Here is a 72,089-nt window from a genome sequence, read left to right as displayed (position 1 = left end):
CCTAATGAAATATTGCTTGTAATAATTTTACCATCATTTGTGTTTCTGCGAGCCAGCTGAAAATAGTTTTCGATAATTTTTTGTGAAATTCTCTAGCTTTTTTAAGCTAGAAAAAATTTTTTAGGTAGAGAAAATTTCGTGTAAAATCTGAGCAGAGCATTCAAGGAATTGAAGAATGAAAACTAGTAAATTTCTTGTGTAAATAAATTTCTTTTTATGTTTTACAGTCTTAAATTCTACTTCTATATTCATTTTGAATTTTGAAATGATATTTAATTCCTTCTCCATATGTGAAGGTCCCCATGAAAAGGGTTTTGAAAAAAATGCAGTCCTAAATATTCCGGCCGGAAGTATTTTTTCATTTTTGTTTAAGCATTTATTAAAATGTCCTTAATTTTATAGCATAATTATTTAAAACAGGCACTTCAGGTAGAAAGTCAGTGGGTTTTTTTGCCGCCTCCCTCCTATATTCCCAAAAAAAGTTTCTAGCTATTTTGTTGAAAGAACATGGGAAAATAGACAGAATTTCCCTTCCCCCGAATTTTCAAAACAACATATCGCCCCCTGCTCCTCCAGCTCCACATTTTGTGAATTAATGCCTCTGACATAAAGCTCCAAATACATTCATTGTTTATATATTTTAATTTAGGTTAGATAAAGTTCATAGTCAAATTCGCATGTATTGTAGAAAAAAAGTACAAATAGGTCACATGATCAATGTAATTGTTTCATGGTAAATCGAAGTAATAATTTTAATCTTTTTAGTATGGAACCCGTCACATAATTGAGTCACTGATAAGTGGGGGTTATAATATTACTGAGATAGTGATGTGTGGCGGTCTTGTCAAGAGCAAACTGTTTGTCCAAACTAACGCTGACGCTATACAGGTAACTTATTAATAAAATCCTTCAGTCTTATTCCAAAATTCTTATTTTATACTTTTACTTATTTTTCTTGTTTTACTTTTACTTATTGTTTCAATTACTTATTTTACACCATTACCCTTTATTCTATTACTCATTTTACTGGGATTACTGTTTTTTATACTATTATTCTGGTTGACCTATATTCATCCATATATATGACCTATATATTGACCTATATATTCATCCATAGTATCCCAAAACTCGTTTTTCAGAATTTTAATATTGCGCTAACTGACTTTTCTCTATTAGTGTTTTAGTCTTTTGCTGATTTTAGAACAATTAAAATAATTAATAATATTTTAGTTAGTTCAATACGTTTACTGATGCTAAACATCTAATTTGTTATAATTAGTAACAAATCATTGCAGTATCAAGACGCCTGAGCTAAGCTAGCTAACACAGGTACGCACGCTCTTTGTCCATCCTAATCTGTTCGAAGCCTCTCTCTCGACACCCTCCGAAAGAAGCTCTCATTTCTCTTAAATTTCGCTTAAATTAAGGCTGACACTAAATTATTATTGCTATAATTATTATTACACTAATAATTATATTAATTAATTATTATTTATTTTACTTTAATCTTATTAGTAGTATCATAAATACTGCTTTTACTTAAACTTTTTCTCGTTTACCATTTTAGACTAAAGATAAACGCAAATAATTAATAAGCATTAATTGTAATTGGTTCCTGGGATACAGTCCTTGTTAAAAGGTGGAGTTAAAGGGGGGTTACCCTTTATGTATTATAAGAATTTAAGGGGCTAAATTTACTATCATCTACTATTTTAGACTGAAGAAAATAGCAAATAATTAATAAGGATTAATATTAATTAAAATATAGAATGCAGCCCCCGTTAGAAGTAGAGGTAGCTCTTTTGATGCATTACTAGCTGTTGGGGTGGCGCTTTGCGATATCCCAACACCTAGCAGGTGGGGGCGCTTCGCGCCTAAGCCCCCCCGCGCGCGTAAGTCGTTAAGCGCCATTGTAGTTGTGTCCCTGTGTACCACCTATGAATATAGATAGATTTATATATGTGTTTTGAACTACGTAAAACTTGCGAATATACAACATTCTTGGCTTTCCCATTGTCTGTGCATATACAAAGCCTTATGTACTAATAATGACGTCATATGCAAACGCTCTTTTTACAAACAAACATGCATACACACAACTCGTTTTTATATAGATAGATAGATACAATACAAATTAACTGCCTAAAACTTGCGAATATACAACATTCTTAGCTGTCCAATTGTCGCTGCATATAAATAGATTGTCAGGTTTACCGACCCTCGAACATACAACGTACAATTGTCCATGGAAAAAACAATCAGTATTAAGATCTATACCACATTTTTCTAATGATTGACCTTGAGCTTTGTTGATGGTGATTGCAAATGCTAATGGAATTGGGAATTGCAATCTTTTAAATTGAAAAGGCAGATCCGTTTGAATCATGGAAATGCGAGGAATAAGAACAGCCTCACACCCAGAGATCGAATCACGCTGCAGGAATGCACCGCAGGGCCGACGCAGGGACCTTAGTAGTCAAGAAGCGTCGTTAATTCTTAAATTAAATTAATTAAAGAACAGCCTAACCCTCAAAAGGCCCTGTCAAGAATGTGGCCTCTATTACGTTTTCCATTGTTTTTTTTTTCGGCAAGTCGCGTGCCATTGCAAAGCTTTGGTGGGTTGATATTTCTTAACAGTATTATTGGTACGCCTATTTTTAATTGTAGCACGTGTGGTGGAAACCCTGAAAGATCCACGGAATTTAAAAATTCAGATGGATAATTAACCGCTTCATTTGGTTCCAAAACTGTGTCGACTGACTTGTAAAGGACTGCCTGGTCTCGAATCTTGGTCAAAACAATATTGTTGATTTCGTGAACGTCTATATTTTTGGGTGCAAGAATCGCTCTTTCACTTAGCCATTTATTATTTTTATAATTGTTTAGAATATTCGGAAATACTTATTCAATCAATTCATTTTTGGACGTCACTAAATTACATAATTCAGCAGGTAGTTGTATACGTCCTGAAATTGAGTCTACTGGGAGCTTTCCGTTTCCAATTGCCAGCAATTGATCTGAAAATGTTTGACCAGAGTCATCGTTTTGCAATCGGACACGCATATTTGTAGTTAATTTTAATGTTTTTATGTGTGCCCATAAATTAGAATTTTTCAGGCAAGCATTCATTTCGTCTGCAGGGGTTGATCTTGGATTTATAGATAATGTTTGCCTGAAATCTCCCGCAAGCAATATTAATATGCTGCCAAAGGGTTTCGAATTCCCTCGCAAATCTTTCAAACATTGATCCAGAGCCTCGAGCAATTTTTGTGTGCCATTGTGCACTCGTCCCAAATAATAAGTTTGCATTGCTGCAATACTTCACCCATCCCAGATGATTTGGAAATATTGCACGTAGGAGTTTCTGTAGAATGCAAATTCAGAGGCAATTTCAAAGCGGAATGAGGAGTTCTTCCACCAGGCAGCAACGTTGCGGCTATTCCGGACGACGCAATTGCCAACGCTATATCATTTTTTGATCGAATTGATGCCAGAATCAGTTTTATCACAAACGTTTTACCAGTACCTCCTGGCGCATCCAAAAAGAAAATTTCTCCAACGTTGTTATCGACACAATGCATTATCGTATCATAAATGTCTTTTTGTTCCGAGGTTAACTTGGAAATGTTATTTTGTACATACGACAATAGATCACTCGTACTGTAACTTTGTTCACGATCCAATTCTACACATGTCGAAACAGCAGCGGTACGATTAGGTGAAGGCATTACCAAATCCTGAAGAGGTTTGTTTGCCATACATACGCACAAATCTTCTATAATAACTAAAGTGTAGTTATAAATTTCTGATGTAAAATCAAAAGTCATATCTCGGCTCCATCCCAAAAAATGATAGGATATTGTAGGGCATCGTAGCATCGATGAGTTTGAGCAATTCTTACCAACTGAGCGTTTCGCTTATGAAGAATAATATCTCGAGGTAAAAACTGACCACCGACCATAACGATTTCCACTTCGTCGATAGTTGGAGCATTGTATCTACGCACATGTTGGCCAGGAGGCGTTTTGTCAGCGGAAATAACTATCTTATGCGTATCAGTAGGCATCAAATCGATGGCTGTTTTGAACAGACGCACTAAATTATTATTTTCGTGGAAAAGATGTTGCAATTGGGAAACGATTGTCCTTTCAACGTTGGGAGAAATTTCGCAACGTGTATTCAATTCAGAATTTCTATCACTGATGAAGTACAATTGTAAAAATTTATGATTCTCGCCTGAGAATGGAAAAAGGGACCCTGCTCTATGATAAATTTGCCCTTTTACTTTGAAAGTAGGCATAAATTGATCTGGATTTTCGATTTGGGCACCAAACGACGTCATTTGGAAACATGAGTTATATTTTCCTATCTGTGATAAAAAACGCTTAATTTCTGACGTAGTTCCAGTAAGCAAAGTCTTCAATGGCTCTGGTGGTGCAGCCAATAGAGGAAGTTTAACTGTTCCTGAGGCGCAACACATTCCCATTGTTTCACCATTGAATTTCAAGGCCTTGCAATAGGGACAAATTTTAGACATAGTCCCTTGAAAACATCTACTATAATCATCGACTGGGCTGTACCTGAATGCCAGGCGATAATTTTCAGGTTGCTCTTGTGATTCCTCGGCACGCTTTCTTTTCTTACTTTCTCTATCAGCCGCAAGCCTGATTTCTTGCTGTTCTTGTGATTCCTCAGCACGCCTTCTTTTTTCACTTTCTATTTTAGCAGCAAGTCCGGTTTCATGTTGCTCTGGTAGTTCCTCGGCATGCCTTCTTTTTTCACTTTCTCTTTTAGCAGCAAGTCTAGTTTCGCGTTGCTCTGGTAGTTCCCCGGCACTACCTGTTTCCTTGCTGTTCTTGTGATTCCTCGGCACGCTTTCTTTTCTTACTTTCTCTATCAGCAGCAAGCCTGATTTCTTGCTGTTCTTGTGATTCCTCGTCACGCTTTCTTTTCTTACTTTCTCTATCAGCCGCAAGCCTGTTTTCTTGCTGTTCTTGTGATTCCTCGGCAGTCTGGTTTCGCGTTGCTCTGGTAGTTCCTCGACACGCCTTCGTTGACGTAAATTGCACATTCCTTATCTAGCATTATCTCTTGAAGCCGCAAGCCTGTTTTCACGTTGCTCTTGTGATTCCTCGTTACGCCTTCTTTTTTTACTTTCTCTTTCAGCAGCAAGTCTGGTTTCGCGTTGCTCTGGTAGTTCCTCGACACGCCTTCGTTGACGTAAATTGCACATTCCTAATCTGGCCCTCTTTTTCTTTTCTCTTCAATCTCTTTGAACCGCAAGCCTGGTTTTGCTTTTTGGTAACATTCTATAACATTGACAGTTGGAGAAATCTCCACGTGCCAAGCTTGCTAAAGCTCAACAATTTATAATAAACCTCAAAATTTTAAGTATCTTTTTTAAGGTTTTCAAATTACATTAATCTATTGTCAAAATATTTCGAAATATTTATGCAATTCCCAGTTTTTACATTTAAACCCTCAACACAAAAATACATACAACTTATTTTTATATATATAGAAGATATAATCTGGCGTAACAGACAAAGTGTAACAGACATAACACACAGACAACATATTTTTATATATATAGATAGATAAGTATTATTGCTAGTGATTTAAACAGGTAATTTATTTATAAATCATCAACTTTCTTCTTTCTTCAGATTAAAATGGGAGATGACAATGAATTTAGCCTCTCAAATGCTCGTACTCTCGTACTATTTTTTCCTTTTTTTTGCTGTTTTATTCATTTCACCTTACAATTATTGTAATTGAGTTTGTAATCAGATTATCATCTAATTATAATAATTACTTATATAGCCGATTATAATTACTGACAACATATAATAATGATTATAGTTTATGATTATACAATTTAGATTTTTCTTATATAATTAGATAATTGGTTGTTATTATTGTTGATGATGTGCGGATTGCTGAAATCATTCACCCTTATTTTAAAGTCCTGTTTTAAGCCTACATTTTTGTAATTAATTATATTTTTAATTATATTATTATTAATGACTTTTCAAGTAACTTCCTTCACACTTATTTCGAGACCCTCTTTTTTCATATTTACGTTTTTAGCAGTGACCTCAATTCACGGGATTTAGGGGGGGGGGTAGATCTCTTATCTTTTCAATTTTAGAATGGAAATGCCAAAAGGCAAATTTCTTTCCTGAAAATACTAGAAAAAGTTATTTTTCTAAATCTTGAGGGGGGGATGAGTGCCCTCCCAATCTTCAATTGACGCCCCTGGCTGCTAGGATATTTGAAATTTTTGTTTCCCTCTCTTCACGTTTGTCACTGGATATGGGGGAATCCCCTAACTAAACGCTCCACGCAAAGGGTGGCCTTGACCTCACAAGGTGAGTGGAGCCCACCCAAGGGACACTCAATAGTCAGACTCCTGGCTAATCATGTCCCAGGCCTAGGGTAGTTTGGGCTTGCGACCCTCCACCCGAACCTAATTGCAACGAATAGTGATGTTATTGCCTCGGATGATCGATCTTCTTTTTACCCATCAAGACCTCAGCATGTCTCCGGACCGAAACTTGACCATCGTTTGAACCTTATTAACCAAGGTGGTCTTCGCCTGGCCACCTGGAACGTTCTGACCCTTAACTTATGGAAGGACACGACAGGTGCCTTCTTAGCCATGGCAAATATTCAGGAGGACGTCCACATCCTTGCAAGAGACCGGTCTAAATGGAGGCATCATGTAGCATCACTCTCGACGCCGGAAGCATTTCGGCAGGAGCATTAAGTCAAGTAAGTCAATTGCATGATCGAGATGCAGTTCCTTGGCCTGTGGCAGCTGAGAACGAACCCTAAGTATTACCAAACAAAGATCAATCCCTTTGCCTTGTCACAGGGTTGTCATTTTTTTGTAAATTATCTTCGTACAATACTATCTATATTACCACAGGGGAGTACAAGCGACAATTCGTAGAATGTGCATAAAAAAGAAAGTCCTCTCTTAAAAAGAGGATTTTTGGATCTAATTCCTGGGGGGACTTTTTTTCCTTCTAGAAAAGATTTGGGCTATATCCCAACGTCTAGTTCGTTTGGTAAAGTATTTGAGTATACGGTGATTATACTACTAATTCTAGAACTCACTGCAGCACCAAGCCGCAAAACCCCAATACCGTTCCGCACCCTCCTCCATCCCGGTCTATTCAAAGCTTCCATCTTTACACCAAGGGTGCTACTATATCGCCCCGACATATCTAACATCTTCATTGTTTTCAAAAGAGTTCTTTTAAGCTGGCCATGGTAGAAAAAAAAAGAGGCATATCAGTGCTACCCAGGCCAAAAAGCGATTTTCCGTTAATTTTTTTCGGTTTGCTGATTCCAGTGGGTTACTTTTCATTCTTATCAGATTCCATTTTAGATGGGTTTCAGTCTATTTTGAAATCATCATAAATTTGTTTCGGCAATAAACTTTTACTTTTAAGATTAGCCGTTATAGTAGTCACCATTCCTGAATCAGTGTTAGGTGGTGATTTTTTTTATTTGGCAGTTTTTTTTAAGCGTGTTTTTCTACTTTTGGTTTCTAAGGGCTTTGGCTATCCTATTACTAGGTTGCGCATCCGCTATTAAAATACATTCTTTACCATAATTAAGAGTCTGCTCTTTTCTCTTGAGTAATAATTTTGTGCTTCAAATTTTAGTATTTGCATATTTCCCCGTCGTAGTGGAGACCCGGGTTCAATTCTCGGAAGGGGACTTTTTTTACTGAATGTTTAGTGCATTAACGAATTTGTTCTCATGTATTATACGAAACTTCTGTTCATATTTCCCTGTCGTAGTGGAGACCCGGGTTCTTTTATCGGAAGGGGAATTTTTTTACTGAATGGAATCTAATGCAGTCTCTTTTTAAATTAAATTAAAATAGAATATATCATTATTAATTTTGTTTAAACAAATTAAAGTTTTTGTCTTATTAAATTTAAATAAGAAATGTCGTTTTAATGTACTTTTTATTACAATCTAACGTCGATTTCGTGGGGTTTCCGGATTTGCATTGAATCATAAGCTTCTTTTCGGAATAAACTCTTTCTTTTAAAATTAATCAAAATAATAATTACCATTGCTGAATCAGTGTTAACTTCTACCACAATTTTCCTGGTTGTTCCCCAGGAAAACCCCACTCTTGTGGCCATCCGCGTTAATTTTACCACAATTGTCCTGGTTGTTCAAACCAAGGGACTATGAGTTCCCCTTATAGAGGTTTCGGACAAAGCGGTTCTAATAATTAAGTTTGTAGTTTTATCTGAAATATTCAAGAGTTATGGGTATTATATTTCTTAGTAGATGGCGGGATTGTCTCTTACTAGGTTGCCGCCACCTGTATTTCAATAAACAATTTATTCTATTCTAAAAATAATTTTTTTCCAAATTTCAAAAGCGACTGTACATAGCCATTTCCTATAAAAAGAGTCATTAAAATTTCTTTGTGATGTTCTGATAGCCCGCTAACCCTAGTGAAAAGTAGAAAAAAAAGAAACAACAGCGTTACAACTAGAAAAGTCATTTCCCTTGTTTTTCAAAGTGAGGTATTGTATTTCTCATTTTTAAGGTTTCTGACCATGCTGATTCAAATGGAGGATTTTCCAATTTAATTTTAAGCCATTTTTTAGAGTTTTTTACTCAAAATCACCGTGAGTACCTTTACATTATAAACTTTTGATAGCACCCTCCCGTCCATTGCCCCCGAAGTCATTCTATTAAAATTTTGAGATACCCATTTTCTTTAGCATAGTCAAGAGATCCATTAACTATACATTTTGGGATAACATGACGTCCCGCAGTCACAGGGGGAAAGTTTGTAAGTTATGAAGTTTGCTCATTTTTATGTATAGTATTTATTTTTGGAAAGTACACAGGCATTTTTTTTTGGAAGGGGAGGGGGAGGATAAATTCATTTTGGGGGGATTTTTCACTGAAACGATTTTTCTTGGGGAGGAAGTTTCGAGAGGGACTTTACTTTCTTTTAAAAATTCTATTTTGTGGAAAAACTTTTTTTTGAACTACTAATAAAGCAAACAGAATGATGAAATGCATATGAATGTGCAAATGTTTTCCAAAATTATGGCTCTTTATGAATTTATACAATTTTTTTTTTACAATGTCCTTGTTTTCTGATAGCGCCTTTTCCTTCACGATTTCAACCTATTTATTCAGAACAATCAACTGAATAATTTTTTTTGCAGTTTATCTAAAGTTATCGTGATTTTGCAATGTATTTTTAATGGGAATAGTGCATGGTGTCATGAATAAACCCCTTTATCATTTTGCAGGACCATATGCTAGATTCGATCACCCCGGTGACGTCATTCATATGAAATTTTTTTTTCCAAAATTAAGGATCCAAATAAATTTTCCCAACGTCATGATCTATCAGATTTGTTTTTTTTTCTTGGGACGGGGGGGGGGGGATGTTAGTTTTCCTTTTCCAGAAAAAAAATATCCTGCCATTTCCGAGAAAAAAAAATATACAAATATACGCGTGCGTAATGACGAATTAATCAAGTTGTGTACGATTGCAGGCTGTAACGTGTCCTATTTCAAAAAAAAAAAAATGTTCTCTATTGTAGAGTACCTATGGTTTGCTTTCGACTAGGGTAGAACAGGATAGACAAATCCACCTTTTAATTGAACGATTTGTTGTTTTCACGAGGATAGGAAACACGAGGCCAAATCTCATCCTCGTGAAAATGGGCCCTAATTACTTCGTAATTTTGAAACTACCTAAAGAAAAATATCTACCCTTTTCAGGTATGAATAAACCTAAGAAAAGTCTTGGGGGGGGGGCATTTTTATGTCCTTTTTACTATTTACAAGACACTTTCTAGGGTTTTCAGGTTATTTTTCAAAATTCCCATGAATCAGTTTGTCAAGGTAATTAAAAAATGAGTCAGGGAGGTTTTTATTTTTATTTTCATGTCCTTTGCACTTTTAGTATGACTTCCTTTCCCTTTTTAGGTTCCTGTTCTATTGCCTGAAGAAAATGAATCGGTATTGCTAGGGTCAGCCATCCTTGCCCGAGTTGCTGCTGGTCATTCTGAAAGCCTTACAGCTGCCATTATGAAGATGTCTTGTTCAGCCAGTTCAATTACGCCGAATGTCGTGACCAAGAGGTTTGTAGGATTTTACTGATTTTGGTATAGTACTGGTAAAAAGCTAAGACCCCCTCTGATGTTTTATGTTTAATAAAATTTCGTTGCCAGATTATTTTAATTAACAATTCTAAAGACTCTGAAGTAGCAGCTTCACAAGTTAAACAATACTATTTTTCTTTTCTGTCACCAAAATGTATATTTTACTGATGGAGGGGTTGAAAATGTCATAATTATCATATAAGTGAGAAAACTGAGCAATAGGTAAAACAAAGAATGTAAAACAAAACTCAAACTAAAACAACAAGTTGTAAAAAAAAGAAATTCCATATGAATTTTCTTGAAACATATAAAGGTCCTTATTTTAAGCAGTATTAAAATAGAGGCAGCTTATGGCAGCTTACGCTTACTCTTATTTTGTACTTAATTATACGCATTTTCGAATGGCTTAAAGTTGAGCAGAAATCAGGCTGACGTAGAGCAAATTGCAGAACACTTTTATTTCTATTTGACACAGAAAGGTAATTTTTGACCGCACCCCCTCCTTTCTGGTAAATATGGTTTATTTTTGAAAACCCAAGTTTTCTGTTCCTCATTCTTTGTTGAGGCAGATTGGTGCTCGGAATGACTTGGGGGATGCAAACTTATAGCATCGTTTGAGGCAGAATGAAACGCTGACAACTTAACAATCTTCAGCTACTAGAAAATATGGTACTATATACACTAAAGAAATTGTTTTTTGAATTTTATTTCCATTTTTTTGCAAAAGGGACAAAACATTGCTTAGTGGGTTTTTCAACTGCATTTTTCATCAGGAATATAGATTTTCTTCCACCATAAACTACATTCATTTCACAGGCAGATAAAATGTCAATGCTTTGTCGATAAAATGTCACTAATTTGTCTATGATTCAGTTTGTCTATTTATTTGTCAATTTATCATTTTTATGAAATGGTACATATTTATGAAAAAATTAAATGCTTCGATATTATTGTGAAATGGTTCAATTACATTGTTAGTAGTTCAATTCATAATCTTGGGCTAAAATTGGTACCGAATAGCAAAAAGAAAAGAATAATAAATAAATAAATATTAAAAATCTGAATTCTTCTCTGACCAGGCCAACGTCGTCATAAACTTGTCAGGTTATGCATATGCAGCATTACACGCCTTTGCAGGTTTTAAATACAATAATGGTTGTCGTCGTCTTCTGACAGGTGCGTCAGCTGGAAATCACTGCCATCTGTGAGATCAATCATTGCTGGCACTAGTGCCAATTTGTATAATTATATTTATGTATATATTTATATAATTATACGTTACCTATTTAATTATACTAACTATAATCAAACTAACTATAATATAGTTAGCTAACCTAACTACTTATGCTAACCTCACCTAGCCTAATCTAATCTAACCGGTCATCATCAAACCTTGCATTAAACTGAAAAAGTTGACTGGCTATACTGACTAAATCCAATTAGAAAAAAAAAGCTATTTCGAGATTCATTGGTGAATGTCGAAATTCATCAGTTAGCGGACATTCACGGTAAGAACTCTCCTTGACAAAATCTTAGCAAACGGGTTTTGCAATTATATGAGTAGTGTGAAAATGTCGGATGGGACCTTTAAATGCAACAGGGGTGTGTAGGGCTAGATCTGAATTCATCTTTTCTTTCTTTCCTTTTTTAGGTTTCATGACGCAAAATATGACGTTTTTCGCTCAATGCTTGATTTACAAAGACATTGCTCCGTTGTCATGAGCAAAGAATAAAAATCATATCTACTTGAAGACTCGAACTACTTGATGATATGCTATAGTTTTATATTGGGCGATAAAATTCCTTTTTTAAATTTATTCTTATTATTACTAATTAATATGGCTTCATGTAAGTGCTGCAAATAGGCTGCAAGGGAAATTGTTTAGGACATGCCTTAATTGAATAAATTCTCTCTAATGAGATATTACGCTTCATATCAATGACTGTAGATTTTACCAGTACGATCATTATCAAAAATATTTGTCTACTCTGTCTCGGCGCGTATAAAAATCCTCTCCTTTTTTCCATGTTAAGTTTGTTTTAACAATTCAGTGTATATTTCACAGTAACTCGAGCAACTTTGAATAATGATGCGAGTTTGTATTATTCATGATTGCGAAAGCAGAAAGAAATGTTTGGCAGATTAATTTTAGTTGTGTGAAATAGGTCTGGTGAATGATTTTGAATACCCAAAAGTTTTGTCAAGTGCCTACTTCTTCTTAAAAATTTAAGACATCTCAATTATTAATCTCAGATAAATTGGGTTGACGCATCCTCTCCATTTCCTAAAATCATACTTTTTTTCTTTAAAAAATTTAACTACACTGTATATTAATCTAATAAATATCATCATGATAAGCACTTTCCTTCCTACAGAAATCAAACTGATACCTCTTGCATATCACACTCATTCTTGCAACCTTTCCTATGAAGGGGTTTAATTAAAGTTTTCCTAAATCCCTTTGTACTTCCTTTTTTTTCAAAAATCACATCCGCAATCTTCAGTAACATATCTCTAATTCACAATATTTCAGACACTCATTTATAACAACATCAGCACTGACTCCTTATTACTTCTCAATCCTCTTAGTTATGCAACTCATGTAACTTAGTTAAGTTATTATATGTCATATATACATATCATATATAACATATCATATTTAAACATATCATATATGTTATATCAATTGATATAACATATCAATATTTATAACAACATCAGCACGGAGTCTTTATTGTTTCTCAATCCTTTTAGTGGTGTAACTCGTCGCAAAATAAATTTCCCTTCCATTCCAAAATCTACAATTTAGTCCTATAGATTAGATTTTAATTTTATTAGGGATGATTAGGAAACGAGTTAGTAGAAAAGAGGGCAGGCTATTTATTGCATTTTTGGGTTTAAAAGGGGCGTTTGATGGAGTTGTTAGAAGTTTAATGATAGAGTCGTTGTTAGCACTAGGGCTACCAAGTGTATTTGTTAAGATTATAGCATCTATGTATAATGTAGTTAAGATTTTAGTACGGGTAGGCAAAGATTTCTCTAGGGGTAGTTAAGGGGTCTTAGCGTTAAACAGGGATGTAAATCAGGTTTACATCCCTGGTTTGATCCATACTTAGGGTTTGAACCCTAGTTTCATAACAAGAGGAGGAAGAGAGGTTTTGGATCTAGCAATAATCTCTTTACAACATGAGATGCTGGTAAAGGATTCGCATGTGAGAGATCTTCCGTCATTCTCTGACCATCAAATAATAAGATACAAAATGAATATATCCCAAAGACCACGGAAACTTCTTAGGGATATAAGGAAAACAAATTGGCACACTTATAACGAAGTCTTAGCAAAAAAAAAGATAAAAAAAAGCTAAAGCGAATAAGAAAATCAAAGACTGTTCAAAAAGGATACCCACAGGGAAGGGGGTAATCTCCCCGTATATGGGAACCTGGATAGGAACAGCCAGGTGAATTTATTAAAACAGCCAGGTATATGTGGGTGACCCACTATCCTTACTGAGAGGAAAATGTCTAAGGACACTTTTTGAATTGGGACAGTACATGCTGGAAAAAGTCCAAATATGATCACAGAATCATAAACTACGCTTAGCACCTGAAACGAATAAAGTAGCAGTAATCACAAAAAGGAGGAATCCATCAACCCATGGTTTCCTAGGAGAATTATTTCTCAGTTTGACAGTTTTTACAGGGCATGTCCTGTCATAAATTCGGTTCAAGTGACGTAAAACTTTTCGAAAGCTTTTGACGGGTCTTTTTCATAAAGTACAGTCTCTCATGAAATAACTTTCATTTCCTCAGGAAAATTTTTCAAATTATTTGCTTTCAAATCTCTAAAGCTCGTTTGCTGACCTTTAAACGTCTGTCTAGTAGTCACTTTCAAACATGCTAATGTTTGGAGGTGATCCGATACAGGAGTTTGTATTATATCCGCATGTGTTGATCGTATTCTTTCCCCAGTGACGAATCTACTATCAATAAGCGCTGCACTGCGCGTAGTAAGTCTTGTTAGAATAGTCGCTGCAGGATACAGATTTTAAGATAGCATAAGATTTAAGAAATCCAAATTAAAACCTATTAAATTCTTCAAATCATAATTAAAATCTCCCATAAAAACATATTCAAGCCTTGAACTACTCACTAAACCCATTAAAGATTGAAAATCATGCTTAAAATCTTCAAGCGATACACTCGGAGATTTATAAATCAGAATAAATCAGAGACAACTAAATAAATAGTCAAGAAGAGGCTCTGGAAAGTTTTACCAACCCCTGCCATGATTTTGCAAATGGTACCACAATTTTCCATTTGGTTGAAAAAACAGCATTAAAATAGTAACATGATATGAACTGAAATCTGAATCTTGGCTGGTAAATACGAAATCTGGTAGAGAAATCTGGGGAAAGTAAACAGGAAGGGCGTGCGAAAGCACAGTAGGGTTGGCCCCCAGCCCCCCATTGCACTTCCTAGATGAATGGCCAAGAAACGGAGATCAACACCGCCGGTAGGGATTGTAAAGTCTAATACCGTATTCTTTACCTTACCTTACAGTTGTTAAAAACGGCCAGCCAGTTGGTAAAATCTTTTGCCTCCAGCTAAAAATGCCAGTCCTCTTCTACCCAATACGACTTCTTAAATCAAGATAATAACCTGAAAAAAAAATCCTCATTTGAAGTATGTATCACTCGGCTTTGCTGGTTTAAAACTAATTTCTGAATTTTCTGACGCTATATCACCCAATAAATGTTCATCAATATCAAATGGCTCACCTTCATACTGCGCCATTTTTTATCTTTCTAAATTCTGCTCACTCATCACATTTCAAATATTCATCTCATAATAATAAGGGAAAGAGATACTATAACACTTGGATTTCTAAATTGTAGAAAGAAAAAATAAAAATATAAAAAAGCAATAAACAAAACATAATAAAAAAATAAAAGAGTAAACAAAGAAGTGAAAAAAAGAAAATAAATAAACAAGGAAAAAAAGAACCAACAAAACAAATATTTATTACACCCAGTCAGATAAGAATCGAATTTTCTTAACATGGTTTTGACCAGATGGTATTTCAAGCATCTGGCCGCGATCGGACCACGTATTTTTATGCGTGGTCACGTTTCCTTTTTTGTAAGTGCCTCGCCAATAAATATACCCCTACCCGCCAATGATGCTTTTTCATTGTAGACTTTCCGAGCCATTTCCTTATCAGTAAACTTCACCATGACTGGAACAACTTTTTCCAACTTGTCTTAAAGTAACAAAAATGCATTTAAACAAATTTTTGGTGTGTTTCGTAAAGGTTTTCTCAAACAAATAAAAGACCTTCTCCAAACAAAATCCTAGATTTGGCATCGCGTGAATCCTGCACATTCCCTTTAATTGTTACTTTTTGATGTAATTTTTCAAATATAGTATTCTTCCTGATTTATTTTGGAAAGTCATTTATGACATTTATTTACAGCAATTAAAAACTTACAACAAAGATTTCCCCGGTGATTAATTTCGTCAATGATAAGATTGTCACTAATAAGATAGTAAAAATCATTAGCAATTTTGTGTATACATGGGATATATCTGACGCATCAACACACTAACTTTTGTTACGGTTTTAGGAGAAGGGGGTGGGGTGAAGGGCGCAAAATTTTAAGAAAATAAAAGAAAATAGTTATATTCATTTTATAATTATAAAATTTAATTTTACTATAGTAGAAAGTTTTTAAAAAAGGCAATAAATATAATTTGCAAATACAGTAAACATAAGCAAATTGTATTTGAAATTCTCATTTTTCCAGATCTTTTCCTATAAGTACGAAAAGTCAGATAAAAATAAATGGATAAATTTGCCAATAAATGAAGATATTGTTAATAAATGACTTTTTTTATTTTGCCTGAAAATTTTTGAGAGGCAGGGGGGTACGGCTAATCAAGTTTTCACCTGGACATAAGAGGCCAGAAAAAGAGAGATCAGAACATGTCGTCATTTGCTTGGATTTCATTTGCTTATTTTAGTTATTTTTTGGCTGATGATAGGTGATACTGTTTATGAAGAAATGTCACATTTAATGCTTTATATCTGATTAAAAGCAACCCAACAAGAAAGCATGCTGATATTTATAACAAGCTGAATCGCAAATTTTTGAAGATGGGAATCTGTCAAATCATTCTTTGTAGCGTGAAAGCGATCTAAACTTGCTTTAAAAATTAGAAAATTTTCTTTTTTTTTCAGGATTTCACTCAATTTTTGACGCATTTTTCAATTGAAAAAAAACAAAAAAACACACAAACACAATGTAAATTTCAAATTGTAATTTGGTAGGTTGATAAAACCGAATTTCACCAATCAAGTGAACGGAAAATCTTATTCTTCCATTGAAAAATTAAAACCCCTGGAATACAGAAAATAATACCAAAAACTTGCATGAGGAACACAGAACTTAAGATATTGTGTTTTGGGTGGTCTGTGTTTTCACTTTGGTATTGCATTTTTATGCACATTTTGAACTTTAAAATACTGTTTTTAATATTTTATCATATTATGTGGCTGTCATGACCAAAAGTTGTGTCTGACACACGCTTCTAAGATAATTACCAAGAAGTATTCAAAAAGGAGAATTTACACGGCAATGCAGATCAGGTAGATCAAAGTGCGACAGAACACCAAATCTGTATCCAGGGTGGGGGCTACAGAGTTTGAACCCTCTCCCCATAATATTAGTCTGACTTGTAAAACATATCAAAAATGCATAGTAGCAAATTTTGATGCTTTTTAGAGTTTTTAATCCCCCCCCCACCCAAAAAAATCCTGGATATGAACCTGCTGAATATATATTAACTTGCTGCTCTTTCTTTTGGCTTGTAATTCAAAATATGACGCCTAAGCAAAGATACTAAATTTCGATAAACCAAAAGTTTAGTAGCAATGAGCTGCAGAAGGTCAAATAACGTATTTGATTGAAAACACACCGTAAGCTGAACACATATATGTAGACCTCCTCAACTACCAGCTGTAGTAGGTCTTCAGCAGAGGGTGAATGAGACGTCAAACCAATCTTGAAATTAAAGAGAAAGTCCAAAAAACTGGTCACCATTGGCTCTTTTTGCCATTTAAGCTATCAAGTAAGATTTCCACTGTTTCTTTAGCCGGGCCCCGTCGGTCATTTATGACAATTTAGATGGGGTGGCAAACTATATTTTCTTCCAAATTTACCAGGTCCAATTTAGTTTTTTTTTCAATGAAAAATTTAATAAGTTAATTCTTAATGAAAATTACATAAAAAAGACTAGTTTTTTTAACTGAAAGTAAGAAGCGACATTAAAACTTAAAACGAACAGAAATTACTCCGTATATGAAATGGGCTGTCCCCTCCGCAATCCCTCGCTCTTTACGCTAAAGCTTTTGATTGTTTTAAAAAGCAGAATTGTGGCAAAGAGTCTAACTTTAGTGTAAAGAGCGAGGGATTGCGGAGGGGACAACCCATTTCATATACGGAGTAATTTTTGTTCGTTTTAAGTTTTAATGTCGCTACTTACTTTCAGTTAAAAATACTAGTCTTTTTATATGTAATTTATGAACGTTTTTGAATTAATGCATGTTTGATTTTGGCTCTCCACACATAAATTATTAAAATGAAATTTGTATATTAATTTCTTTTTTGGCTAAACGGCTTTCTCTTAGTTTTGATCAGACGATTTTGAGAAATAAGGGATGGGGAATGAGGCCTAGTTGCCATGCAATTTTTCGGTTATATAAAAAGGCAACTATAAATTTTAATTTTTAACGAATTTTTTTATTAGTAGAAAATATACGTAACTTAAGAATTAACTTACGTAACAAACTTTTATATTCTTTAATTTTTATTATGTATATGAGGGGGTTTGTACCCTCGTTAATACCTTGTTCTTTACACTAAATCGTAAGTTTTGTCCCAATTCTTTAAGAATGACCCCTGAATCAGAAAGGCCGTGGAATAAATAATTGAAATTACTAAAAATACTATAGCATAAAGAGCGAGGTATTTATCTCCTCCTAAATACCTCGCTCTTTATGCTAAAGTATTTTTAGAACTCCTCATATGCGTAATAATCTCTATTCCTTTTAAGTTTCAATGCTACTCTTTTCTTTCAATTGAAAAAAACTTTTCCATGTTTATTTTTTCATTGTTTTTTTTATAGTAATTTTAGAAAATCCTGCGCCCTTTTCATTGAATTTCTGTTCCCCCATGACATATTTCTCCAAGGAAAGATCCTCCTACATAGCCCCCTCCCCTCAACCCCACCCCCAAAACCAAAAAAAAATCCCCTGAAAACGACTGTACACTTCCCAATAACCATTATTATATGTAAACACTGGTCGAAGTTTGTAACTTGTAGCCCCTCCCCCAGGGACTGTGGGGGAGTAAGTCATTTCCAAAGACATAGTTGTTATGGTTTTTGACTATGCGGAACAAAATGGCTATCTCAAAATTTTGATCTGTTGACTTTTGATAAAAAATGAGCGTGGGAGGGGGCCTAGGTGCCCTCCAATTTTTTTGGTCACTTAAAAAGGGCACTAGAACTTTTCATTTCCGTTAGAATGAACCCTCTTGCGACATTCTAGGACCACTTGGTCGATACGATGACCCCTGGGAAAAAAAACAAAAAAAAACAAATAAACACGCACCCGTGATTTGTCTTCTGGCAAAAAATACGAAATTCCACATTTTTGTATATAGGAGCTTGAAAATTTTGCTATAGGGTTCTCTGATACGCCGAATGCGATGGTGTGATTTTCGTTAAGATTCTGTGACTTTTAGGGGATGTTTTCCCCTGTTTTCTAAAATAAGGCAAATTTTTTCAGGCTCGTAACTTTTCATGACAAATACTAAATTTGATGAAACTTATATATTTAAAATCAGCATGAAAATCTGATTCTTTTGATGTATATTTTAGCATCAAAATTCCGTTTTTTAGAGTTTCGTTTACTATTGAGCCCGGTCGCTCCTTACTAAGTTTGTTACCACTAACTGTTTGATACAAAGGAAAGGCATTCCTCAAAATCTAGAAGGAGGAGGGGTGGCAAAAAAACTACGCGGCATTTGCCTCTCCCCTGCCAATTGATATTCCTATGTCGAAAGAAAACATTTAATTTATATTTATTTTTTACATGACTAATTCCAGGCTGTAGGTTTCCTAAGCAATATTTCTGTTGGCCGACAGGAATTTCAAACGAAAGGGGGACGCACTCTGTCCCTCCCAACCACTCTATGACTTCAGTATAGATGACCACACCTTGAAAATCAGAGCTATTGTTATGAGAACGCAAAGGACAATTATTGACATTCGGGTCAATAAGGATTTTAGAATATGATTCAAAAACGGTTTACGGTTATTGTTATTTTAAATCTGATTCTAGGTTAATCTAGGAGTTATTACTTCACTTATGAGAGATACAAACTCTTTGGTTTTTAGCCATCCCTCTTGAGTCCTGTTTTCGGGCACCGGCACATGTTTGAGACACATGTTTTCAGCCGCACGTTCAAGACGTGTTTCAAGCAGGTTTGGTAAATATTTGTTTTCAGGTTCTTCATGTTCATCCCAGCGATAATTTAAATGTTTTCATTTACGGGCTCCAAGCGTGTTCGACACGGGTCTGTCCAACTTCGTATTGGGTGCGGAGTGACCTGAAACCAGTGCTTTGTTCTAGGCCTGAAATGTTAAATTTGGAGTGTTAATGTTCTGTATGTTTTGTCACGTCTTTGCTTACTCTTTATTTCTACTGTTGTAGTGTGCATGTAAGCAACGTTTGAATTTTTACCCGTGAAAGGGCGTCCTATTTTAGATTAAGTATTGTTAGTAATTTGTGGATACCTTTACGACATCTTTGCTTTGTTTTGTTTTCTATCATTGTACTCTATCGTATTCCTGTTTTGTTTACAGATCATTCTATAAACAAATAAAGAACATTCATTCATTCATTTTTTCAAATAAATAAAATAATATAAATATTATAATTTTAAGCTCAATACAGATGAGGAACCCGCCCTTTTTTTAAAGCTACAAAAGGAAAGGAAAGCTTTTTAAAGTTTTCTTTTAAAACCTCCCATCTGCATTTTTTTTTTTTTTTAGTTAAAGTATAGTGGGGCAAAGAGAAGTATCCTGATGTTGAGTTTAACAGAGATGAGAAACCTACCCTTGATAAAGCTCAATTGTTTGCACTCACAGGCTTGACACCAGAGCGGCAGAAAATCATGGTTAAAGGAGGAATACTGAAGGATAATTCCTTAAAAGGGTGAGTTCTTACCCTATGTATTATAGCCATAATCACTTTTTTGGCACCGTTATTTATTGTGATTTAGCTCTGGACTAGAACTTTTACTTTTTCTGAGGTCATAATAATTTTGATGATTTAAAAACTATCATGAAAATTACAAAATCTGAAATCTCACAACGTCAAACCAGCTATTTTCTGGCCATTTTTACTGACAAATTCAGACTTTTTGTATTCTGGATGGAGGGAAAGCATGCGCAGCGGTAAAAACAATGAAACAAAAAATGAAAAAAAAATACTTAGAAATTACACAAGTTCTAGTTTCAGAGGAGGATGTTAGACTTTAAGGGCCTGTAGATATGCCTGATTTAGGTTTGCATTTGATCTGGGTTTGCATTTGACATGGTTTTACTGAAGAAAAATATACCATGTCAGATAAAAATATAAAATCTGTAAAATTCATGAATACCTTGGACGTAATGTGTAATGAAAATATATCATTATTATTATGGGTTGACTCGGAAAACTGAGTTGATGCTCAGGCCAAAAACAAACCAAAATTTATTGGGTAGTAAGGATAAAAACGCCTAGAGATTCTGTTTTTCTAGAGACTTCTGGTAGTAAACTTAGGGTTTTCATTAAGGATTTCAACTGTCCATTGTCCTCGTGCCAAACTCTGTGCACTATATTTGAGGGAGAGATTTCCTTTGTAGTAACAAGGTTTTCGCCTTTTTTTTTCTTCAGTCTTGAGACCAACACCTGCATGCTTCAGATCAGGTTGGGTAGGCTTGAAAGAAACGCGTCCCTTAAAATGGAGGTGAGAGTCACTCACCACTTGTCAGCCTTTAGCAGTAAATGACAATCAGAACCAGTTCTAGTAAGGAACTTTTTTCATCGTACATTTTGCTCTTCAAGTTTCCTTGTACCATGGTTGGCACTTCATTCATAGAAAGGAGTTGCTTCCAGACTTTATTTTGGTAGTCAGTACTAGCTACTGGCAGTATACTCCACAAAATACCCAGTCTCAGGACCAGATACTGGACAGGAGGTTCAGTGGTAGAGGATAACCAAAATCAGCAATAGAGCATATTTGCATCTATAACTCACAGGTGCACGACAATAAGCTTATCAATGCCATCCCCAAGATGTACAATATGTTTTGACGAGAACATTTTTTTTTCAAGCTTAGTTTCAAAGCTAATTTTGCTAGAACTCTTCTCGAGGTTTATAAAAAAAAATAAGAAAATTCCAAGTTATATCTCATCTACAATCTTGCAAAAATATTAACCGAATGCATGGCTTTGTTGGTAAATTTTTTCTTAGAACAAGGCTCATACACAGGATTTTTGTGGCAGGAGGGGGTTGACCTCTTCACAGGCAATTTCGAAACCTTTGTCTCTTTTTGATAATGTATAAGATTTTTTCTTCTTTGAACTTAATAATAACTTTAGAGAAATAATATATAATATTTGAGGTACCTCAGAGCTTTATTTGTAAATTTCTCGTTGGGATAAGGGAAGTTTACATTTGTTCTTCTCTTAAAAATTAAATATGAAGAGTCTTTTTCATTTGTCTTTTTTTAACATGTCCTGTAAAAACTTCAATGAGTAGTAAAAAAAAAAGGAAAAAAAAAGAGCCGATTGTGGGCAAATCATGTTGAAAATATCAGAAACTACTAGAAAAATCATGCAAATTTCAAATGTTTGGGGTTGAGGGTAGGATGACAGCGTGACGATTATAAGGCTGATTTGTTGGTAGATACTGGTTATCTTATATCTCTGTGACACTAGATCAAACTGGTGGTTCTGTTCTCCGTTTCTAGGCTCTTCAGCCAAGAAATGCAGTGGGGTCTGGGGGCCATCCATCCTTAGCTTTCGCTCACCCTTTCTGCTTACCTTTCCCAGGCTTCTTCAGGTACCTAATAGAGCTGGATTGACTCAGACAGAGTTGCGCTACTGACTTCCGTCAAACACCAAACAACCTGTAAAACACCAGGAATCGAACCCCTACTCTTCAGACAAAAGATTCCATATCCAGCGCGCCAACCCGTATGCCATCGTTAGCTAAGCTGAGACTTGTTGTCAATTTCAGTTAGTTTACTGAGTCTCCAAATAACACTAAATTGTTTAACATTCACAAATACAACACAGGCTCCTACCAATGAAAAACCTCAAACAGCCCCATAATCCTCTGGCTTATAAATTTATGTTTCTCTCCTTCAACACCTTCAACACCCTACACCCTAGTTACAGACGAATCAATATATAAACTGCATCTTAGGTAACAATTTCATTTGCATCTTTCCACACCTCAAATCATAGACTATTTTATCAAAATTGTTTAAACTGAATTTAGCCGAATTTTTATCTGGCAGCCACTTCCTTTCCACAGAAAATGTCATCTTTTTTCGTCGCGCATTTTTTATTTTTTATTTGCTCTCATTTATATTATAATATCTTTTTTAATATGATATATATTATATGTTTTGTATAATATATTTGCAATAATATATTCATTAATTTATATTGATACTACTATTTATTATGCATTTATTTTGTACAAATATGTATGCAAATACATAGACTATTTGAGACTCATAGACTATTTTATCAAAATTTTTTACTGCTTAAACTGAATTTAGCCGAATTTTTATCTGGCAGCAACTTCCTTTCCACAGAAAATGTCATCTTTTTTCGTCGCGTAATTCTTTTTTTTGCTCTCATTTATATTATAATATCCTTTTATTATGACATATTATATGTTTTGTATAGTATATTCGCAATAATATATTTAATAATTGTTATTGATACTATTATTTATTATGCGTTTATTTTTATACAAATATTTATGCAAATACAGTTTATACTAATTTATTGATTATGTACTTAAAATAATTTATGCACTCACTATTAATTTTGTATATTTATGCACTTCAAATTTCTTTTTTTTTATCTTAGCTAGCTCATCAAAAGAGTCTATAGACCCATCCTCCTATGAACAAGGTTTATACAGTTTTAATAACAAGAGTTGTGATTCATAATTTTAATAATTATGATTTTAATTTTAATAATCCAACCGAGCTGGAGGTAGTTTCAATCCACTAGGCAGATTGTCTACATAAATAGCACAAAAAAATTGATATATTCGGTCAGCAATTTTTCAGAGCTTAAGCAGTTTTGAAAGGAAAAGGAAATGAGGAATGCACTAGAAGCATTATGAAGCCAACTGCTTACACAATATATTAAGAAATGTATCCATGTTTGGTGACTTAGCTCATGAATTGTAAAATATCTAAATGTACTTTATAGTAACTGTTAAAGACAGTGTTATGTTACTATTTGTGATTGTGCTGAGGAAGATTTTATTGGTGCAGAGTTGTTCAGTATACATCCTCTGAGTTGATAAGAACTATCATATTATCCAACTTATTATGAACATAATTTTAAATTGTAGGCTGATTATGAAAAACAGTGCTATGGTAGTATTTGTGGGGGCTGAAGAAAATATTTTGGTACTGGGTTGTCCAGCGTGTATCTACTTAGTTGGTAATAACTATAGTATTATTCAACTTGTCATAAATATATTTCTTAAATTGTAGGATGACTAGTAATGATGGTATTATGGTAATGCTTATAGGTACCAAAGAAGAAGACATTGCCACAGAACCAGCACAGAAGCCATTGTTTATGGAGGATATGAGTGAAGCTGAATTAGCTTCTGCAATGGACATGCCTGGTGGTTTAGAGAATTTGGGAAATGCGTGCTATATTAATGTCATTGTCTATTGCTGGAAGAGTGAACCTGAGCTAAAGAATAGCATTGTTGATTTCGCGAGGTATTTTCTTGTTTCATTAATTAATTGTAATATTGAATTGGTTAATTCAGTTATTGGCACTATTTGACTTATTCATATTATTACTCCCCAAAATAAAGAACACTATAACCATATTCACCTGTTATAACAAACCACTGCAGTAATTAAGATAGGGATTGATAAAATATTATTGTGCAAAATTTTAATGTGCAAAAACAAAAAACAAACAAATTTTAAATAAAAACAAATCTTAATATTTCAGCTTCTCATCCGGAAACCTTTATCAAGGGGAAAAATTATATAAATAAAAAAAACTAACATGAACAAAACATGAAAAAGAAAACAAAAAAAGATAACGGCATGAACGGTATACCAAAGAAAAAGACGAAAAGAAAAGTCGCATTGAAATAAACATCCAAAATCACGATACAAAGCATAAGACCAGAATGTCTGCTATTGTAGAAATTTTTTGTCTCATTTAATCTTCTGAACGGAATCATCGAAATACAGTAGAAAAATTCTACCTTCAAAAACTGAAGAAAATTGTAATGACAAGGTTGAAAATACTTTTTGCATTTCAACCGTTTCGCCGTGAACGAACAGTGATGTAATTTCGCCATTTTCAGAACTCGCAGCTGAAGTTGTCCAGAAAAACAAAATTGTTTTTCAATGTAGAAAATGAAAAATTTGAAACCACTCCTTACATTTTAACTATATTTAGTAAGTATATATCCTGGGGTAGTAAGTGGATTGATCTCTGCTTAGCAATGTGGAGCCTGGGCTTCATCCGAGCTGGCGCAGAATTGGGCGATAGGCTTAATACCTGCCCCTGTAAAAAGACCTGGAAGCTGAAATGTTTACAAATTTTTGCCGCCCTGAACGCCGTCAATAGCCCTGGAAGATCAGTATAATTTATTTTCTTTTAAATATATTTATATATTCAAAGGTTCCATTTGAAATCTTGCGTGGATCTTATTATATTTTGTCGGAAACTCCTTTTTAATGTTGACGGTCATTAACTAACGTCTTGTTGAGCGCGTCATCTACAAATGCTAATTTACCCCGTTGTATAAGTTGGGTACAATCGATCCTGTAAAATTATTATTTAGCCTAGTTAGGGAATTGCACAGCCATGATTTTTCTCGAAAACAATGATATACGTTTTCCCCTAATAAAAAAAATTTGAGAACTAAATAGCCAAAATTAGAAATTAATAGTGCTAGATAATGTGTAGTAATCTGTTTAAAAACTAAAAAGTAATACAAAAAAAGATTTATAATCACAAAAGCTTGAGAGGAAATATCGCAAGCAATAGTAATAGATAATTGAAACTGATTAGCCTAGTGTGTTTGTTAAGCCTTACTAATAATTATATAGGATCAAGGACAGTCATAAATAAAACCGGATTCTTAAATTGGACAAATGGAAGTTTATGCAGCCATTTATGTTATAGAAATGCGCCAAAATCGCGAATTCAATAATTAGTGCCAAAGACATCCCTATACAGTTATATCATTTGGAAAAGTAGAAGGCACCAGTAAAAAAAAAAAAAAAAAAAAAAAAAAAAAAAAAAAAAAAAAAAAAAAAAAAAAAAAAAAAAAAATATAGCATGGATGAAAAGTGTAAGCTATAAACAGCTTATAACCGTGCCTTTCCTTTTAAGGTTTGATTGTCAGGGGAATCGAAATTTTTATTGTTTCAATTCTTACGAATGAAAAACATTGTCAGTTTTAAGTAATTAGTTTTGCTTTTTTTTTTTCACCGTTGTACGCGTCAACATTGACAAAAATGTGGTTAAGCCCTAAATACTTCATAATTCTATGGCAATAAAAAGTATCTTTGAAGTTGTTGGTATCAGATGCAAATAGACCTAAAAGGGATCTAGGTAGCTAGTGTAATAATATATTTTTCACCGCCGTCAGAATCTGCCACAAGAATATTTTGATTTGCCATTGAAAATATTTGTTTTTATGGAAATCACCCTGGTACCACAAAATAAATGGGTACCTAGAGAAATCTGGGGAAGGTACAGGAAGGGTGTGCGGAAGACAGGATGTATGACCCCAATGTTTCCTGGCTGTAAGGCCATGAGATGGGATCAGCACCGACGGTAGGGATTTTAAAATGTAATGTCTTATTTCTCGCCCCTTTTTGTTTTACCCTACTTCAATAAATAAAATTTTCACCGCCATGAAAATCTGTCACAAAAGCATTGATGTGGTATCAAAAATATTTCCTCTTAAGAAAATTACGATTTTAACTTATAGTTTTATTAACTTATGGCTAAACCCATAGTAACTGCAGTAGTAGCAGTGTGAGCTCTGGCTAATACATCTCTTTTTTTAAGTGAAGGATTTGGCTTTGAGCCAATCAGCGGTGTTATATCTGCAATGAAAGATGTATACAGTAGACTCGACAAGAACAATAATGCTCATCCAATGCTACTTGTTACGCAAATACTGTCAGCGTTTCCTCGATTCGCTGAACGGGGTGAAGGAGGTCGTTTTGCTCAGCAAGACGCAAACGAGCTGTTCCTTGAACTAATGACGGTCCTTAAGCAAAAACTACTACCAATCAAAGCCGAGAATCAAATCAATACATATTTATCTGTGATTGATCAGTATTTCGGTGGCTCCTTCAATTGAAAAATACTGGATGTGAGGAAAAAACCGTTAAGACTGATACTGAAGGCTTTCTTCTGCTCAGTTGTTACGTTTCCTAAAAGGTGAAGTATCTCGAGAATGGAATTAAATTGAAACTCTAAGAGCAAATTACAAAATGATCCGAAATACTTGACCGCTATTCGGCCTATGAAAAAATGTCGCAAATTAAACGTCCACCTTCGTATTTGACACTTCAAATGGTGCGTTTTTTCTACAAAGAAATGGAAAATGTAAAGCCAAAAATCTGGAAAGATATTAAATTTCCTATTCAACAAGATGTATTTGATCTATACGCTGATGAACTAAAATTGAAATTAGCTCTAATGAGGAAGATTTTTAATGATAGTGAAGATAAAGAAACATTAGAAGCAAAGAATAAAAGAAAGACGACCAAAAACGAAGAAGAGAAGAAAGAGAAAAAGACGGAGCCATACTCATTTCCTGACGATTTAGCATCAAATAGTTCAGGTAATTTTTGTTTTATTATTGCTAGGTGTAGACTAGTAAACACAGGAGTAACAATATTATAATTTATAGTTGAGTGAATCGGGATAAGTTCGACACTATTAACATGTTTTTTCTCTTTAACTGACTGTTGCGATTTTTTTTTTTTTTTTTTTTTTTTTTTTTTTTTTTTTTTTTTTTTTTTTTTTTTTTTTTTTATTGCAAGTATCCCATATCATCTATCGACCTTGTTTTTCAAACTGTGTCTCATATTATTGAAATTTCTAATTTTCACATATACTACGCGTATGACCCATCACCAGGTCTCAAAGTCGGTGCAGTCCGCGATGTTGGGCTAACCCCAGCTTGGGGGGGAGGAGGGGGGGTTGTGACATACCTAGTAGCTTCTAGCTTTTTAAAAATATGTTAAAAATAATATGACTTCACCGTCTTAAAGGGCATTAAGGAATCACTATAAGTCCATAAGCAAACAATATTTATCTCAAACTGACTGGCATCAAAAGGTCAGACCATACTTTTTTTCTGCCACTGCGGGGTAACTCCGACAGTGTTGAGCTTAACCAATAGATAAACGTTACAAGTATCTTAGCCGAGGTGCACGAATCACTGAATGTAATTGATTGCTTGTATTTTAAAAAGAAAAAACATCACACAAAATATGGTTTGACCTCAGATAAAAAAAAGTGACTCATAACTGTTTTAGCTTACGTGTATGGACATAAAACAAAGATCTACTGATACTTGCCAGTGACTGCCTTTTACGAAACAATAACCTATGGATTTGGGGTATTTCAAATGGTCCGGTTCCCACTAACTTGACTGGTCCTGCAAAAATGTATTTGTCTGCATAAAAATGTAAATGTATTGTGACTTTAATTTTTTTCACGTCAGGAAAGTCTAAAACCCTTCCTATGTACCAACCTTGTTCATCATTCCTGGCATCGTATCTAACTGTGTAGCAATCATTTAGCTTGGGAACAATCTTGTGCTTATCGGGTGTCTTCTCGCCATCACTGTCGCTTTCTTGAATAGTATCTTGAACGCTCCGATCATCCTCGTCAGAGCCAAGTTCAAGGCTGATATTTGATTCGCTATCACTTGAGTCTCTATTTGCTTTCCTCTTGGGAAGAATTTGTTTTTCGATTTCACACCCTTCCCGTCTGAAATTTTTTCTTCCCTTTGCCTTTTGCTTCCAGATTTTCTTCCCTCTCAAGCACCTCTAGATGTCATTTTGATGTTATCACTTCTGCCTCTCTTGCAATTTCCTTCAGTTTTTCTATTCTTGAGACTGATGGTTGGTCGGGCAACTTGATTGAGTCAAGAAGAATCTCTTCAATAGTTTTGAGTGGTTGCCAAACAATTTCCTAGGACTAAGGGTAATAGAAACGGTAATTTTTTCTAGTTCAGTGTTGACAGTAGTTGTGACTTTAGATGTTGCCTTCTTTTTTTGTTCCTTTTTCATTTGTGCAAAGTGTCTCAACTTGACAGATTCAAACTAGTTATGGTCAGTTACGGATGGGCTTACTCTCATAGGAACGCTCAGATTTATGATTCCAGTTGCTTTGAACGACTTCTCGATCAGACTTGGACTGAGATAGGAATCCCAATAAAGTAGAAATAGCTTTAACATGTTCTTTTTTTAGTTTTCTTTTTCTTCTTTATTTTTCAGACGTCATATGCAAACCCTCAAACAAAAATACATACAACTTATATATATATATATATATATATATATATATATATATATATATATATATATATATATATATATATATATATATATATATATATATATATATATATATATATATATATATATATATATATATATATATATATATATATATATATATATATATATATATATATATATATATATATATATATATATATATATATATATATATATATATATATATATATATATATATATATATATATATATATATATATATATATATATGTATATATATATATATATATATATATATATGTATATATATATATATATATATATATATATATATATATATATATATATATATATATATATATATATATATATATATATATATATATATATACAGTAGCAGTAGGTTTAGCTGAGTTGTGATAACGGTAATAGTAATGGTAGTACTTTTAGCAATGGTGGTAGTTGTAATACTCGTAACAGCGTGCAAATCTTGTCTTTTCGGTCAATTGCTCATTTCCCTTATCATTTCTTGAAAGCTCCAAATTAATATACTCAGTCATTCCTGAGTTGTGTATTTTTGAGAACCCTTATGCACATTATTCAACACTCTCCTCGGCGTTCTTCAAAGACTCTTCTGAATGCCTTCCATCTTTTTCAAAGGTAAAGGTAAAAAAAGCCCATCATTCACAATAACATATATGTAAACAATGGCAGAATTAGAAGAATTATAGGACCATCTCATCGATGAAAACCATATGTCCCCCGATGAACAACTTACAACCCTTTTCCCCGGGTTATGGGGGATTCCTTCAACCAAGGTGGAACAGCTATATGACCTATGGACTATTTTGAACAAAATAATTAAATCAAAATTTCAATTTTATGTATTTGGGGAAATGTAAAGTGGAAGGGGGGAGGAGAAGTTACCTGAAAGCCATTTTTAACCCTTAAATATGCACTGAAGCTTTGAATTTCCAATTGAACGAGCTCTTTCGAAGTTAAACGACCACTCCTTACATTAAAATCTTATATATAAAAAATGGATAATTTACAGCCATAGCCATGAGGAGTGCAGGGGAATGGAGGGTTGGAATTACCGGAGACATAAACTCTTGACCTTTCAACTATGTTGAACAAAATCGCCATCTGGAAAATCACATTGGAAATGTTTTGGGAAAATAACTGGTTGAGGGGGGCTTCTAGTTTCTACAACATTGTTTATACGAAGTTCCCTGTTGAAAAAATCAATAGTAAAAATATGAGTTCACTCTTAGTTTAGATACAAGTACAGTTTCAGGTGGGGAAAACTAAGGCCTAGTTTCGTATTTCCTTTATAATAGCAGCCCAGATTTTTCTAACAATATGAACACCGATAAATATATACTAACTGAAAAAAGGGTACTATCATTGTAGACAAAGATGTAGGCTACAACGTTATTGAAAATTATATTGTGGACAATATAACCTAGAAGCAGTTGTTTCAAGAAATAAGCCTAACTATTCCAATCTCAATAGAAAAGTTAAGTCCCTTACCTTGTATCATTAGGGTAATTCTATGGATTTCTAGAAAACAGTAGGGCTAAGGTTATTATGTATGCAGATTTTCACCATCAATCAGAGTGTTGACTCCTTAAAAAGCTATTGCCCTTTTGCTTCCTATTCAAAGATTGAGTCCTGCCCAACATTGTTTTGTGCAGACAACCTTGTTCTTGTTGCCGACTCCATGCAATAGCTTATAGATGCTCTTAATCTTCTGCAGGCGGTAAAAGCCAGGTCTAAAGTAAATTGGCTAAAATAATGTTGGTCAAACCGCTAGTGCCATCTAGGCTTCTGGATTTAATTTAGGGTTTCTGGAGCCCATGTCGAAGTTGTTAGTAACTTCTTCTTTCTTTGATCTGTGATTTTGAATTATGGCTCCGTGATCGTAGACCTGGGCAGCGGAATCATGAAAGCTAAGTCTATTGTAGCAAAGCTCAATGCCATCTGAAGATCACCCAAATTTCTAGGTGCTTGAAGACGTATATATATATATATATCGAGTATATATATATATATATATATATATATATATATATATATATATATATATATATATATATATATATATATATATATATATATATATATATATATATATATATATATATATATATATATATATATATATATATGTATCGAGGGTTTCTGATGGGACGATTTTGTGGGTAATGAAGGGTTACTTGCCTTTACTCTCCAAGTTATATTATCATCGCATATGGCCAAGCAAACTCTCAGATAGCTTAGCTATCTCCTTTGGATGCCTTTGATAGCTCCTGGTAGAATTATGTACAATTTGACCTCTCATCTCATGGTTGATCACGCCCAAGTGGTAGATCTCGGACCAGATGGAAGGACAGCCTACAGAATTTATTTGCATGGCTGATATTGCTGCTGTCGAGGCAAGGCTTATAGTAGTAGATGTGCCCACCTGGACGAGAGAAGTAGTTACGCTCTCTACGCCGCATATCATGTGACAGGATCAACAAGTCAAGTAGTTCAGTTAATACGTCAGAATGAAAAGATTCTAAACAAAATGGTTATAAACAAAAGTAACCATCAGTTATAAGGGGGGGGGGAGGCTGTAAACACCACAACAGTGAATCTTTAAGGTATTATTATGTAGGGATTATTATTATTTTGGGATATTTAAGGTTCTGAGCTCTGGGGCTTAATATTGCAGAAAAAATACTAATAGAAAAATAGTTAAAACTAGACCCTGACATAAAAGAATATATATATATATATATATATATATATATATATATATATATATATATATATATATATATATATATATATATATATATATATATATATATATATATAAATATATATATATTAAAACATCTTTTTAAGAAGATTTTAAAGATATCCACTCTATATTAATAATTACAGTCTCTTTACGGTTGTTGAATCAAACTATCTTAAATGTTAAGAAGGCAAATTACCGTACGTAGATACTACACAAATAATCGAGCAAATAATAGTATTTGAAATACATAGTGCTTGATGACTAGCCTTTTGAACAATTAAACAAAAATAACAAATTCTTTCATCTGAAAGTAATGAGCAATATTAAAACGAATAAAAACTATTTCGTATACTCGGAGAGGGCTGTCCCCGCCTCAAACTTTGCTCTTTAGTCTAAAGTCTTCAAGTTATTTAAAGTACTTGTCATTCGTATTCATCAGCCTTTTTATTTGAATAATCCTTCTTGATTATGACAAAAAGTCAAAAATCAGTTTTGTTCAAAGAGTGAGGGCCTGAGGCTATGACAGCCCCCTTGTATACATAAATGTTTCCATTCACTTTTAAATTTAATGATTCTTCTTACTTTTAGTTGAAAAAAGTTTCTTTTTACCTAAATTTTGACCGTTCCGAATCATTTCAAGAAATCTCCTTCTCTTCCATTACTCCCCCCTACATAATTTGTTTGTGGAAAACTACCCACCAAATCTTTACTTTTCAAAGTAAAATCCCTCACGATAGAATATCTTCTACTTCAAAGTGAGTTTTCTGGGGCTGTCCTATACGCTGATGGGTATATATAAAAAATAAATATCCATCTGTGATCTTTCTTCTGGCAAAAAATAAATATGCACAATTTCATAATATTGAAGGTAGGAACTTCAAAACTCCAAAATAAATTTTCTGAAATGTTGAAGTTCGTGCTGTGGTTTCTATTAAGGTCACTTTACTTTTGGCCTACCCACCCCCTTTTTTTCATAAATCTTGTGAACATCTTTAGTCTCTTAGATTTTTTTGCGTAGTAGTCCAGGACTTTTAGCTCAAAAAAAGGGTCAAAATCGGACAAAATTGAAATATAAGCGAAAGTGGTACTAAAATTATCAGAAAAAATTCTGTACTGCATGCTAAAAGTCCCTATAAATCCGAGTGGGGCGAGTACCCGAAAAACAGGGGAAAATTGGGAAAACTGCCGAACACGCCCGGAAAATTGTTCAAATTGAGTTTTCTGGGGCTCTCCAATACGCTTATCACGAAACTGATATAAAAAATTCAGTATAGAATAAAAGTACTAAGGAAAACGAGGGGAACAGGGGGAAGAGGGGAAAAAATTTAAAAATACAGGGTAGGGGTAGAAAGCACTTTGAAATATGTTTTCTGGGGTATTTTTTTCTACTGATCCCGAAACTGACATCTAAAATGAAATAAAGAAAATCAACACCACCATAACGGGGAAAAAGGGAAAAGAGGGAAAAAAGGGACAATTGAAGTCAGGGTTAGAAATCAGTTTAAAAAGTGTTTTTGGGGTTTTTCTATTTGCTGTTCACGAAACTAACATCTAAAATGAAGTTAAGTAGGTAGGTAGTAGCCTACACTTCTATCCACCTCCGTAAATAAAATCTAAATGAGCTGATATAGTATTCGAAAAACACGTTACCAACTTAATGAAAAGGCATCATCTCGTTACCAAGAAACTTGAGTCTCAACAGAACCAGAAAATATGAGTATGCCCGTCAAAAAGTTCATAAGAAAGTGACGATTGCATAAGTATGAAAGCAGATCTTTCAGGCATTTTTTGGAATCTGATAACTTTTAAAAGTCTGCCCGACTACTGAGCTGTTAATCCAGTCAGTATCAAATTGATTTTCATTTAGTTCAGTTAAAAAAAAAACTTGTAATATTTGGATATATTTTAACAAGAAAAGAAAAATTTCGATAAACAAAAATTTTGTATTGATTGAAGGTGAGATTAAAAATCTTAGCTTGCAATTTGAAACTTAAAAATAGAAACTTTTAAATATATTCCGTCTAACTTCTGGCAGTAAACTGAAAAAAAAAAGTTTTTTTCCTACTAAAAGTAACGAGTAACATAAACACTTAAAACAAACAGATGTTATTGCATATGTGAGGGGAATCACCCCTCCTCAAGGACTCGCTCTGCATGCTGAAGTTCGCTTTATAACTTTTTTTGCTTTACTGAAGTGTTTCTTTATAACTTTTTTGCTTTACTGAAGTTTTTCTTTATATATATATATATATATATATATATATATATATATATATATATATATATATATATATATATATATATATATATATATATATATATATATAATCAACCAATCAACCTCCACCTCATAATGAAGTAAAATACATTCGATGGCCATTTCTTGACGACATTATTATAGAGTTCCGAAAAGGGAGAAAATAAATTTGGCAAAAGAAACATGATTTCAAAGATAGGCTATGTAATATTTATCCGAGGAAGGTGTTTTTTGTGATACTGAGGTATATCAAGACTAGTGATGATAATAGATTTTTTATGACACTTGGTACCTACCAAGTGACATATAGCGATCGCAAATTCTGTCGGTCTGTCCCAGTTTTGCTACTTTAGGCACTTATAGGAAAGCTAGGACGATAAAATTTGGCAGGCGTATCAAGAACCAGACCAGATTAAATAAAAAATTGTCGTTTCCCCGATTCGACCATCTGGGGGAGGGGGACTGGGGGGACGGTTAATTAGGAAAAATTAGAAAAATGAGGTATTTTTAATTTATGAACAGGTGATCAGATCATGGTGAGATTTGATGTATGGAAGGATATCGTGTCTCAGAGCTCTTATTTAAATCCCCATCGGATTTGGTGACATTGGGGTGGGGGGCTGGGGGGGGAACATAAAATCTTGGAAAACGCTTAGAGTGGAGGGATCGGGATGAATCTTGGTGGGAAAAATAAGCAGAAGTCCTAGATACGTGATTAAAATAACCGGAATGGATCTGCTCTCTTTGGAGGAGTTAGAGGGGGGAGGGTTAATTCTAAAAAATTAAAAAAATGAGTTATTTTTAACTTACGAAGAAGTGATCGGATCTTATTATAATTTGATGATTGGAAGGATATTGTGTCTCTTAGCTCTGATTTGAAATCCTGACAGGATATGTTGATATTGGGGAAGTGTTGGGGGGACCTAAAATCTTGGGAAACGCTTAGAGTGGAGGGATCGGGATGAAACTTGGTGGGAAAAATAAACACAAGTCCTAGATACGTGATTGACATAGCTGGAACGGATCCGACCTCTTTGCGGGAGTTGGGGGGGGGGGAAGGGTTAATTCTAAGAGACATAAAAACAAATGAGGTATTTTTAATATACGAAGGAGTGATCGGATCTTGATGAAATTTCATATTTAGAAGGACCTCGTAACTCAGATCTCTTATTTTAAATCCTGACCGGATCCAGTGTCATTAGGGGGGGGGGGGTCGGAAGTCTTGGAAAACGCTTAAAGCGGAGAGATCAGGATGGAACTTAGTGGGAAGAATAAGCACAAATCCGAAATCGTTACTGACATAACCGGACTGGATCCACCCTCTTTGGTGGAGTTGTGGAGGGGGGAGTGTTTCGAAAAAACTAGAAAAAATGAGGTATTTGTAACTTACGAACGGGTGATCAGACCTTAATGAAATTTGATATTTAGTAGGATTTTGTGCTTTAGAACTCTCATTTTAAATCTCAACCGGATTCGGTGACAATGGGGGGGAGGGTTGGAGGGGGAAACAAGGAATTCTTGGAAAATGTGAATATCGACTTATCTTACGAATGGGTGATCGGATCTTAATGAAACTTGATATACAGAATTTTGTCTCAGATACTCCATTTTCAATACTCCATTTTAATGTCTCCAGATCTGGGGACATAGAGGATTAATGGGGGAAAACAGAAATCAAAAATTTTGGAAAACGCATATAGTGGAAAGATCGGGATGAAACTTGATGGGAAAAATAATCATAAGTTATAGATACGAGATTGAAATAATTGGAACGGATCTGTTCTCTTTGGGGTAGCTGGGGTGGTTAATTTGGTAAAAATAGAAAAATTGAGGTATTTTTTATTTAAGAATGGGCGACCGTATCTTAATGAAATTTAATATTTAGAAGGAACTTCTGTCTCAGAGCTCTTATTTCAAATTCCAACCAGATCTGTTGACATTGAGGGGAGTTGGAGGGGGAACCAGAAATCTTGGAAAACGCTTATAAATGTTGTAGATACGTGATTGATGTAACCGGACTGGATCCGCTCTCTGCGGGGGAGTTAGGGGGTGGGGTTCAGTGCTTTGGCGAGTTTGGTGCTTCTGGACGTGCTAGGACGATGAAAACTGGTAGGCGTGTCAGGGAGCTGCACAAACTGACTTGATAAAGTCGTTTTCCCCGATTCGACCATCTGAGGGGCTGAAGGGAGAGGAAGAATTAGAAAAATTGAGGTATTTTTAATTTATGATTGGGTGATCGGATACTTAATGTAGCACGGGAGTAAAAGCTAGGTTTTTATGACGAGAGATATTACTTTATGGTAATAAATTTCAAAAATCTTTGCCATTTCTTCTGCCGCCACTTCATTTAATTGAAAAACGCGTTACTTACTTGTCAATATTTCAGCAAGTATCAGTTTGTGGCCATTAAAAAGATTATAAAAAGGTGACGCATTTGCAAAAATGCGAGGATAGAATTTCAAGAAGTTCTTTGGAATCTGAGCCCTGAATATCTGTCTTCTAAATGAAAAATATATGTGACATAAGAATTTGGCATTATTTGCAATTGCTAATTGTGTTAGAGAAAGAAACCTGGAAACAAGGTTTGATTAGTCTTAATAACGTGTGTATATTATATTTAGGGCCAATTTCTCCATTTCTCAGGTAATATCGCTGCCAAGAAAAGGGATAAATGTTTTCCCTCAACTTCTAATGAAATTGGCAAATAGGCCTATGATTTTGAAACCGGCACTGAATACAAACTGGCATTAATTAAATAAGAAAATAGTTTTTCAGCTAAAAGTAACGAGCAACATCAAAACTTAAAACAAACAGATATTATTACATATAAAAGGGGAAATAACTCCCTCCTCGAGGCCTCGCTCTGTAAGCTAAATTTTGCCTTAGAACTCATTGCTTTTGCTTGACTTTACTTTTTTCTAAAGTTCGCTTTAAAAAAAGTTTATTATTCTAATTAACCACCACTATTTTTTCAGGAGTCGATCTTAGGAATCGAGACAAAATTTTAAACAGTTTGTAGTAACATGCTGTAAGTAAAGAGCGATCCGGCTCAATAGTAACCGAAACTCTAAAAAACAAATTTGGATACCAACAGATATATCAAAAAAGTCAGCTGGTTATGCCGATTTCTAATGTATAAGTTTCATTAAGTTTTACCCATTAGAGGCTACGAGCCTGAGAAAATTTGCTTAATTTTCGAAAAATATAGGGAAACACTTTTTGAAAGGCAATCTTAATGAAATTCTCACCATCATATTCATTGTATAAGAAAATCCTACTTTAGAGGTATCAAACTCCTAGCTGCAAAAATGTGGAATTTTGTATTTTTTTGCCGGAAGAAACGTCACTGATGCGTGTTTTTTCTTTTTGTATTTTTTGTTGTTGTTTTTCCAGGGGTGATAGTATCGACCCAGTAATCCTAGAATATCTTGAAAGGGATCATCCGAACGAAATTTCAAAGTTCTAATGCCCAATTTTAGTGAACAGAAAGATTTGAGGGTGGCTAAGCCCCCTTCCCCTTTTTATTCCCGAACCATCCAACCAAAATTTTGAGATAGTCATTTGGTTTATCTAAGTTGAAACGGCCAACAACTATGCCTCTAGAAATAAAAAAGAACCCCACACAGTCACAGGAGAAAGGTCTTTAAGTTAAAAAATGCGTCTCTTTGCTTACGCATAGTATCTGTTTCTGGGAAATATGTATAGATTTTCGAGTGGGGGGAGAGGACGAATTTTCTCCTTTTTTTCCACAGGGGAATTCTCCGTAGAGAGAAAAGTTTCCAGGGGGTGAACTTGTCAGGGGAAATCACACACTATTGGAATTTGCCAGAATTCCTATCCAAAATTTTTTTTTAAGTCTTGTTTTCTCAATTTAGACTCAATTTTACGCGTGGAGTAGTTAACGGTAACTATTTTTTCAGCGAGTATATTTTCAACGAGATTGAATTCTTAGAGAATATTTCTGACGGATGGGGAAATTACCCGTGTAGGAGGAGCCAGATTTCCTGACATTATTTAGGAAAAGACCAGAAATAAAATGAAAAAATACAAGTTTTTTCAACTAAAAGTAAGGAGCAACATTAAAACTTAAAACAAACAAAAATTATTACGTATATGAAGGAGATTACCCACTCCTCGACATCTCAGTCTTTACACTAAAGTTTGAATTTTGTCCCAATTTCTGAAGAACGATTCCTGAAACACAAGAGGCGTTTAATTAGAACAATATGAAGCTTTTTTAAAAGTACCAAAGAACTGAAATCTACATAATAATCTGGATCATTCGATATATCTATCAATGTCAAAATTTCGCTTTTCAGATTTCGGTTACTATTGAGCCCCATCGCCCCTTGCTTATAGTTTGTTGTCACGAACTGTTTGATTAAACTTAAAAAGACTTGATTTGTTTTGAATTTTGCATTAGGGAGCCCTGAAGGCTTGAATTTGCATTTTGGAGTCATAAGACAAAATAAAAGAATCATAAAAATAGCACAACAGCTAAAAAAATGTGGTTAAACAATGCCAAAAACAACAAAATCAGAAAGGCGAAGCATTTCTTTAACAAAAAGAAAAAAATGTTAGAAAGTTAAAAAGGTAAAAACTACAACAAAACTAAAGAAAGGGAGATACAATTAGCATTAAAAACGTTTAAAAGAGAATATACAAACAAGGGGGAGGGAATAAAAGAATCAAACGAACATACAACTTAGGTATCCAATTAGGTACCCAACACCAAAGAAAAAAGAAAAACTAGCGATTTATTCTGATCAGTAACGAAGGAGACAAAGATTTTTTTCATGCCTGGAGGTTAAGCAACGGATGGGGGACAAGATAGGAACGGGCTCAGAAACAGCACACAGCAGCGGTGTCTGGATGGGGAGTGTCTTTTGGGGAAAATATTTTCTGTGTAAAGGTTGGCTGTTGCATTTTTTTGCAAAACGGAGGCATAAGCTTCCTCTTTTGTGCTAAAGAGTTTGCAGCATCACCTTTTTTTGAAGAAATGAGTATGGTACCTTTTCTTCTTTAAAAATTATTCTCCGGACTCTTCTTATGAATGGATTCAATTTTTTCTGATTCATAACGGGATGCGCCAGGATTCCAAACTAGACAAGCATACTCAAGATATGGGCGGAAAAAGGAAGTATAGACCCTTAAAGAATGGGAAGGGGGGATGTTAAAATTATTCAAGAGCTTAAGAAGAGACATGGACGCATTTGCTTTATGGACAATATCTTTAACATGGATATCTGACTTTAAATTAGAGGAAACTGTAACCCCAAGTTATTTAAGGGAAGACAGAGAAATATCTGAGGGGATAGGGTTGAGTAAAAGGGGTGAAGTCGTAAGGAAACACATTGGCATTATCATAGATTTAGAGGGGCTCAATCTCATGTCCAAAACCGCATCGTCATCTGCAATATTATTGAAGATATTCAGGGCTACTTACTAAGTTTCGGTAGCAGGTTGAAACAACCGTTAGATCATCCACAAATTTCCATCTGTCGGAAATTCCTTAGGGAGGCTGTTTATTATAACAGGAAAAAGGAGGAGACCTACTAGAGTATCTAGGGGTACTCCATTGTGAACAGGGAGGGGCTGGAATAATGATTCTGATATTTGACTACCTGTGATCTATTTGATAAAAAGGAGGGAACCAATTTCACCAGGAAAGAATCAATATATAAATTAAAAACATGTTTCCTAGCTTGGAGCAGTTAAATGTATGCCTAGCTTGAAGAATAGATCCTGTTGATTATGCCATAGAACGCACACAATATCAATTGCGCCTAACCAAGCAGTTAATTTTAATTTTCTTGTCGGATAAGAACATAGGTAATTGAAAAGAAACTTGTCAACTGGAAATAATAAATGCATATTTTATTCAGATCACTGTTTCAAAGCAAATAATGAAGACCAGACTCAAAGAGGATAACATGGTCGGAAGAAAAATTGAATAAAATTTCGCTAGATCGTACCTGTTGTTAAAGCAATATAGTATACTACTACTTCAGGTGCAGCGATTTGAATGAATAAAGAGTTTAAGATTATCCGAGTTCTCAGAGAGCATTGGTAGAATATTTTGGGAAAGTATTAAGTTTTATTTTTCATTTCAACTTGAGGAGGTTTAAAATGAACAACTATGGATTCCTATAGAAAAAAAAAAAACATTAAAATTAACTTTTTTGACGCTATATCAGCGGAAACCGAATAAGAATTAATTTACACTTTTTTACAAAATGATTTTTTAAACAAAAGATTGAGCCAGAAATAAGCAAAATAAAGTCAAATAGTCTTCCGAACCTACAACTACCATACATTACCATCGATAATTAAATGAAACCCAAAATGAACAAACATAAATAACCGAGTCAATCTCAACACAAGCATAATAAAGAATGAATAGCGCGGACAACCCCCATGCCTTCTCAAGATCGGAGCATAATTTGCACTTTACTGAAAAAAAAGAACAACAACCAAATGATCGTGAATTTTTGGCCACTGTTGGACCGAGTTTTCTCACTTGCAGTTCGTTACCATGAACTGTTTGATTTTGGCTCTCCATTCAATGTAAAAAACATTACCACTTGACTGCCACCCGTAGGCAATCTTGTTTGGGAGCGAAGTTGCACTTGATTCTTTTCTTTCTCTATATGTGGGTCAATATTCTATGGTGGCACACAAGTGCAGTAACAAGCTATTTTACAAGGAACCTCTTCGACTTTCTTGAAGCAGTCTATAGTTTTAAAGCTATACATTTTTGACTGAGCTTAAGCCTCTAATGGAAACTGACTGTTGTATAAAATTTCATGCTCTTTTAAGCTGATCAAAAACGTTGATTTGACTGTTTTGTCATATCAACATAACAGTCATAACAACTATTTTGAGTTGATCCTAAAACACCCAACACATTGAGCATCTCATATTCTGAGTTGTTGAATTGCCCCTTTGAGGCTGCATGAGTCAATGATAGAGTCACTGTTTTCCTTTAACGGATTCATGAACTAATAATAATAATTTTGGTTACATTATAGATCTGGGGAGAAAAATAAAATTTTAAGCAACACTTTTTTAGTTAAAAGTTTCGTAACAAGGCAAAAGAAAATATTGACAGATCAGATACTGTCTGAGGGAGTTCATAAGTGTATTTTTACGTTTGTGTTTGCATGACAACTGATATAGCTAGCACTATGCTTACAACAATATAATTTCCAGGAATATATCAAACAGAAAAGAGTGGTCTGGCCACTTTTAATACATTTTTTTTTACGTAATTAAACATTTTTAGGATGTCCTAGCCATCCCAGTATCTTTCTTATTATAGCCCTAGAAAGCGGGATTGAACCATATTTTATGTCTTCCACATATAGGTGGATAATTCTGCTACTCGACTGAAACTATCCGCCCGAGATCAAAACAGCTTCACACGCTCTCTTTCCGTCCTAATCTATTCAAGGGCTCTTTATACCCTCCCAGGAAGTTCCCATTTTTTAAAAAAAAATTTCTTTTCATCCCATATAAGAACCGCATTATTTTCGTTTGATCCAAGACTGTTAGCCGAAAAAGACAATCTATCATCCTTCGTCCACATATGGTGTCTAGCCATCCCAATATTTTTCTCACTAAAGAAATTTGTATATTGAGGATCCTTGTAATTGACCACCAATTATTTCTATTATCCGATTTATCCCTGAGCTGGAAAGCTCATTGTCTTGGGAAAGCACGAAAACCCTAATTCAGTCTCAACAAATAACGGGAAGGAACGGTGGCTTAAATTCCAATCAGATAATGTATTTATATAATACGGTAATTAGACCGGTGATGTCATGTGACATCACCGTCTGTGGCTTGGAAAATCCTGTTTCTTTTGTTTCCTAGGGATGGCTCTCCACCCCCGTACGTTTCCAATGACAGGAATTGGACAATTCCCTAGGTCTCACTCTGCTCTTTTTTTCATTAAAACATCACAAAAGTAAGCCTTTTTTCTTAGTTCTAACCAACCAAGAGGGAGGTTCACCCCCAAGCAGCTGTTTTGGCTCTAAACAGGACTCAAGAACATATAATGTCTTATCGAAAGAACCCCCTCCAAATTTTCTAGGAAAATCTACCCATTTGAAGTGGATGTGAAATAATCTTGGCAATTTTCGGACCCTTTTTTTGTGCAGCATCTTGAGGAAAGCAATATTTCTTTTTAATATCTTTTTGCATTGAGGTCCATTCAGCCCAAGGTTCAAATAAGTTTCAGGCCAATCGACAAAATTTTACGCTTTTCTGAGTTAGCTTTGTTGAAGAAGGGATTATTTTCAAAAGTAACAATCTTTCAAATAATTTTTATACATTAGTTTCTTTCAGAACTTACGAACACAAGCTACAAACTGTTTAGTAAATAAGTTTGTGTGGCTCAATTCTGAGCCCTTAGCTACCCCTCTTTCCCAAAGTGAAATGTTGATTTTTTTTTTACCAGTAACATAATTCCTGAACAGGAATTGGCTCAGGGGGTGGTGGTGGTGTATAATCAAGATTTTGCCTTGGGTACAAGAGACAGGCCAGAACCTGTCTCCATTCACTTGGCTTTGATTTGCTTATTTTAGTTATTTTTTTGATGGTAAAAGGTGAGACTTATAAATGTATAATTATGACGAAACTTCACATTTACCGCTATTTATCTGATTTAATGCAATCCGACGAGAAACTATAGTTTCACGCCACTGGGCTCACATGATCAAACCTCCTCCTTTTTTTTCACTATAAGATATATCTGTAAGGGATTGAAACTTAACATAAGTTACAGTCCCTACCCCATGGATTCTTATGGCTACACTATCATTAGATGCAAATTTATTGAGATTTTAAACTATTATGAACAAAATAAGCACCTCAAAAGCTTGATAAGATGTACACAGGGGTTACACAAGAAGCAGATTTCTAAATATGTCCTAACTCAGTGGCTGGTTTCCCTCTAATCATTTTTGGCGAATATAAAGCTTATATTAGCTTAATATTTAGCTAATATAAACTTATATTTAATAATATAAAAACTTATATTTAGTTTATATTTAAAACTTATATTTAGCTTAATATAAAACTTCTTATATAAAACTTATATAGACCTTATATTGATCTTCCGTTGCATCAGAAATTGTTGCTGAAGTTTTAATATTTTGACAACAAATAAACAGAGTTTTTTTAATAGACTAAAATATTTATATTATACCTTACAAATAGCTTGAAAATATCACGTATACGATTGGGACTGTCCCTTCTTAACTCCTTGCAAAATCCCAATAAATCATTAGAGTAAACTATAAGAAGCTTTTATGGTTGCAAAAATTCTTCTTTTTTAAGTTTTTATTTAGGTAATCAAAATATATATCGACATTTTCTCGTTTACATAAATCAGTGAAATCAGTGATTGACTGAAGCATGGTTTCGAATTCTACCCCAAAGGGAAGCTTCTTTCCTCAGTATATTTATCATTCCCACTTTATGGTCGCGCTCAAATGTATGTCTGATTGGATTTCTTCACCTGACCAAGTGTATAACAAAAACATGTTTGGCAAGATAGCCTTGTTAGATCTGTATATGAACGCTGTATTACTGTACTGACTGAGACCTGCCAACTAGTGGCACCAATTGGAGGATGGACAGGTGGGTCTTTTGCCTTCCCCCCTCCTTTTTCGAAAAGTACTTTTTGGTATTTCCATCGAGAAATACATTTTTCTGGTATTGTCATTGAAAATTATCCGTTTTTGGTTGTTTTAGTGCTCCCCCCCCCAGGTTTTGAAATATATCTTCTACTTCTAAACATTTTCAGTGATTGGTGCTACTGTCGGTAACCATTAGCTCTCGAAAATACAAATAGTACTTAAATAACTGTATGCTGTGCCTAGTTTACTTAAATTCTAAGTTAAATAAATAAACTTAACTTCGTAATTTTATATAAATTTTAATTAAGTTAGATAAATAATTTTTTTAAATAAATTAATAAACTTTAAATAAATAAATAAGCTTTAAATAAATAAATAAACAAATTAAGTGTTCCAAGTTAAATAAATTACCAAGTAACATCTGACTTTCAGATGCCATGTATGGCGGAAAAACGCCTGTTTGTGCTGCAAGTTTTAGTTTGTAAGTAATGGCCCTATCGCTAAGATCAGAAATCGTTCTAATACTTTTGGTTCGTTTATTAATCAAATAAAGCCAGACATAAACTGAAACTGAACTTCACAGTCAGAGTGATGAGTCATAGAGTTCTATACGACTAACCAATCTAAGTGATTACGCAAGCGAAAAACGTCACACAAATAAACACACTACCAACCATATATTAAGTCTCTTTTCTGGATATGTTTTTGCAATCGTCACCTAATGAAAAATTTAGAAAGCCTATTTCCATTATTTATTGGTAATATCTTCTTTAATTTCAGCGCAATTGATGGCTAACCAATCGTCACCTTTGCCTCCAAATAGCCCATTAGTGACTCGAACGCCACCTGTTCCGACTGGACAACAAAGAAACACCAATACTGCTCAAGATGGCTCCTTGTCTCCTGTCATGGTTCGAAGCAAAAGCCCCATTAGTGCCCCAAACAGCCCTATCGAGCAAAGGTTTGTGTCAAATACTGAAATTAGTAATTAATATCTATTAAGGAAGAGTTCCAAGGGTATGGGGGGGGGATTGATCTCACAAGGAATAAATAAAATATCACTTAAAGTGCATTTTGTGTGTTTTTAGGGCTGTATTTTCTGTTTTCGAATGGGCTGGCCTTGGGATGGGTCTCAAAGGGTGAACCCTGTAGATCTCCCTTCGTATTTTATACTATTCCCTACACGAAACCACTATCCCTCCCTTTTACATTGTTAGAGACAGCCTTGTATGTGCTAACTATGCTAGAGGAGCATTTATTGGCTTTTATCCCGAAAGATATATTCGTCTAAAAATCAATTCTTGTCATGATTTTTCCTTTTTATTGTTTATAAATCACTGCAATATCAAGCAATTTACGAAAAATTAAGCGAGAAAAAAGGGTTTTAATTTCAACAAAGTAGTGAACAAAAAATAAAAACAAAACAAAACTTTAATTAAAAAACAAATTCGAATATTTTGGCCCCACGCCTGGGAGCCTTTCTCAACAGAAAAAACAGCTGTTCTTAAAAATAACAAACAAAAAACGATAACTAAACACAAAGAAAAAAAAATAAGTAAGAACAGCTCACTTTATAAACAAACTTCCAGCACTAATGCAACTACTTAAGAATAAAACCAAACCGAATGTCTATAGTGAAAATAATCGGTCACTCTCCATTGAAAATTGAGAGGAGAGGGACACATTGTTTTCATTTTAAACATTCGCTTTGGTTTTATTCTTTTGCAGTAGCATCAGTTCTGGAACTTTGTTTATAATGTGAGTTGTTCTTACTGTTTTTTTTCTTTTATTGTGTTTAGTTGTCTTTTTTTTTGTGTTATTTTTAAAAACAACTGTTATATCTCTTACTTATTTTTTTTTGCTTTTTTGCTTTTTTTCGTTGAAAAAGGCTTGTGAACGTGGAGCCAAAATATTCGATCTTTTTTAATTAAAATTTTGTTTTGTTTTTATTTTTTGTTCGCTGCTTTGTTGAAATTAAACCCGTTTTTCTTGCTTAGTTTTTCGTGACTGGAAAAACAGTTTAGTCTAAGAAATTATTTGTAGTCCAAGCCATCTGTCGTCAACACAGTTAGGCATGCTCCTCCTCTATCTCTAATTTTTTTTAAAAGAATAAGCATAAGAAAATGTATAATGGAGCGTCCATGGGGGTATCCGTGACTAATGTACCCCTATTTTACCAAACTTATATTTTATTTTCTATTAAATTTGTAATTTTACATAATTTATGTCTCATGCACAACTTTTAAAGACTAGCCAAAGATACTAGTACTAACAACTCACTGCAGCACCAAGCTGCCTGAGACCAACATAGCCACGCACGCTCCTCCTCTGTCCTAGTCTATTTAATGCCTCGATCTTTGCACCCTTCCAAGAAGTTCCCATTTCAATTAAATTTTTCTTTGCGACATCCTCCCAACGCATTTGGGGATGATCTGCTTTTCGTTTAGCCCTAGATGGTTGGCCGACAAGGATTATCTTTGGCAATCTGTCGGGCTTCGTTCACTGAACGTGTCCCATGCATCTCATCCTTTCTCTTAATACATTACTAGTAAATGGAATTGAGCCACATTTTTTGTAGCGTTTACTGTTTGAGATGCGGTCAGTCAGTCGGGTACTCAAAACAATCAGAAGGCAGTTTCTATGGAAAGCATCTAGCAGATCTTCATCCGTGTTTCGGAGCACTCATGCTTCTGAGCCATACCATACTAGATAAATAAATTAAATACATAACCAAACACAATAACTAGACTAGCCCAACAAGCCAAACTTACAATCTTTACAATAGACGCTTACAATACAATCTATACAATAGACTAGTAAAACCGTCAAAAATGTCTGCTCTCTTTAATGCTCTCGTTTTAATAGTATGGACTCTTACAATATAATCAATATAGTAGACTGGGAAAACTGTCAAAAACGTTTGCTCTCTTTAAATCTCTCTTTAATGCCCTCGTTTTAACAATATGCTCTCTTATAATATAATCAATACAGTAGACTATCGAAACCAAGGAAAAAAAATGTGCGCTCATTTAAGCTATAAGTCTCATAGTGTATTATGGGGGGATGCACTATTCGGTTAGGGTATGCCTTGTACGATTTCGTCTTTGTTTTCAGAGCGGTAATTGACTGAGAATTACGGACACTTACCAATCACATAAAGTTAGTTCATCTTTTTAAGTAGCAAAAGAAATTGCAAATCTATAGTTTGGGGTGTTGTGCCATTCTTTGTCAAACCTTTTGTTTATTTTTTTTGCACAAGCTGACATTGGGTCAAAATTTTTTGACAGTTGATTAGTTGAGAGGTTTTGTAAACATTTAAATGATTTTTAGGAATATCAGCAACACGTGTTGTATTGTCGGAGTGCTTTACTTTAGTTGCAGGAAACTGGTTTAAAGTAGTGTATTACTGTACCCGTACACATAGGGAGTAGAAAAAAATAAATAAATAGTCAATACTCTTTGTCTTCTTATTCTGTTACACCAAAAAATGTTAACTCCCCCCCCCCCTCTCGAAAAAAAAATTACTAAATCCTGGATATGCTGTTGTTACACGGGATGTCAAACAATCCTGTATTCCCATATGTTTGGACTTAACTGTGTTTACTCATTTTTCCGTTTTTCTTTTTAATGTACTTATTTGCCTCTCCTCCTTATAGAGCCATGTTTGGTAATCATTCAGTACCAATCATCAATGGTCATACACACTTTAGACAATCGCAGCGAGGGCCTCAGCAGTTTACCCACCCTGTAGGTGGCCCGATTTATGGGCCAACTTTAGTTCAACCCAGTGTTCCGGCTTACGCTCTTCACTCCCCGCTTGTAGGTGTTGACCCAGCTGCAGCAGTTGGTGCTTATAATGTTCCACAACAGAGGGCATCTCAGGATTTTCCTCCTTCACAAATATCAGACGATATAGAATTGGCTGAAATGAAACGCCTTGTCTCGCAAAGAGATCATGTAAGTTTGTATTTTCGCTTAATTTTTAATTATTTTAGTTTTAAATTCTATTTCTTTTCGTATTTTAACTTCAAGAGTTCTGCTTTTTTGTTACAAACATTTCACTCTTTTTCGCTACCAATTAAAACAATTTTACAGTACGTTTGAAGATATAAGCTTTTTTAAATTTACTTTTCATTTTTATTATTTTTTTTAGTCACTTGTAATTCTTGTAGCTGTCTTTTATCTCTTGTAAGTCTCTTGTTCTGTAAGTCTTTAGTCTCTTGTAATCCATGTAAGTCTCTTGCTACTCTGTTCAAACTCTATTGTTGTCTTTTTAGTTTCATCTAATTCTTTCCTCTGATCGTTCTAATCAAATATTTTTACATTATTGATAAATCTGAAATTTTTTTTTTTACTTCATACTAATGCCGAATAACGAGTCAGTTTTGTTAAATTTAAAAGTAGTATAATTTTTTAAAAGTGTCGAAAGTGAAAATTGGTGTGTTTTAAGGGATATTGAAGACCATATAACTGAGGATTGTGGAAGTCTTCGTTTTTACCTTTTATAGTGTGATGCTCTTTTTTTATTATTAGTTGGCGAAGAACATTTTAGCCAGAATTTCGGCCCTACATGAATTCCTCTAAGAAAATAGTTTGGACGTGTACATACAGTAATATATTGCAAATATCTTGCCTTGTCCTTTATTGTTTTGTTACGTGAAATGCCTTTTGTTTAAATATGAGTTTCCTTTCGTTTTTCTTTTTGTAAAGAGAGTGGGTGCATTTCTTTGTTCTTTCTTCTGCTTTTGAAGCTATTTTTTTTTTCTTTAATAAAGGCTTCCGGATATGAAGCCAACATATTCGCAATTTTATTACTATTTCATCTTAATATCATCTTTACTGTCTTTTTTTTTAAAGAGCCGTTTTTAAATATTGTCGTTTCGACTTTAAACTACTTCAAAGGACGTATTCGTGAGAGAATATTAAAGGAGTAAATAGCTTTTGGAAAATTCTTCTGATTTAAGATTTTGGCTCTTCAAAATGTCTGCCTATTTTTAACTCTTTAAGAAGAAAAGAGTAGTTTCAACACATTAATTTTTTGCAATCGTTTTTTTTTTACAATTAGTCATGGTAATTTTTAGCCTTGGCTATTTAGCAATTGTATTTAGAAGGTTTGTTTTAATTCCTTAAAAAATAGAAAGATAGGAGCGAAGTGACCCTTTAGGAAAATGACCTGTGGCTCTTACGCCTAAAGGTTCTATTTGCTACTATCACATTGCTGAGATAATTGCCATGGAACTATTTGACCTAGGTTGCCCTACTGATCCTCCGCTTGAGAACAGGCTAGTGGATAATTTTTTGTTATTTATCTCAAAAATTTTAAGATGTCACTATTAGGTGGAATAGTGACGAAATTATTGAATAAGTCCCCATGTCAAAAAGTAAGTGTTTGATAATAGAATTGGTATACAAAGCTGATTTCCAGGGACAAATTTTTTTTATAATCTAAAATGACTGGATTACAAAAGAACTCCACAACTTTATGTTCATCCCCTGGATCCCCCTTACTCTAAAATATAAATATTGAAAAAAATGTGGAGAATATTTACGATTATGGGAAATACACTTTTTTGTGTTAGAATTTTTTTTTAGCATTTGCCACCCTAGAATTCTATCCATTTGCAACATATATGTAGATAGATAGATTTAATTAGCACAGTAGCTCCATGGGTGATAGCTACAAAAAATAAATATCAAACTCAAAATAACGTTTGATAATATCTTTGTTCTTGAAGATATACAAATACAGTAATTGTTACCTTTTAATACCGTCATTACATCACACTTAAACGCCAAGTAATTTTAATATCTGTGTATATTGCAAATCAGGATAGATACTGGTTTCCTACAAAGCAATTAATGCTTGGATACACTTTTAATATACACTCTTTGATTGAATACGCAAGCCCAGTTTGGGAACCACATGTACATAATATTGACTACCACAACAATGAAATTGAAACAGTGCAAAAGAGACTTAAAATCATCCTGGGAACCCAGTATGTCACTTACGAGTCTGCCTTCGCAGGGCTGCCAAATTTTTTTTTAAGGAGTGTGTCATATTTTTTCCGAAAATGTGCTTTTTGTGTCATCTCAGACTCCATAATGTGTCACAAAATGTGTCATTTTTTGCTACAAGTGGTATCAAATTTAATTTTCAAATCTTTATTTAGAGTTTTGAATATATAATCTTTTCCAAATCAGTTCAAAAAGGAGTAAACTTAATTCTAAACTATTATCTTGGGATCGAGCCGTTTTTATTACGTCATGGAAGTAATAGGAATATTGGATTAAATTAATGTTACATGCTGTGAATGTGTGTCTGGGCGGCCAGCGAGGAAAGTTTACATTTATAAAAGTTTTAGGGACAATCAATTCCGACAGTAAATTAAAGACTTTTCGCATGAAGTCGCAATCGTAATCGGCTAAGCTTTAATTGACACCTTCGAAAATGGAAAAATATAAGACCACAGTAGGTGCGTTAAGCTTTTTAGTTTGCGAGCGTAAAACTTGTCCGAGATCTGGATTTAATCGAGAAGAAATTCGTAAAAATGAAGTTTAACGCCTGAACATACTTCCTTTTGTTGTAACATGCTTTGTGTCTACTTTTCTTCTCTTGTACAGTATGTCACTATGCCCTCATTGAAGCTTAGTTTGAACCAACAATACTACTAAGTCTTCCTGTCTTAATGGTTAAAATCGTACTTCCAATGGACCTAGAGGCCGACGAAAAATGTAAGCCAAAATCAAACGCATATCTGTACTAAAAATTACAGATGAATATCAGATATATAAGCACTGAACAACTTGGTAACCTCTCACACACAGACCCCCCTCCACAGAAATTCAAGTATATTCGACCCTGGCTATATCTAGGACTCATTGTTCTCTTTTTCTTTCTTCTTGTACCAGGCCATAAAATTCTTCTGCATATCGGAAGGAATTTCCCAGTCGTGTACGGTTCCTGTGGTACGAGAGACCAGGTGCTTTGCCTGCATCGGTGAGTCTATCGTGTCGAGAAGTAGACTGTTCCTGAGTTTCGTTTTTATATTTGATAGAACTGGAAATTGACGTTCTGCAGCTGCACTGGAATGCGGAAGAGCACACAGATTTAGTATGAAAAGGGACAGCTCTTCGAACTGCGGCTTGCCTTGAGCATTTTTTGTATTCAATAACGTCTTCCAAAAGATCGAAGGAGACATTTCAGTTCCCATGGTTCTGATAATCTCATCCCTGTGCTCACTCGTCAAGATCCACTGAGTCTCTATTACATTCCTTGACCTTTTCACTTCACCTTCATGTTTCCCAAGTAAGCTGCTGAACCGACCGGTCAGTCCCACTAGTCCGCTCAAAGCAGTCACTGGGTCTAAACGAGCCAGAGCTTTCAAAGTGGGATCAGAATGATCAATTTATTTCCTCATTTGTTTGATAACTTCTACAAGGAAGCTCAGGCAGTTCAACCTAAACTGTTTGAGATCATTCGAGGGTATCACACCCTTATATTGTATATTATGTTATATATTATGGACATGCACGTGTATTTCGGTATTTGGACCAAAAGAAATCTCGGAGATTTCCTTGAAACAACTGAGATCATGGGTATGACAAAAACATCATCATTCTCTAAGATGTCAGTTTTGACAAAAGACTTCATGCTAGACTTCATGGTTGCCCTTGAGCTGAAAAGGAGCTTGTGAATGCGAGTGTCACTACTCTGGAACTCCAAATTCAAGCAATTGATCTTGTTGACCTTTTTCATCATTATTAAGTGAAACAAGGTAAGGTTAGAATGAAGTAATCTTGTTTGAAAATAGTTCAGTTAGTTAGTTCAGTTAGTTAGTAAGTTATGCTCAGTTAGAAATTTTGAAGCTATGTTTATTTACTCAATATGTAAGCCATTCAACTAGCTTCAATCTAGTATTTTTGTCATATTTGTTGGTGCTTTTTTAAGCCACATGAATTATTCTGAATCAGATATCTCAAAACCATCAGATATCTCAAAAATGTTGACCAGCTATGCCAATTTGCACTCAACGTAAGCTCATCTATAAGCAAGGCTGCTTGTATTTTGAGACACGAAAAGTATTTGTAACTTTCCCCTCAATTCAAAAAATCTCTTCAACACCTGTTCTCTCAAGAAACACCTAACCACAGTATAAATATTTATATATACGAACGATAGTGAAAAGTTTCTCCAAGAATGACACATATTTCGTTGCGTGCAATCTGGGAAATTCTGAGACCGTCAGAGCATTCTTTCCCATAAGCTCGTCGTGCCGCCCTAATCGTTTGTCATTGCGCGTGTGCGACGGCGGAGTCGTGAAGAGTGTTTTAGCTTCTGTGGTTTTAGATGTGTTTCAATAACCTTTAATGGAAAGTATGGGACTTTTCGCTTCTGTTCGTATAAGAACACTTCTAATAGCCTTGATTTGACGGCATTTACAGCTTGAGTCACTCGGTTAGACACTTCTTTGAGTGACTCAGGCAGAGTATTGGCAAGTAATGCTTGTCGGTGAATCATCTCAGTCCAAATTACTTCTGGGGTCACTTCAACTGACGATTGGAAGCCAGCTTCGGAGCCAAACATTAAAGGTGCCTCGTCAGTACATACTCCGCACAATTTCTCTCACTCGGTCGAATTTTTTTTTGAAGAAGACATCAATTAAGTTGCTGCTGATGATAAAAACTGTTGCTAGTGTGTTACTCACCTTGTAAAGAGTTTAAATAGCTGTTCAAAAAGTTTATATATATTTATATTGTAAAGTTCATATTCATGGAAACTCAGATTTAAAGCTAAAACTAAGCAGCTAAAATTTCGCAAAAGCAGTATTTTGCAGTAGGTTAAAATACCAGGTTTATTTGAGCAAAAATTTTAATTTTGGTAGATCTAAGGTTCAGCTTGTGTCAAAATCTAAATTTAAAACTAAATTATCTGACGATATCTTGAGCATGGTAAAAGGGATTTGGCTTTAGCTAATCGACGCACTAGGGTCGAATCACATACATTTGGGCGGGGGGGGGGGTGGGGTTAAATTTGTTTTTCAAAATTTGGGTGGGCGCAAATTTCACGTTTTGCTGTAAAAGATTTTGCGTTTTGTGGTGACTGAGAGGTGGTAAGAACTGTTGCTAGTGTGTTACTCTCTTTGTAAAAAAATCATATAGCTGTTTACTACGTTTTTCATTCTAGTATTGACATTCAGCTCAAAATCGACTGGTGACCTTGTGGCATTGGTACCGGAACTCCGTTCGGGGTTGCGATCCACAGACTGAGAACGAGTGACTTAGATCCATTATTTTGAAAACTCTTCCATTATTTTAAAAACTTGTTTATTAATGCTTTCTTACAGGACGAAGCTATAACTCCCCTGGAGCTTCAAGTTCAGCTACAGAAGAAAATTACAGCTGCTGCTTTACGACTCTTGGAAGAATCAGTAACAAGTCGAGGAGTCAGACGTCGAGGAGTCAGACTGAGGAGAAAGATTTACCTTCAAGCCGTCACTAAACTGAACAGCCTTGAGGGTCAATTGAGAGATCTGAAAATAGGTAGATGTGTTATCATTCGAGAGGATGGTGGGAGAAAGAAAAAGGCGAGACCAATGAGTGATGATGAAGAGGGGTTTCTGAGGCAAGGTAAGGGACTGTTCAATTAATTTCAACTAAAAAAATTGTTTGAGAATTAACTGTCACGGTTGTCACTTCTACATTTTGACAGCCAAAGAAATGGTGGTGATTGAGGGGTTGGTGTTTAGGGGCCTGAAAATGGGTGAATAATTTTTTTCCAGATTAGTTGTATTTTGAGCAAGCTCTTATGAATCGATGGTTATGCCATTAAGCTCCCCAAGAGTGTACTCTAGAAACGAAATCGAAAGACACTACGAGCAGCCGACACCTCAAATTATTTACAGTATTTACATGATGGCTGAAGGGATGGAGTTAAAACTCTTAGGGAGTATCGGAAAAGGAGAGGAGGTCGAGTGTACTTCAAATCTTGTCTTGGAAAGGGGAGCAGAGGAAAATTGAAAGACACTACTATATCCAGTTTATCGAAATACCCGATCTGCAATATATTAGGAACACATTTGGAGATCCAGTTGAAACTTTTGGGTTCCTTTGGGCAAAGAAAGGGGGGAGTGAGGCATGGGAAATTCAACTTAGTATTGGGGTAGTATGAGGGATGAACAATTTTTGTCTGCAATCTAGACAACAGTAACGTTTTGCACTTTAAGCTACTATGAGATTTATAAATTATGTACGATTAAGTAACGAGACAAATCAAAAGACTTAATGTGAGGCATGGTTGTCAAAATAGCTTATATGCAGTGTCTTAGGCACAGCTGAGGGTCCATTCAGGCTATTAAAGTGGCGCATCTGCAATATCTCAAGAACAGCTAACTGTATTATGTTGAAACTTATGGAGTACGTTGAGAAGGGAATTTGTCTCAGTCAAAAGACAGTTAATGTATCCACGATGTCGAAATTGTACATCTGAAGTGTGTCAGGAATGGCTTGGGACTCAGTCGAGACTTTCAGGGAATATTGAAGGGTTTTTTGAACTAAATCAAAAGACGCTGTTTGCATTCTGGGGTTCTTAAAGGCATATCTGCAAAATCTCAGAAGCAGTTAAGGATATCAAATTTAAACTTTAAAAATAGGAGCTTAAACAGTTTTTGTCTCTAATTCAAGCAAAGTGACTGTTTTTTTCACATTTATGGCTTATGGGTCTTATTACTCATGCACGATAAATTAGTTAGATTAATCAGAAGACGCTATATACGCTCAAGTTTTCCAAATTATGCATCTGTAGTATCTCAAGACCGGCTTAGGATAAGTTGAAACTTTCAGGCAACTTCGAGAGGAAGGGGGTAAGTAGACATGAATATGGGGAAATGGCAGAGCTAAGTCAAAACACACTGTATCCACCCAATTTATCAAAACTATTTATATGCAATATCCCAAGAACAAAAATTTGCCATCTAAGTAGAAAATTCAAAGTTGTGGTACCCTTTTTTAGAGTCCAGAGGGATTGTAGGACAACCAGACTACCTTCCGTTTTCTCGTTTCCGTTTCCCATTTCCTTATAGACGAACAAAATCTAGTCAAATAGTTCAAAAAAAAGTTTGATAGTTCAAAAAAAGATAACTAAATAGCTGTATTGAGCCAAGCTTGAAACAAGCAGAAATAAACTCGTATGATATTTCAAGCTTAAAAGGAACATAAATTACTATTCAGTGGATAAGTGAGATTGAAAGCGAACAGAAAGTACAGTGAACGATAAAGCAAACCTAAAAAAAAGGAAAAATTAAATCAAACAGAACTGGTTCTAACATACCCTAAGTTTTTTGAAGGCCTAAGTGTTATCTGTGCTCCACTAGCCAAGTCATTTTTAAACATTTTCTCTTGTACAACATTGATAAATCAAAAATTGCTGATACTTCCATGAATCATGATCATTATATATTAAACAATCAGTCTACTTTCAAAAGTACTTTTCAGTAACCAAAGTTATTATAGCTATATTCTTTTTTTGTTGTTGTTGTTCATGTTTTGACGAACAACAACACATTGTTAAACATACTTTCAACGAAATGCAAGTCATTAGACATTCAAGTCATTTAGAGGTTTTGAGGAGGAGGGTAGAAAACAAGGAGCATCCCTTTTATTTTCAATTTACGATTAGCCTGAGATATCATTTTTGTTCTTGTGTTGTTAATCCTGTGAAACAAAGGGGGGGGGGGAGCTCCACTTCTATTTGTGATAATTTCTGGTTTTCATGCTTGACTTAACTTTTTATCGTGATTGTTGTTCATTTTTAGTTTGAAATGCTAAACATGTTTATTTCTACTTTTCTTTGGCTTAATATAGCTCTTTACTTTTCTTTGCAAAAATTCTTCTTTTTTAAGTTTTTATTTAGGTAATCAAAATATATATCGACATTTTCTCGTTTACATAAATCAGTGAAATCAGTGATTGACTGAAGCATGGTTTCGAATTCTACCCCAAAGGGAAGCTTCTTTCCTCAGTTTACTTATCATTCCCACTTTATGGTCGCGCTCAAATGTATGTCTGATTGGATTTCTTCACCTGACCAAGTGTATAACAAAAACATGTTTGGCAAGATAGCCTTGTTAGATCTGTATATGAACGCTGTATTACTGTACTGACTGAGACCTGCCAACTAGTGGCACCAATTGGAGGATGGACAGGTGGGTCTTTTGCCTTCCCCCCTCCTTTTTCGAAAAGTACTTTTTGGTATTTCCATCGAGAAATACATTTTTCTGGTATTGTCATTGAAAATTATCCGTTTTTGGTTGTTTTAGTGCTCCCCCCCCCAGGTTTTGAAATATATCTTCTACTTCTAAACATTTTCAGTGATTGGTGCTACTGTCGGTAACCATTAGCTCTCGAAAATACAAATAGTACTTAAATAACTGTATGCTGTGCCTAGTTTACTTAAATTCTAAGTTAAATAAATAAACTTAACTTCGTAATTTTATATAAATTTTAATTAAGTTAGATAAATAATTTTTTTAAATAAATTAATAAACTTTAAATAAATAAATAAGCTTTTAATAAATAAATAAACAAATTAAGTGTTCCAAGTTAAATAAATTACCAAGTAACATCTGACTTTCAGATGCCATGTATGGCGGAAAAACGCCTGTTTGTGCTGCAAGTTTTAGTTTGTAAGTAATGGCCCTATCGCTAAGAACAGAAATCGTTCTAATACTTTTGGTTCGTTTATTAATCAAATAAAGCCAGACATAAACTGAAACTGAACTTCACAGTCAGAGTGATGAGTCATAGAGTTCTATACGACTAACCAATCTAAGTGATTACGCAAGCGAAAAACGTCACACAAATAAACACACTACCAACCATATATTAAGTCTCTTTTCTGGATTTGTTTTTGCAATTCTCACCTAATGAAAAATTTAGAAAGCCTATTTCCATTATTTATTGGTAATATCTTCTTTAATTTCAGCGCAATTGATGGCTAACCAATCGTCACCTTTGCCTCCAAATAGCCCATTAGTGACTCGAACGCCACCTGTTCCGACTGGACAACAAAGAAACACCAATACTGCTCAAGATGGCTCCTTGTCTCCTGTCATGGTTCGAAGCAAAAGCCCCATTAGTGCCCCAAACAGCCCTATCGAGCAAAGGTTTGTGTCAAATACTGAAATTAGTAATTAATATCTATTAAGGAAGAGTTCCAAGGGTATGGGGGGGGGATTGATCTCACAAGGAATAAATAAAATATCACTTAAAGTGCATTTCGTGTGTTTTTAGGGCTGTATTTTCTGTTTTCAAATGGGCTGGCCTTGGGATGGGTCTCAAAGGGTGAACCCTGTAGATCTCCCTTCGTATTTTATACTATTCCCTACACGAAACCACTATCCCTCCCTTTTATATTGTTAGAGACAGCCTTGTATGTGCTAACTATGCCAGAGGAGCATTTATTGGCTTTTATCCCGAAAGATATATTCGTCTAAAAATCAATTCTTGTCATGATTTTTCCTTTTTATTGTTTATAAATCACTGCAATATCAAGCAATTTACGAAAAATTAAGCGAGAAAAAAGGGTTTTAATTTCAACAAAGTAGTGAACAAAAAATAAAAACAAAACAAAACTTTAATTAAAAAACAAATTCGAATATTTCGGCCCCACGCCTGGGAGCCTTTCTCAACAGAAAAAACAGCTGTTCTTAAAAATAACAAACAAAAAACGATAACTAAACACAAAGAAAAAAAAATAAGTAAGAACAGCTCACTTTATAAACAAACTTCCAGCACTAATGCAACTACTTAAGAATAAAACCAAACCGAATGTCTATAGTGAAAATAATCGGTCACTCTCCATTGAAAATTGAGAGGAGAGGGACACATTGTTTTCATTTTAAACATTCGCTTTGGTTTTATTCTTTTGCAGTAGCATCAGTTCTGGAACTTTGTTTATAATGTGAGTTGTTCTTACTGTTTTTTTTCTTTTATTGTGTTTAGTTGTCTTTTTTTTGTGTTATTTTTAAAAACAACTGTTATATCTCTTACTTAATTTTTTTTGCTTTTTTGCTTTTTTTCGTTGAAAAAGGCTTGTGAACGTGGAGCCAAAATATTCGATCTTTTTTAATTAAAATTTTGTTTTGTTTTTATTTTTTGTTCGCTGCTTTGTTGAAATTAAACCCGTTTTTCTTGCTTAGTTTTTCGTGAATGGAAAAACAGTTTAGTCTAAGAAATTATTTGTAGTCCAAGCCATCTGTCGTCAACACAGTTATGCATGCTCCTCCTCCATCTCTAATTTTTTTTAAAAGAATAAGCATAAGAAAATGTAGTATGGGGCGTCCATGGGGGTATCCGTGACTAATGTACCCCTATTTCACCAAACTTATATTTTATTTTCTATTAAATTTGTAATTTTACATAATTTATGTCTCATGCACAACTTTTAAAGACTAGCCAAAGATACTAGTACTAACAACTCACTGCAGCACCAAGCTGCCTGAGACCAACATAGCCACGCACGCTCCTCCTCTGTCCTAGTCTATTTAATGCCTCGATCTTTGCACCCTTCCAAGAAGTTCCCATTTCAATTAAATTTTTCTTTGCGACATCCTCCCAACGCATTTGGGGATGATCTGCTTTTCGTTTAGCCCTAGATGGTTGGCCGACAAGGATTATCTTTGGCAATCTGTCGGGCTTCGTTCACTGAACGTGTCCCATGCATCTCATCCTTTCTCTTAATACATTACTAGTAAATGGAATTGAGCCACATTTTTTGTAGCGTTTACTGTTTGAGATGCGGTCAGTCAGTCGGGTACTCAAAACAATCAGAAGGCAGTTTCTATGGAAAGCATCTAGCAGATCTTCATCCGTGTTTCGGAGCACTCATGCTTCTGAGCCATACCATACTAGATAAATAAATTAAATACATAACCAAACACAATAACTAGACTAGCCCAACAAGCCAAACTTACAATCTTTACAATAGACGCTTACAATACAATCTATACAATAGACTAGTAAAACCGTCAAAAATGTCTGCTCTCTTTAATGCTCTCGTTTTAATAGTATGGACTCTTACAATATAATCAATATAGTAGACTGGGAAAACTGTCAAAAACGTTTGCTCTCTTTAAATCTCTCTTTAATGCCCTCGTTTTAACAATATGCTCTCTTATAATATAATCAATACAGTAGACTATCGAAACCAAGAAAAAAAAATGTGCGCTCATTTAAGCTATAAGTCTCATAGTGTATTATGGGGGGATGCACGATTCGGTTAGGGTATGCTTTGTACGATTTCGTCTTTGTTTTCAGAGCGGTAATTGACTGAGAATTACGGACACTTACCAATCATATAAAGTTAGTTCATCTTTTTAAGTAGCAAAAGAAATTGCAAATCTGTAGTTTGGGGTGTTGTGCCATTCTTTGTCAAACCTTTTGTTTATTTTTTTTGCACAAGCTGACATTGGGTCAAAATTTTTAGACAGTTGATTAGTTGAGAGGTTTTGTAAACATTTAAATGATTTTTAGGAATATCAGCAACACGTGTTGTATTGTCGGAGTGCTTTACTTTAGTTGCAGGAAACTGGTTTAAAGTAGTGTATTACTGTACCCGTACACATAGGGAGTAGAAAAAAATAAATAAATAGTCAATACTCTTTGTCTTCTTATTCTGTTACACCAAAAAATGTTAACTCCCCCCCCCTCTCGAAAAAAAAATTACTAAATCCTGGATATGCTGTTGTTACACGGGATGTCAAACAATCCTGTATTCCCATATGTTTGGACTTAACTGTGTTTACTCATTTTTCCGTTTTTCTTTTTAATGTACTTATTTGCCTCTCCTCCTTATAGAGCCATGTTTGGTAATCATTCAGTACCAATCATCAATGGTCATACACACTTTAGACAATCGCAGCGAGGGCCTCAGCAGTTTACCCACCCTGTAGGTGGCCCGATTTATGGGCCAACTTTAGTTCAACCCAGTGTTCCGGCTTACGCTCTTCACTCCCCGCTTGTAGGTGTTGACCCAGCTGCAGCAGTTGGTGCTTATAATGTTCCACAACAGAGGGCATCTCAGGATTTTCCTCCTTCACAAATATCAGACGATATAGAATTGGCTGAAATGAAACGCCTTGTCTCGCAAAGAGATCATGTAAGTTTGTATTTTCGCTTAATTTTTAATTATTTTAGTTTTAAATTCTATTTCTTTTCGTATTTTAACTTCAAGAGTTCTGCTTTTTTGTTACAAACATTTCACTCTTTTTCGCTACCAATTAAAACAATTTTACAGTACGTTTGAAGATATAAGCTTTTTTAAATTTACTTTTCATTTTTATTATTTTTTTTAGTCACTTGTAATTCTTGTAGCTGTCTTTTATCTCTTGTAAGTCTCTTGTTCTGTAAGTCTTTAGTCTCTTGTAATCCATGTAAGTCTCTTGCTACTCTGTTCAAACTCTATTGTTGTCTTTTTAGTTTCATCTAATTCTTTCCTCTGATCGTTCTAATCAAATATTTTTACATTATTGATAAATCTGAAATTTTTTTTTTTACTTCATACTAATGCCGAATAACGAGTCAGTTTTGTTAAATTTAAAAGTAGTATAATTTTTTAAAAGTGTCGAAAGTGAAAATTGGTGTGTTTTAAGGGATATTGAAGACCATATAACTGAGGATTGTGGAAGTCTTCGTTTTTACCTTTTATAGTGTGATGCTCTTTTTTTATTATTAGTTGGCGAAGAACATTTTAGCCAGAATTTCGGCCCTACATGAATTCCTCTAAGAAAATAGTTTGGACGTGTACATACAGTAATATATTGCAAATATCTTGCCTTGTCCTTTATTGTTTTGTTACGTGAAATGCCTTTTGTTTAAATATGAGTTTCCTTTCGTTTTTCTTTTTGTAAAGAGAGTGGGTGCATTTCTTTGTTCTTTCTTCTGCTTTTGAAGCTATTTTTTTTTTTTCTTTAATAAAGGCTTCCGGATATGAAGCCAACATATTCGCAATTTTATTACTATTTCATCTTAATATCATCTTTACTGTCTTTTTTTTTAAAGAGCCGTTTTTAAATATTGTCGTTTCGACTTTAAACTACTTCAAAGGACGTATTCGTGAGAGAATATTAAAGGAGTAAATAGCTTTTGGAAAATTCTTCTGATTTAAGATTTTGGCTCTTCAAAATGTCTGCCTATTTTTAACTCTTTAAGAAGAAAAGAGTAGTTTCAACACATTAATTTTTTGCAGTCGGTTTTTTTTTACAATTAGTCATGGTAATTTTTAGCCTTGGCTATTTAGCAATTGTATTTAGAAGGTTTGTTTTAATTCCTTAAAAAATAGAAAGATAGGAGCGAAGTGACCCTTTAGGAAAATGACCTGTGGCTCTTACGCCTAAAGGTTCTATTTGCTACTATCACATTGCTGAGATAATTGCCATGGAACTATTTGACCTAGGTTGCCCTACTGATCCTCCGCTTGAGAACAGGCTAGTGGATAATTTTTTGTTATTTATCTCAAAAATTTTAAGATGTCACTATTAGGTGGAATAGTGACGGAATTATTGAATAAGTCCCCATGTCAAAAAGTAAGTGTATGATAATAGAATTGGTATACAAAGCTGATTTCCAGGGAAAATCTTTTTTATAATCTAAAATGACTGGATTACAAAAGAACTCCACAACTTTATGTTCATCCCCTGGATCCCCCTTACTCTAAAATATAAATATTGAAAAAAATGTGGAGAATATTTACGATTATGGGAAATACACTTTTTTGTGTTAGAATTTTTTTTTAGCATTTGCCACCCTAGAATTCTATCCATTTGCAACATATATGTAGATAGATAGATTTAATTAGCACAGTAGCTCCATGGGTGATAGCTACAAAAAATAAATATCAAACTCAAAATAACGTTTGATAATATCTTTGTTCTTGAAGATATACAAATACAGTAATTGTTACCTTTTAATACCGTCATTACATCACACTTAAACGCCAAGTAATTTTAATATCTGTGTATATTGCAAATCAGGATAAATACTGGTTTCCTACAAAGCAATTAATGCTTGGATACACTTTTAATATACACTCTTTGATTGAATACGCAAGCCCAGTTTGGGAACCACATGTACATAATATTGACTACCACAACAATGAAATTGAAACAGTGCAAAAGAGACTTAAAATCATCCTGGGAACCCAGTATGTCACTTACGAGTCTGCCTTCGCAGGGCTGCCAAATTTTTTTTTAAGGAGTGTGTCATATTTTTTCCGAAAATGTGCTTTTTGTGTCATCTCAGACTCCATAATGTGTCACAAAATGTGTCATTTTTTGCTACAAGTGGTATCAAATTTAATTTTCAAATCTTTATTTAGAGTTTTGAATATATAATCTTTTCCAAATCAGTTCAAAAAGGAGTAAACTTAATTCTAAACTATTATCTTGGGATCGAGCCGTTTTTATTACGTCATGGAAGTAATAGGAATATTGGATTAAATTAATGTTACATGCTGTGAATGTGTGTCTGGGCGGCCAGCGAGGAAAGTTTACATTTATAAAAGTTTTAGGGACAATCAATTCCGACAGTAAATTAAAGACTTTTCGCATGAAGTCGCAATCGTAATCGGCTAAGCTTTAATTGACACCTTCGAAAATGGAAAAATATAAGACCACAGTAGGTGCGTTAAGCTTTTTAGTTTGCGAGCGTAAAACTTGTCCGAGATCTGGATTTAATCGAGAAGAAATTCGTAAAAATGAAGTTTAACGCCTGAACATACTTCCTTTTGTTGTAACATGCTTTGTGTCTACTTTTCTTCTCTTGTACAGTATGTCACTATGCCCTCATTGAAGCTTAGTTTGAACCAACAATACTACTAAGTCTTCCTGTCTTAATGGTTAAAATCGTACTTCCAATGGACCTAGAGGCCGACGAAAAATGTAAGCCAAAATCAAACGCATATCTGTACTAAAAATTACAGATGAATATCAGATATATAAGCACTGAACAACTTGGTAACCTCTCACACACAGACCCCCCTCCACAGAAATTCAAGTATATTCGACCCTGGCTATATCTAGGACTCATTGTTCTCTTTTTCTTTCTTCTTGTACCAGGCCATAAAATTCTTCTGCATATCGGAAGGAATTTCCCAGTCGTGTACGGTTCCTGTGGTACGAGAGACCAGGTGCTTTGCCTGCATCGGTGAGTCTATCGTGTCGAGAAGTAGACTGTTCCTGAGTTTCGTTTTTATATTTGATAGAACTGGAAATTGACGTTCTGCAGCTGCACTGGAATGCGGAAGAGCACACAGATTTAGTATGAAAAGGGACAGCTCTTTGAACTGCGGCTTGCCTTGAGCATTTTTTGTATTCAATAACGTCTTCCAAAAGATCGAAGGAGACATTTCAGTTCCCATGGTTCTGATAATCTCATCCCTGTGCTCACTCGTCAAGATCCACTGAGTCTCTATTACATTCTTTGACCTTTTCACTTCACCTTCATGTTTCCCAAGTAAGCTGCTGAACCGACCGGTCAGTCCCACTAGTCCGCTCAAAGCAGTCACTGGGTCTAAACGAGCCAGAGCTTTCAAAGTGGGATCAGAATGATCAATTTATTTCCTCATTTGTTTGATAACTTCTACAAGGAAGCTCAGGCAGTTCAACCTAAACTGTTTGAGATCATTCGAGGGTATCACACCCTTATATTGTATATTATGTTATATATTATGGACATGCACGTGTATTTCGGTATTTGGACCAAAAGAAATCTCGGAGATTTCCTTGAAACAACCGAGATCATGGGTATGACAAAAACATCATCATTCTCTAAGATGTCAGTTTTGACAAAAGACTTCATGCTAGACTTCATGGTTGCCCTTGAGCTGAAAAGGAGCTTGTGAATGCGAGTGTCACTACTCTGGAACTCCAAATTCAAGCAATTGATCTTGTTGACCTTTTTCATCATTATTAAGTGAAACAAGGTAAGGTTAGAATGAAGTAATCTTGTTTGAAAATAGTTCAGTTAGTTAGTTCAGTTAGTTAGTAAGTTATGCTCAGTTAGAAATTTTGAAGCTATGTTTATTTACTCAATATGTAAGCCATTCAACTAGCTTCAATCTAGTATTTTTGTCATATTTGTTGGTGCTTTTTTAAGCCACATGAATTATTCTGAATCAGATATCTCAAAACCATCAGATATCTCAAAAATGTTGACCAGCTATGCCAATTTGCACTCAACGTAAGCTCATCTATAAGCAAGGCTGCTTGTATTTTGAGACACGAAAAGTATTTGTAACTTTCCCCTCAATTCAAAAAATCTCTTCAACACCTGTTCTCTCAAGAAACACCTAACCACAGTATAAATATTTATATATACGAACGATAGTGAAAAGTTTCTCCAAGAATGACACATATTTCGTTGCGTGCAATCTGGGAAATTCCGAGACCGTCAGAGCATTCTTTCCCATAAGCTCGTCGTGCCGCCCTAATCGTTTGTCATTGCGCGTGTGCGACGGCGGAGTCGTGAAGAGTGTTTTAGCTTCTGTGGTTTTAGATGTGTTTCAATAACCTTTAATGGAAAGTATGGGACTTTTCGCTTCTGTTCGTATAAGAACACTTCTAATAGCCTTGATTTGACGGCATTTACAGCTTGAGTCACTCGGTTAGACACTTCTTTGAGTGACTCAGGCAGAGTATTGGCAAGTAATGCTTGTCGGTGAATCATCTCAGTCCAAATTACTTCTGGGGTCACTTCAACTGACGATTGGAAGCCAGCTTCGGAGCCAAACATTAAAGGTGCCTCGTCAGTACATACTCCGCACAATTTCTCTCACTCGGTCGAATTTTTTTTTGAAGAAGACATCAATTAAGTTGCTGCTGATGATAAAAACTGTTGCTAGTGTGTTACTCACCTTGTAAAGAGTTTAAATAGCTGTTCAAAAAGTTTATATATATTTATATTGTAAAGTTCATATTCATGGAAACTCAGATTTAAAGCTAAAACTAAGCAGCTAAAATTTCGCAAAAGCAGTATTTTGCAGTAGGTTAAAATACCAGGTTTATTTGAGCAAAAATTTTAATTTTGGTAGATCTAAGGTTCAGCTTGTGTCAAAATCTAAATTTAAAACTAAATTATCTGACGATATCTTGAGCATGGTAAAAGGGATTTGGCTTTAGCTAATCGACGCACTAGGGTCGAATCACATACATTTGGGCGGGGGGGGGGGGGGGTTAAATTTGTTTTTCAAAATTTGGGTGGGCGCAAATTTCACGTTTTGCTGTAAAAGATTTTGCGTTTTGTGGTGACTGAGAGGTGGTAAGAACTGTTGCTAGTGTTTTACTCTCTTTGTAAAAAATTTATATAGCTGTTTACTACGTTTTTCATTCTAGTATTGGCATTCAGCTCAAAATCGACTGGTGACCTTGTGGCATTGGTACCGGAACCCATTCGGGGTTGCGATCCACAGACTGAGAACGAGTGACTTAGATCCATTATTTTGAAAACTCGTCCATTATTTTAAAAACTTGTTTATTAATGCTTTCTTACAGGACGAAGCTATAGCTTCCCTGGAGCTTCAAGTTCAGCTAAAGAAGAAAATTACAGCTGCTGCTTTACGACTCTTGAAAGAATCATCAACACGTCGAGGTGTCAGACTGAGGGAACGGATTTACCTTCAAGCCGTCACTAAACTGAACAGCCTTGAGGGTCAATTGAGAGATCTGAAAATAGGTAGATGTGTTATCATTCGAGAGGATGGTGGGAGAAAGAAAAAGGCGAGACCAATGAGTGATGATGAAGAGGGGTTTCTGAGGCAAGGTAAGGGACTGTTCAATTAATTTCAACTAAAAAAATTGTTTGAGAATTAACTGTCACGGTTGTCACTTCTACATTTTGACAGCCAAAGAAATGGTGGTGATTGAGGGGTTGGTGTTTAGGGGCCTGAAAATGGGTGAATAATTTTTTTCCAGATTAGTTGTATTTTGAGCAAGCTCTTATGAATCGATGGTTATGCCATTAAGCTCCCCAAGAGTGTACTCTAGAAACGAAATCGAAAGACACTACGAGCAGCCGACACCTCAAATTATTTACAGTATTTACATGATGGCTGAAGGGATGGAGTTAAAACTCTTAGGGAGTATCGGAAAAGGAGAGGAGGTCGAGTGTACTTCAAATCTTGTCTTGGAAAGGGGAGCAGAGGAAAATTGAAAGACACTACTATATCCAGTTTATCGAAATACCCGATCTGCAATATATTAGGAACACATTTGGAGATCCAGTTGAAACTTTTGGGTTCCTTTGGGCAAAGAAAGGGGGGAGTGAGGCATGGGAAATTCAACTTAGTATTGGGGTAGTATGAGGGATGAACAATTTTTGTCTGCAATCTAGACAACAGTAACGTTTTGCACTTTAAGCTACTATGAGATTTATAAATTATGTACGATTAAGTAACGAGACAAATCAAAAGACTTAATGTGAGGCATGGTTGTCAAAATAGCTTATATGCAGTGTCTTAGGCACAGCTGAGGGTCCATTCAGGCTATTAAAGTGGCGCATCTGCAATATCTCAAGAACAGCTAACTGTATTATGTTGAAACTTATGGAGTACGTTGAGAAGGGAATTTGTCTCAGTCAAAAGACAGTTAATGTATCCACGATGTCGAAATTGTACATCTGAAGTGTGTCAGGAATGGCTTGGGACTCAGTCGAGACTTTCAGGGAATATTGAAGGGTTTTTTGAACTAAATCAAAAGACGCTGTTTGCATTCTGGGGTTCTTAAAGGCATATCTGCAAAATCTCAGAAGCAGTTAAGGATATCAAATTTAAACTTTAAAAATAGGAGCTTAAACAGTTTTTGTCTCTAATTCAAGCAAAGTGACTGTTTTTTTCACATTTATGGCTTATGGGTCTTATTACTCATGCACGATAAATTAGTTAGATTAATCAGAAGACGCTATATACGCTCAAGTTTTCCAAATTATGCATCTGTAGTATCTCAAGACCGGCTTAGGATAAGTTGAAACTTTCAGGCAACTTCGAGAGGAAGGGGGTAAGTAGACATGAATATGGGGAAATGGCAGAGCTAAGTCAAAACACACTGTATCCACCCAATTTATCAAAACTATTTATATGCAATATCCCAAGAACAAAAATTTGCCATCTAAGTAGAAAATTCAAAGTTGTGGTACCCTTTTTTAGAGTCCAGAGGGATTGTAGGACAACCAGACTACCTTCCGTTTTCTCGTTTCCGTTTCCCATTTCCTTATAGACGAACAAAATCTAGTCAAATAGTTCAAAAAAAAGTTTGATAGTTCAAAAAAAGATAACTAAATAGCTGTATTGAGCCAAGCTTGAAACAAGCAGAAATAAACTCGTATGATATTTCAAGCTTAAAAGGAACATAAATTACTATTCAGTGGATAAGTGAGATTGAAAGCGAACAGAAAGTACAGTGAACGATAAAGCAAACCTAAAAAAAAGGAAAAATTAAATCAAACAGAACTGGTTCTAACATACCCTAAGTTTTTTGAAGGCCTAAGTGTTATCTGTGCTCCACTAGCCAAGTCATTTTTAAACATTTTCTCTTGTACAACATTGATAAATCAAAAATTGCTGATACTTCCATGAATCATGATCATTATATATTAAACAATCAGTCTACTTTCAAAAGTACTTTTCAGTAACCAAAGTTATTATAGCTATATTCTTTTTTTGTTGTTGTTGTTCATGTTTTGACGAACAACAACACATTGTTAAACATACTTTCAACGAAATGCAAGTCATTAGACATTCAAGTCATTTAGAGGTTTTGAGGAGGAGGGTAGAAAACAAGGAGCATCCCTTTTATTTTCAATTTACGATTAGCCTGAGATATCATTTTTGTTCTTGTGTTGTTAATCCTGTGAAACAAAGGGGGGGGGGGAGCTCCACTTCTATTTGTGATAATTTCTGGTTTTCATGCTTGACTTAACTTTTTATCGTGATTGTTGTTCATTTTTAGTTTGAAATGCTAAACATGTTTATTTCTACTTTTCTTTGGCTTAATATAGCTCTTTACTTTTCTTTGCAAAAATTCTTCTTTTTTAAGTTTTTATTTAGGTAATCAAAATATATATCGACATTTTCTCGTTTACATAAATCAGTGAAATCAGTGATTGACTGAAGCATGGTTTCGAATTCTACCCCAAAGGGAAGCTTCTTTCCTCAGTTTACTTATCATTCCCACTTTATGGTCGCGCTCAAATGTATGTCTGATTGGATTTCTTCACCTGACCAAGTGTATAACAAAAACATGTTTGGCAAGATAGCCTTGTTAGATCTGTATATGAACGCTGTATTACTGTACTGACTGAGACCTGCCAACTAGTGGCACCAATTGGAGGATGGACAGGTGGGTCTTTTGCCTTCCCCCCTCCTTTTTCGAAAAGTACTTTTTGGTATTTCCATCGAGAAATACATTTTTCTGGTATTGTCATTGAAAATTATCCGTTTTTGGTTGTTTTAGTGCTCCCCCCCCCAGGTTTTGAAATATATCTTCTACTTCTAAACATTTTCAGTGATTGGTGCTACTGTCGGTAACCATTAGCTCTCGAAAATACAAATAGTACTTAAATAACTGTATGCTGTGCCTAGTTTACTTAAATTCTAAGTTAAATAAATAAACTTAACTTCGTAATTTTATATAAATTTTAATTAAGTTAGATAAATAATTTTTTTAAATAAATTAATAAACTTTAAATAAATAAATAAGCTTTTAATAAATAAATAAACAAATTAAGTGTTCCAAGTTAAATAAATTACCAAGTAACATCTGACTTTCAGATGCCATGTATGGCGGAAAAACGCCTGTTTGTGCTGCAAGTTTTAGTTTGTAAGTAATGGCCCTATCGCTAAGAACAGAAATCGTTCTAATACTTTTGGTTCGTTTATTAATCAAATAAAGCCAGACATAAACTGAAACTGAACTTCACAGTCAGAGTGATGAGTCATAGAGTTCTATACGACTAACCAATCTAAGTGATTACGCAAGCGAAAAACGTCACACAAATAAACACACTACCAACCATATATTAAGTCTCTTTTCTGGATATGTTTTTGCAATCGTCACCTAATGAAAAATTTAGAAAGCCTATTTCCATTATTTATTGGTAATATCTTCTTTAATTTCAGCGCAATTGATGGCTAACCAATCGTCACCTTTGCCTCCAAATAGCCCATTAGTGACTCGAACGCCACCTGTTCCGACTGGACAACAAAGAAACACCAATACTGCTCAAGATGGCTCCTTGTCTCCTGTCATGGTTCGAAGCAAAAGCCCCATTAGTGCCCCAAACAGCCCTATCGAGCAAAGGTTTGTGTCAAATACTGAAATTAGTAATTAATATCTATTAAGGAAGAGTTCCAAGGGTATGGGGGGGGGGATTGATCTCACAAGGAATAAATAAAATATCACTTAAAGTGCATTTCGTGTGTTTTTAGGGCTGTATTTTCTGTTTTCGAATGGGCTGGCCTTGGGATGGGTCTCAAAGGGTGAACCCTGTAGATCTCCCTTCGTATTTTATACTATTCCCTACACGAAACCACTATCCCTCCCTTTTACATTGTTAGAGACAGCCTTGTATGTGCTAACTATGCCAGAGGAGCATTTATTGGCTTTTATCCCGAAAGATATATTCGTCTAAAAATCAATTCTTGTCATGATTTTTCCTTTTTATTGTTTATAAATCACTGCAATATCAAGCAATTTACGAAAAATTAAGCGAGAAAAAAGGGTTTTAATTTCAACAAAGTAGTGAACAAAAAATAAAAACAAAACAAAACTTTAATTAAAAAACAAATTCGAATATTTCGGCCCCACGCCTGGGAGCCTTTCTCAACAGAAAAAACAGCTGTTCTTAAAAATAACAAACAAAAAACGATAACTAAACACAAAGAAAAAAAAATAAGTAAGAACAGCTCACTTTATAAACAAACTTCCAGCACTAATGCAACTACTTAAGAATAAAACCAAACCGAATGTCTATAGTGAAAATAATCGGTCACTCTCCATTGAAAATTGAGAGGAGAGGGACACATTGTTTTCATTTTAAACATTCGCTTTGGTTTTATTCTTTTGCAGTAGCATCAGTTCTGGAACTTTGTTTATAATGTGAGTTGTTCTTACTGTTTTTTTTCTTTTATTGTGTTTAGTTGTCTTTTTTTTGTGTTATTTTTAAAAACAACTGTTATATCTCTTACTTAATTTTTTTTGCTTTTTTGCTTTTTTTCGTTGAAAAAGGCTTGTGAACGTGGAGCCAAAATATTCGATCTTTTTTAATTAAAATTTTGTTTTGTTTTTATTTTTTGTTCGCTGCTTTGTTGAAATTAAACCCGTTTTTCTTGCTTAGTTTTTCGTGAATGGAAAAACAGTTTAGTCTAAGAAATTATTTGTAGTCCAAGCCATCTGTCGTCAACACAGTTATGCATGCTCCTCCTCCATCTCTAATTTTTTTTAAAAGAATAAGCATAAGAAAATGTAGTATGGGGCGTCCATGGGGGTATCCGTGACTAATGTACCCCTATTTCACCAAACTTATATTTTATTTTCTATTAAATTTGTAATTTTACATAATTTATGTCTCATGCACAACTTTTAAAGACTAGCCAAAGATACTAGTACTAACAACTCACTGCAGCACCAAGCTGCCTGAGACCAACATAGCCACGCACGCTCCTCCTCTGTCCTAGTCTATTTAATGCCTCGATCTTTGCACCCTTCCAAGAAGTTCCCATTTCAATTAAATTTTTCTTTGCGACATCCTCCCAACGCATTTGGGGATGATCTGCTTTTCGTTTAGCCCTAGATGGTTGGCCGACAAGGATTATCTTTGGCAATCTGTCGGGCTTCGTTCACTGAACGTGTCCCATGCATCTCATCCTTTCTCTTAATACATTACTAGTAAATGGAATTGAGCCACATTTTTTGTAGCGTTTACTGTTTGAGATGCGGTCAGTCAGTCGGGTACTCAAAACAATCAGAAGGCAGTTTCTATGGAAAGCATCTAGCAGATCTTCATCCGTGTTTCGGAGCACTCATGCTTCTGAGCCATACCATACTAGATAAATAAATTAAATACATAACCAAACACAATAACTAGACTAGCCCAACAAGCCAAACTTACAATCTTTACAATAGACGCTTACAATACAATCTATACAATAGACTAGTAAAACCGTCAAAAATGTCTGCTCTCTTTAATGCTCTCGTTTTAATAGTATGGACTCTTACAATATAATCAATATAGTAGACTGGGAAAACTGTCAAAAACGTTTGCTCTCTTTAAATCTCTCTTTAATGCCCTCGTTTTAACAATATGCTCTCTTATAATATAATCAATACAGTAGACTATCGAAACCAAGAAAAAAAAATGTGCGCTCATTTAAGCTATAAGTCTCATAGTGTATTATGGGGGGATGCACGATTCGGTTAGGGTATGCTTTGTACGATTTCGTCTTTGTTTTCAGAGCGGTAATTGACTGAGAATTACGGACACTTACCAATCATATAAAGTTAGTTCATCTTTTTAAGTAGCAAAAGAAATTGCAAATCTGTAGTTTGGGGTGTTGTGCCATTCTTTGTCAAACCTTTTGTTTATTTTTTTTGCACAAGCTGACATTGGGTCAAAATTTTTAGACAGTTGATTAGTTGAGAGGTTTTGTAAACATTTAAATGATTTTTAGGAATATCAGCAACACGTGTTGTATTGTCGGAGTGCTTTACTTTAGTTGCAGGAAACTGGTTTAAAGTAGTGTATTACTGTACCCGTACACATAGGGAGTAGAAAAAAATAAATAAATAGTCAATACTCTTTGTCTTCTTATTCTGTTACACCAAAAAATGTTAACTCCCCCCCCCCTCTCGAAAAAAAAATTACTAAATCCTGGATATGCTGTTGTTACACGGGATGTCAAACAATCCTGTATTCCCATATGTTTGGACTTAACTGTGTTTACTCATTTTTCCGTTTTTCTTTTTAATGTACTTATTTGCCTCTCCTCCTTATAGAGCCATGTTTGGTAATCATTCAGTACCAATCATCAATGGTCATACACACTTTAGACAATCGCAGCGAGGGCCTCAGCAGTTTACCCACCCTGTAGGTGGCCCGATTTATGGGCCAACTTTAGTTCAACCCAGTGTTCCGGCTTACGCTCTTCACTCCCCGCTTGTAGGTGTTGACCCAGCTGCAGCAGTTGGTGCTTATAATGTTCCACAACAGAGGGCATCTCAGGATTTTCCTCCTTCACAAATATCAGACGATATAGAATTGGCTGAAATGAAACGCCTTGTCTCGCAAAGAGA

At 34.8% G+C, this 72,089-nt stretch overlaps 2 protein-coding genes across 2 annotated transcripts; both read left to right on the top strand.

The window, feature by feature from the left end:
• Nucleotides 1-20,475: 20,475 nt before the first annotated feature.
• LOC136043717 (ubiquitin carboxyl-terminal hydrolase 14-like) lies at nucleotides 20,476-26,884 on the top strand. Its single transcript, XM_065728621.1, has 2 exons — nucleotides 20,476-24,260; nucleotides 26,587-26,884. Exons 1-2 carry the CDS (start codon nucleotides 24,025-24,027, stop codon nucleotides 26,882-26,884), a joined length of 534 nt encoding a protein of 177 aa, XP_065584693.1. The 5' UTR covers nucleotides 20,476-24,024.
• A 169-nt stretch (nucleotides 26,885-27,053) lies between these two features.
• LOC136043715 (uncharacterized) lies at nucleotides 27,054-72,080 on the top strand (the record flags this gene model as incomplete). Its single annotated transcript, XM_065728613.1, has 9 exons — nucleotides 27,054-27,370; nucleotides 44,533-44,713; nucleotides 47,409-47,709; nucleotides 53,100-53,382; nucleotides 56,735-56,915; nucleotides 59,608-59,908; nucleotides 65,298-65,565; nucleotides 68,918-69,098; nucleotides 71,793-72,080. Coding segments are annotated over exons 1-9 (2,297 nt in total), but the record flags the coding sequence as incomplete, so codon positions are not given.
• Nucleotides 72,081-72,089: the final 9 nt, after the last annotated feature.

This window comes from Artemia franciscana, unplaced genomic scaffold (assembly GCF_032884065.1).
Source record: "Artemia franciscana unplaced genomic scaffold, ASM3288406v1 Scaffold_867, whole genome shotgun sequence".
Lineage (NCBI taxonomy): Eukaryota > Metazoa > Arthropoda > Branchiopoda > Anostraca > Artemiidae > Artemia > Artemia franciscana.
This window is presented reverse-complemented; position numbering and strand designations above follow the sequence as displayed.

Excerpts from the sequence above, each read along its gene's own strand:
- LOC136043717 (XM_065728621.1), top strand. The coding sequence starts at position 24,025 with ATGACTAGTAATGATGGTATTATGGTAATGCTTATAGGTACCAAAGAA. Across the intron at positions 24,261-26,586 it reads AGCATTGTTGATTTCGCGAG|TGAAGGATTTGGCTTTGAGC; the intron begins GTATTTTCTTGT and ends TCTTTTTTTAAG.